A 72,089-nucleotide genomic window follows, 5' to 3' on the forward strand; every position below is an offset into this window, starting at 1 on the left:
GGACATTTTTGTCACCTTCTAGCTACACACAAAAAAAAAGTTATCAAGTCAAACACACACACCAAAAATTCATCAATTTTATAATTTGATGATTCTGTCCAGTGCACACACATGCATGCACACATGCACATAATTTAAATTATAAATGATTCTGAGGATAGATACACGAGTTTCAGTCTTGTCTAGCCTCATGACTAGACAATGTGTAAAGACTCTAGTCCTTATTGTCACTTGCTAGAGGCATTTGGGCTAGAATTCTAAGAACGGGTTTCAGATGAAAAATTAATGACTAAAATATAGCATAGATGGTTATTATATATGGAATTATTTTTAAGTGATAATAAAATTTACATAGACATTAATTATTTATAACATGCTTCTGACATTTGTAAGAAATTCTGGAAATCTACCAAAACCAGCCATGAGAATTACCAATCCATAACATTTGAATGTAGCTTTTCTTTAAGTAAGGAGTAACCTGTTCCCTTCCCCTCTACTTCTTAAAAATAAAATTTAAAAAAATAAATGACTAAAAGAAAACAATTTTTAAAAAACTTTATTAGAGGGGCTGGAGCGATAGCACAGCGGGTAGGGCGTTTGCCTTGCATGCGGCCGACCAGGGTTCGAATCCCAGCATCCCATATGGTCCCCTGAGCACCGCCAGGGGTAATTCCTGAGTAGATGAGCCAGGAGTGACCCCTGTGCATTGCCGGGTGTGACCCAAAAAGCAAAAAAAAAAAAAAAAAAAAAAAAAAAAAAAAAAATAAAAAACTTTATTAGAAAAGTCAGGTGGAAAAGATTGTAGAAAAATATTAAGGATGGCAATCTATTATGAAACCTAGACAAACTACATATTCTAAGAAAGAAGAAGACAAGTTCGAAAACAAACTTGTTTTCAAACTGGTTAAAAACCAAACTTGTTAAAGAACAAAATAAATTGCTATTTATTGAGCACATTCTGCCCATCAGTATATTAAGGATTTATAATATTATCATTCTTTTTAACACAGCATGACATAACAGTTTTAAAACTTTTTTTAGAATCAAGGATATTTTTTCTCCCCCATTCTTCAAATTTAGAAAGCATAGAACTATAGAATGGAAGGCTAATCTGAACTCTTTTAGAATAAACGTTTCCTCACAGATGCCAAAGACAGGAATATCTTCAAGATAGACGCCTTCTCTTAGCAAGTTCCTATCCACATTGTTAATTTTAAGCAAGATTTGTAAATCAATATGATTAACTAAGAGAAATAATAGTGGCAAAATAGATTATGATATGCTTAACCAACTTTGACACTTTATAAATATTAATATAAGCTCACAATATATTTTTATTATCTTTAAAATAATTTTTGTAACATATTCAAGTTATGACCCTAATTATATTTTTGGTGAATACAATTTGATAACTAAAAAATTATTCTCATCTTGTACTGGTTGTTAATGCTGAGTCACTAAAAAGTTACATGGATGAAACCTCTTTTTTAAGAGTTCAGTCTTCAATAGTGCTTAATTCAAACTTATATGATTCTACCTGTATTTAGCCAACGTATTTTTTTCATGTAATTAGAATGTTAAGTGTGCACAGTTAACATTCAAATAAAAAATTTAATTTAATGGAAGTGATGGCCTAATGATTCCTTGCATATAATACCTTCACTGCCTTTCCTATAGCCTCAAATTATTCTAATTCAAGTAAGAGTAAAGTTGAGCCTTTTTCACGTCAGAGAAAATATTCATTCAAATATTGCTCATCTTGCTTCTTGTTTTACTAGTGCCCCCTCTAGTGGAAATTATATGGTAATGCAGGTCCTGAGAAAAAGGAGGTGAGGGGGATTTGCGATACCAGGCACATATTTTGTTTGCTTTTTTGCATTTCCTTTTTAGAAACATTCTAAACAAAATGATGTGAAATAAACAAACATAATAGTGCATAATAGACGTACAATAGTTTCACCAGCAATTGTAATTAAACAAGGGAGTGATAAAAAATCTGTGCTATATTCAGCTTGGAAAACGTTTTTCGGATGCAATGTGGCAGACAGACATGAAAACATATTTTGCCAGAATTCACTGTCATTCATTCTGTGACTTGACTTTTTTTCCCTACATCAGCCTACTTGGCCTTTAGCCGAAAACTTTGCTACTTGTGACTGTCTTTTCATTTCTATCAAAACTTAGCTTCCTCTCTCTACTAGTTGCCATCCTTCTTCCTTCCTAACTTCTTTAGATGAATAATATCCTTCTCTAACTATTGGAGTTCTTTAGCTCTCTGTAAACTGCACTGATATGTAAGCAGTCTCACAACTATGATGTGTAAACTAAGTCTTTTTACTCTTGCTGAGAACTCTTTTTCGAATCATTTTCTGGAATAGTTTTTTCTTTTACAAGTTTGTACCATTTGGAAATAAAACTGGGAGGGAGTGGGGAATTACCCCTAACCTGATCCTGAAACCCAAATGACCATTTTTAACACAACCTCATAGGATTCTGCCTGGAGAAGTCTTCAGCTTGGTAGATGCATCTTGTTCTACAGGGATCTCTGTCAACTTCTCTTTTTATGCATTTAATGCGCTTCCCGGGTGATAGCCTAAGGGTGCTTTCACTAAACAATTAATGTAAGGCATCTCCTGGGAACCTAATGGGTATTTAGCAGTAAGTTCACTTCCAGTGAATTGTATAATGTGATATTTTGACAATGCATATAGAAAAGGTGCAGAAAGGTGAACTTTTCTCCAAAAAGCCAATAAACTATCTACCCCAAGTTCTCTAGTATGGAAACAAAAGACCACCAGACTCTAACTTGGCATATTGTTGTATGTGCCTGCCTTTACCATTTTGGCATAATATCACACTATTGTTCATTTTTAATAATGTAATGTACAAGCCTCAATCTATTAGTGAAGGTAACATCTGCTGTGACATTTTGATCCCAAAGCCGCAAGCAGTGAAAGGTATAGCACTGCATGTGATATTTGTTCTGTGTTAATAGAAACTGATACTACCATATGATATTAATACTGGGCAGAAAACAGAGGTTAGTATTTTTAAGATTTTTAAATATTTTTAAGATAGTTCAATTTTAAGATCAGTAAATATCAGTGTCTTAGATTTAGTTAACATATCATCTGAGATAATATTCTTTTAAAATGCTGCATAGATTGTCTTGTTGAACAGAAAACCTAAAACAAGAAGATGAATGCTTAGCTTTCTGCTCTCTGTAATAGTTCCTAAAATTAAAGATCATTTATACTTGAAGAAAGTTTTTATCAGCACAATGCATTTTTGAAGTTCTGCTTTATTTTTATATAAAAAGAAAATGCAATAAAATTACATTTCTGAACAAATAGTAGATCTTGATACATTATATCAGAATCAATGTTAACATTAAGATGTCATTTCAACATTTAAAAAAAAATGTTAAAAGGGCATTTCCTTGCAGTTTTTTAATTTTTTTTGCTTGAAGTATTCATATAACACAGTTATGATTGTAGGTAAATGTTTTATGTAAGCAGAAGCATAAATTCTTATCAATTGTTCCAACATCTATTTTTTAGTGAATCTGGCAATTTGCAAGCTTAATAGAATGCTTAATAGAATACTCTTCAATTTTTATTTATATTCCAGTGAAGTTCCCATTCACACTCTTATTTCATGGCAATTTCTTTCCTTTTTTGTCATAAAAAATCCTGGATGAAAAACTGTGCCACAAATAAAAAAGGCAAACAACAAATACTCCATACACACACCACACCAAGGTAGGATAAATGACTGTTGTGTTACTATTGATTTTATCGCTCCTATATTTCCTTGTCTGTAATGAGTTACAATTATTTTTGTAGCATCTTTAAGAGGATGAATTCCAACTCTGCAAATACCTTGTACAAATCCAAATTCAAATGCTCCTAGGACAATCTTCAGAAACTGTTATTTCCCAAAGACTAGATGCAGGCAGTAACAATTACAAATCCATTACCATAAAAAACATTTTATCATTTTTTTTGCCTCCTTTCCTATATCCTTGGGGCTCTCAACTGATATTTTCCTACATACAATAGTCTCTGTGTTCTTGCCTGTTAAGCTTATTAAGTGAGTTTGCCTGTTTGAATTATTATTGAACTTGAATAGCAAAGTCATATGTTGTGAAAAGAATCGCATAAACAGCTGCATGAATCTATTAAGCATAGCAATTGCATTGTGAGGTCAATAAAAGATTGTAGGCAAGATATCTGGAAAGTAATTACTTCTCTTTAATGAATATATAGCTAGTAATTTCTGAGTGCTGTAGGCATTAACAGTGCTATGTGTTTTATTGTTTATAAATAAATAGTTATTACCTTACACAAAGTCGAAATACATCCTTTGAAGAAAACTTAATTTGTTGTAAAGAGGCACATTTTGCTTAAACTACTTATATGTAATGGATTATCAAGTAACTTCAATATGCTGTAACTGAAAATTACCTCTTTCAACGTGGAATATTCAAAGGCTTTTTGTACATCTGGGAGAAAACAGTATTCTCACCTCAGTTAATCCATTCTACAATAAAAGCATGATTTGTAACATATTGCATGTGGGGAATGATGACAATACAAAGTCATTCTTATGCTATGAATAATTTAGAATTATTTCTTTAGTTTAAATATATTTGCATGCAAATTACAAGACATAATTATTCTCACAATGCAATCTTATACAGTAGTTGCCTTAAATTTTTTTCCAAGATGTCCATTTTTCCAACTGCAACCTCCACTTTTATGATAAGTTGCCAATATAACTATGAAACTACATGTACAAACTCTTTCACCTAAGCCACATTTGGATGCAAATGTCATGTTATATTATCATTTGTCAGGTTATATTTTGAAAGATGGTTTTGAGCTCTTTATTTCCTATTTCATTAAATGAAATCATTGCAACCACATCTTGAGTTTTAAAAAAAACAAAATTTAAGGAAATTTTGCAGGTACACAGAGAGCTACTTTCAGATTCTTAATATATTGAGCAAGAATCAGAGAGGAAGACAGGTTTTTCTTTTTTTGTTGTTTTTTTGTTTTTTCAGTAACAGAAACTGACAGAGCAACAGCAATTGTTAATGCTCCATTGTTAGCTCCACCTGATTAGCTCTGAGAAGCTCTATTCTCTTTCAAGTTTCCAGATACCAGTTGAAAGATCACTAGTGTTTCCGTTAGAATTAAGTCCTTCGGGTCATTGTACAGCTTAAAGACTTGCCTATTTCTTAAAACTTAACTTTCTGTTTTTCTCCTGACATTTTCATATTACCTACCTCAACTGGGAGTGGGGGAGGGAGAAGGGGAAAAGCCTCCATATGACAAAAGAAGATACTCACTAAAAAATTATGCATTTCCCTTAATTCACAGAACTGAGTTCTTCTTTGGTCACAAGATAGAAAAATAAGAAGAAGCAACTGATCATCTTAACAGGGCGTCTATTTCTGCTGTAAAGCGGATCAAAAACCTTGAACATCAATGCAAATTACCAGATGTAGTTACAAAGCTGATGTACTCGCTGCAGAGCAAGGGAAAATGGAAGCTGAAGGAGACAGGAATCCTGTTCATTCTTTCCCTTCTACGCACAGAAGTACCTCAAGTTCTTAAGGGAACTGCTCATGATGTTCTCTTCTCTCTCTATGTAACTTCAGAACACTTACATACAGTTTCTAAACTTTAGTGTCTCTAGCTATAAATGTATCCCTTAAAAGATTCACAAATCCTTTCAGTCTTAGGTTTTTTAAATTTACCTTAGAGTAGAGCAATGATGGCAGAGAAGTGTTGAAATATTGGAGTAGGGAATAATAATATATTGCTAAGTGCATGACATGTTTCTTATTCTTTTTTCTAAAAAGGATGTTTTATAATCAGCTCATTTATTCCTCACCAAGACAGGCACTATTACTTTCCCTGTTTTATCATTGAACACACAGGGGTAAAAGAAGTAAGTCTTGGACTATGGTTCTGAGAGATGCTGCAGAGGTTAAGGCACTTGTCTTGCACACCTTTGATCCTGGTTCAATTCCCAACACTACGTATGGATCCCTGAGCTCTGACCAGGAACGTTCCTAAGTACAGAGGCAGGAAAAACCCCACACAGGGTCAGGTGTGGCACAAAAACAAAACAAAATAAGAAATATTGAACTAAGAATTAGCTGAACCAAGGCCTGACAGCATTCCTGTCTGGAGGGGTTGACAATTTTTCCATTTGCCCCCAAGTGGAAGTGTACATCTGGTCACAGGGGCAAGCCTGCAGTGCCAGGCAGAAATCAATAGTCCCATAATTAGCAACAAGCTTAGAAATTTCACTGAAGACCCACATAAATAACTGCTCATTTAACTTCATCTGGGGTTTTTCCATTTGATAACACTTAAAGGTAGCAACCTCAGTTAAAAAAATTGAAAGAGCACAGACGGCCTTTCTGGCTCCTGATCAAGTTGTGTATGGCCATGATCCCAGAGACTCAGAGACAAATCTCAGAACCCAGCGGCTTTGGGCAGAAATGCGTCTGGACTCCACATTAGGTTTTCAGCCTCTGGCCACCCCAGGTGGGATAAAGGTACCTTTTTCCCCTGGCGGCTCAAGGGCCTCCATCATCCAGAGGCCAATGGACAGACAGGTTTGGGTCCATAGTGATGAGGCACGTGGAGCCTCATGGGGATGGGCGTGGAGCCGGCCCTTTCCTCCCCCGCCCCAACGAGAACCCAAGTCACTGCCCATGAATGGCCTCTCTGGCTCCTGATCAAGTCACTTAGAAATAAATCTCGGAACCCAGAGGCTTTGGGCAGAAATCCCTCCCTATATAATTATTAAAATTCTAGAATTACAAAATTGACATCATAGGCTATTCATAATCAGCAATAGAAAACAAAGTGTCTAAAGTTGCCTTTTCAGCATATCTAAGTGTTGGGGGAAAATTTTAAATAACAATGGTGGGTCTGGTGTCAAAATATTGAATGTAATCAAAGTAGAGAAAGAGTAATGTGGATGTGGAAATCATCTGCCACAAAGGTAGGGAGAGGGTGTGGGATGGGGGATATACTGGGGTTTTTGTTGGTGGAAAATGTGCACTGGTGAAAGAATGGGTGTTTCATCATCATATGACCGAGACTTAAACCCAAAAGCTTTTGTAACTGCCTTCACGGTGATTCAAAAAATAAATTTTTAAAAGTATAATGAAAGATAATTATTAAAAAAAAAGTGGCAGAATGTGCTTTTCATAGAAAAGGATCTGGCCACTTACTACATTATTCATGATGTCACTTTAAAACAAAAACCAAAAACTAAGATTGTGCAAGTGCTCAGCCATGAAGCACCAAAACTGAAGACTATTTGTGAAGTTAGAGTGAAAAGATGTGCAATCAGTGAATGTGATATAATAAGTCTGTCCCTGAGTTTATTGTAACTAGCTTTGAAAAGTCTCGGGATTACTGAGATAGGGTGCTTGCTTTGCATGCAAATAACAAGGGTTCAATCCCGGGCACCCCACATGGTCCCTCCTGCACACCAAGAGCAATCCCTGAGAGCACAGCCAGGAGTAAACCCTGAGCATGTTCAGTGTGACTCCAGGATACCCCCTCCAAAGTAGGTCTCAAATATTTCTAGGGTAACAGGAGAAGGATCAGAAGCTAAAGTGCTCTTTGTGCAAGCATGGATTTGATTCCTGGTGCCAAGTGTGCTGCTGATAGCTCTGCTCTCTATGCCATGCATCTCTGCGTCTGTGATCCTGATGAGGCAAACAGTATCTGGCTACATCACAACCAGTATGTATGAGCACCATAGTTAAAGGGTATGACCCTGAGTAAGGACCACAGATCAAAAATAAGAAAATGTGTGTGCACTGTGGTCAAGAATTTTACTGTCAGAGAGCACCACGGTGGCCCCTGGCCAGCTCTGCAATCAAAAGGTCTTTGAATAACACAACTAAAGAGTGACTAGCAGGGAGCGTGTGTGCAGGCACTGCAGCTAAAGGGATTCGGTCCCTGGCAAGCACCAGGTTCAAGTGCATGAGCACCTAAACCTTCCTAGCGACTGCAAAACAATACCAACAAATAGAAAGGAAAGGAACATTTTTTTAATGGCTGAAAAAATGGTAGGTCTAAGTTCTCTCATCTATATAATAATTTTCTATTTCTAATCAACACTTAACATTCCATAAATTATCTTATGCATGACCATCATAGCAGAATTAAAACTATCACACCAAATCTATGTATATTTTAGCCATCTGGCATCTGGCAAAGTTGGAGCATAACGATGCCTTAAGAGTGTGTTGGTAAATTTAGTCTAATGTTTGTGTCTACAGTATTTATTGAGCATCTACTTTGTGGGTAAATCAATAAGCTCTGATTTCTTTTCTGAAATGCATTCATGCTCTAGTCTGATAAATATGCAAATCACATACAAAAGTTTTGTTGCTTTCTAGAAAAAGCACAACTTTGAGGACCCCATCACTGACAATGTTTTTTCAAATTTTAATTTGCACAGAGGAACTACACAGAGTGCTTATTTATAAAAGCAGAATTCTGATTTAAGAGGACTTAGGAGCAAATACTACAGGTGGTTCATAAGCAAATGATCTAAGTTTGAGAAACACTAATCCAGAATCGTCTTAAGTGCGCTCAACGGCCATCTTTATAATATTATTCCAAGTTTAAGAAAATCCAATTTGCAACTACTATTACTCTTCTTGGCAGCTCTAAAAATTAACGGCGTGTTAAAGCTGCTTACAAATCACTTTGAACCAACAGTAAAACCAAATCCTCTTCGATCAATATAAGCAAGTAGAAGGAAGCAGATGATTAAGCAGAGAAAACAGTCGGTCCAAAGGAAGTAACACAGGAATCGAACCAAATGGACCCAAAGTCTAAACATTATTCAGTAGATTAAAAGAAAGAGAGAGAGAGAGAGAGAGAGAGAGAGAGAGAGAGAGAGAGAATTTTATGGAGTTTAAACAAGCTGAAATACACTTGACAAATTGCATATCCAGCTCCAGAATTTGATCTTTAAAAACATGTAAACAGGTAGTTTGGTAGAAATTTTTGTCAAATTATCTATTTCAATTGATAGGTAATCTTTATGTGAAATAAGGTGTGAGATCGCTCTTATAATTTGGCTTTCTGGAAGAAAAAATTTATTCTGGTAACTCTAGCAAATAAAACATACCATAATAGGGGGCTGGAGCAATAGCACAGCGGGTAGGGCATTTGCCTTGCACTCGGCCGCCCGGGGTTCGATTCCCAGCATCCCATATGGTCCCCTGAGCACCGCCAGGGTAATTCCTGAGTGCAGAGCCAGGAGTAACCCCTGTGCATTGCCGGGTGTGACCCAAAAAGAAAAAAAAATACCATAATATAGGAACCTACGTATAATAAATCTGCTGACTATACAATCAGAAACTTGATATATTCATGCTGTTATGACAAATAGTACTTTTATTTGTAACTCAAAACCAGTACTAACCCATGTGACTTAATGTGTCTTACTGATATTAATATAGCCCCACAGATTTTATTGAAACTGTAGTAGTTTTTGAAAAAGTAGTTATTGTAGTAGTTATTGAAAAAGTAGTAGTATTAATACTACTACTATTAATATTATGATAGCTTGTCTACTTCAAAGCTATTTTCAATATGTTCCTTTACATTATCAATATCCTTCCCTTGAGATAGGTAAGACATACTGTCATCTTTAATTTTTACAGTTGAAAATAGGGTCTCAGAGATATTAAGAAATACTACCAGTTACCTTACAACTAATGTAATTAGTTTATTGGAAATGTGAATAGAAAATTGGTACAGAAAAGTAGGGAAACACATTGTGGAATAAGGAGGAAGGTCTAAAATTAGTCTAGAATGCAACTGGTTCTCTTTGCACCTAAAGTCTAAGATGTGAGTGAAAGCTTTTCTGGGACCTGAAAAAGTTGGAATCCTCTGTTCTGTAAATGTAATTAACCTTTAAATATTTGTATACTGCTGAAGCCAAAACTGAGGACTGTTGAAGCCAAAACTGGATATTCAGTGCATTCAGCCTCCACGCACTGTATATCAAATGCATGCAATTATAAAGACTATCCAGATGTTAAGATAATCAGCCCAGTAAAGAAATCTTGTAAAATGCATTCTTATCATGCTCAGGAGTAGATTTCCCTTTGTGATTGAAGCTGACCAACTAAGTTTGAACCTAGTTTCTAGCCTAACTGCTAACATCTTAAAAGGGGATGAGATAAATTAATGTCTTAATATTATTTGTCTTAATATTATAACTAATATTATTAATATCCTAATAATATTGTTTCTTTTGGAGTCATGCCTGACAGTGCTCAGAAGATAATTCTGGGTCTTTACTCCAAAATCATGCCTAGAGATGCTCAGGAGACCATGTAAAATGCCAGGGATAAAACTGGGGTGTGATGCATGCAAGGCAAGTGCCTTACCTCAAGTTTGAATTCTCTGGCACAATTAGTTTTACTTTTAAAGAAAGAAATTGTGCTTTTTGAGTAAAATCAAATGAAAACATCCTATTTTCTTATTCAGGACACAAAGGACTAAATTCTCTCCACATGTATACATGAATAAATAATATTTAAAAGTGGAAGCAAGGAGCTAGAGCAACAGTACAGCAGGTAGAATGTTTGTCTTAGAAACAGCAGACCCAGATTCTATCCCCAGAGTCCCATTTGGTCCCCTGAGCACCACCAGGAGTAATTTCCGAGTGTAGAGCCAGGAGTAACCCCTGAGCATTGCCAAATGTGACCCCAAAAATTTAAAAAAAGGTGGAAATAAACAGGATACCAAATAAAATTGTATTTGAGCAAACTATTTGAAAATGTCATTTGTGTCCCTTCCATATAAGTATATAGCCTTGTTTTTAAGAAAAATCGGGGGACACATGTCATTCTCTGCTTGAACAGTATCTATAATTGACCAGTCTCAGCTGTTCTTGAGAGAAGATAAACATTACAGAAAGTTTGGTTTTAACAGGCTTGCTTGTCTTCTGTTTTATTCGGGCTTAAACCGCTCCATAATGAAATCCAACAACCTTCGAACACTTACCTATTATTGTGGTGGGGAGGTGATCAATGGTGGGATTGGTGTTTAAATATTATCTGTAATGAACTATTGTGAATTACTTTTATGAAAATAAAATATATATAAAGAAAAAAAGTTACACAAAGAAATAAGCCTCTAGGTTTCCATCTAAGCATTTTTCCATGTGTTAAATGTCCAAAGATGCTTTCAGGGATCACTCTGAGCATCATAGGAGGCTCCAAATAAAACAAGCATGCAAGTTACTCAGGATCGCCTCTTCTTTATGATCTGCGTCATAAGACTTCCTTCTAAATTTAATGGAAGTGAGGATACAATCCTCACAACCCACATCTGAGATTGAAAGGTCTTCATTTTCTTAATCATTTCTAGTTTAAGGGATTAACTGCTTTCAACAAATAAGAATTTCAATTCTAGCTGGCCAGTATATTTCCTGTCCTTTGTGTCTAAATGATTACATATGGAGGAACCAAATGTAGCACACATTTATTCCCACTTATTCCATTTATAGGTAAGAAAATTGCCACTAGGTGTAGAATGTGTCAATAAATAGCACTGTCTGTTCTACTCCTTAAATCTGTTTCATACAGAAAAGTGATTGATACATGTGAAATTCTTCTTTTTCAATTGTCAGCCATGTACTTGTAAATCACAAACCACACATGAGGTAGCAGTTAAGATTCAACTTGTTCTAGGAGTTTCCAAAGCTATGTGGTACAAGGGGGAAAAAAAAAAAACTTAGTGTCTTGCTATTGTACCCTGGGCTAGTAATGCCCCCAGTCCAACATTGCAGGGTAGTATTGTTCACTTTGGGAAACACTGATCTAGGATTTTTTAATTGCATATTTCAATTCATTTATTTTTGGTTTGAGGGCCACACCTGACTATACTCAGAACTTACTCCTGGCTCTGTGCTCCAGAAATAATATGAAGTTCGCCTAAGACTGAATCTCAGATCCAAGTTGACTGATTGCAGAACAAGTGCCTTACTCACTCTACTATATCTTTGGCCCTATTTATTTGTTTGGTTGGTTATGGTATATGTTTCACTATACTATTTCTCTAGCCTGCTTTTTTCCCCCACTGTGGCAAGCTAGAATTCTCTCTCTCTCTCTCTCTCACTTGCTCGCTCTCTTGCTCTCACTCTCTCTCTCACTCTCTCTCTCCTCTCTCTCCTATCTCTTTTTTCTTTTTCTTTAGTGCCATGTTCATTCTTGAATATCTTTTTCTCTCTTTTCTGTCTCTCTCTTTCTGTCTCTGCCCTCACATTTCTCCAAGTACATTTCTTAAAACTATTTTGCTTTGCTATTTTTCTCCAGTCCTTATTGTGTAGAGATAAGTTCTATGTATAGACACTTTTTTTATTCAAAATTTACACCCCAGCTGAGCACATACTTATGAAGGTAAGGTGCTCAGGCTCTGTATACCATTTGGTTTCAAGTCTTAATACTACCATTTCCTAGCTATGTGACCTTTGGATATTTACAGCCAATATTTGCTGGACAATTCTAATGATACATACTCTAAGATTACAATGTCATGTGATTCTGCAAATTACCTTAAATTTATATATTGTTTTTCCAACTCATCTAGGATATTTTGCACTCAGTCCATTTTACAGAGATGTTCTAATTAGTCTTACTGCCCCCTAGTGAAATAATGTAGCTATAATAACTAGACCCAATTTAAAATTACTTGTTTGTATTATATAGATTTAAATATATCTAGAATCAACTCATGATCATGTGTTGATTTTATAAACATCAAATATATATTAAGTGGTAAAAAAGCCTGTTAGGGAGATAAAAACATAAAACAAATGATTGACTTTCCCCAATACAAGTGTATTAAATTTTGTGCATTATTTTCCAAATATAGCAAGTTTAAAGAAATTATTTTTCTTTTTTTTCTTCCCTATGATTGTGATAGAGATTACTTAAAAATAAATATCATGCCTTTATCATTTGCAAAAATTCTGCAAGACAGCACTATGGCCTTTTAAGTTATCACCTTCAAGTTCCTTGTCCCTGGTGAGGTCCTTTGGAAAGAGAGAATAAAGTAGCGCCAGTTATCAAGACACTTTTCAATACTGTAATAAATACTGTACCTTCCAAACATAATAAATATTTCTCTATTTTTTAAATAATTGCAACATGAGAGCCATTTGAAATACAAAAGTATGTTACTTTGTGCTTAGTTTTTGAGCTCTTAAGTTTGTGAAAATTTATTTATTTATTTATTTGGGCGAGAAGCAGTCCTTCTATGCGTCACTCACTTCTTAAGCAAGTCCAAGAAAGAAAGAAGATCTAAAACAACTTTGACACCATTCAAGCTCTCTATCTAAAAACAGTGCAATCCCTTTTAGCATCTAAAAGATAAATGTAGCCTCTGAGATATGTGTGATGTTTGTTTTTTAAGGCTGCCAATATCCATATTGAATAGTAAGTTCAATAAGCTTATTCCATCTCCTTGCTTCCTCTTTTATATGAAATACATCTGCAAAAATTTTATAATATACGGTCACTACTTACAAAATTCCATATTTCTACTTAAAATAAACTTAGCTATTTTAATATGTGTTCCAGCTAGGAATGCTGGTTCCTGTTGATTGTTCGCATGTTCTTTTCTAATGGTTAGTATGAAGAGCAGATGGTAGTGGACAATACCCTGTTGAAATCTCATCTCCTCTACAGAAAAAGTTTTTTCAGTAGTGAAATTTGTAGTTAGTCTTCAAAGGTGCAAGGAATGAGTAATGGGGCATCAATTAATAGTGGTGAATAACATTAGAACATTGATAGTGGATATAAAATGTAATATACATACATATGTATATATGTAAGTACAAACTTAAATACTTCTAAATCTTATCTTTAGTATTGTAAACTAATAGTCAACAAACCAAAAATAGTTATTACGGGACATGCAAAATCAACTCAGGCAGCAGTATCAGTAACAAACAATGTCATAGAAAATGGAAACGCATATGAACATATAAATCAGAAACCACAGGTCCAAATGACAGGGTCAAGTCAGAATCACAAAGGGATATATGTATTTAAAAAATACAATGATGTAGGTTCTGCTATTCTTTCAACTCTCTTTGTTCATAGTAAGTTTTTATTAATCTAACCATGATGCACAAGAGATTTCTCCTCACCACACACATATTCCTTTCCTATGATAAAGGCAGAAAACTTATGAACAAATGCATAGAGGAAATACAATGTATGATGATAATGCTTAAGCATTATATCCATAGATGGATACATAGGAAACAGAAGAAAAGAAGTCGTAATGTCTATGACCTCATGATGCCTGGCATTGTGACCTCACGATATAGATAGATGGATAGATAGATAGAGAGACAGATGGATAGAGAGATAAAGATAGATAGTTAGATAGATAGATAGATAGATAGATAGATAGATAGATAGATAGATAGATAGATAGATAGATAGATAGATAGATAAGCAGAGAGGCAGAGCTTTTAGGACCATTATCAGCAGTGTTTAGGGCTGATGCCTGCCTCTGTGTACACGGGCCACTCCTGGCAGGGCTCAAGAGACCATAAGGGCTGTTGTGTATGGAACTACACAGGTCAGCTGTGTAGAAAGGCAAGGGCCCTGACCACTGTACTATCAATACAGCCTCCTGAGACACCTATTAGTGAAATGATGACCTTACCATTTTCCTTCACTTGACTGCATTTCAGACAGATACTTCCTGGCTCCAATTATCCCTTTTCTTAGAATGATTGTTTTTGAGAAGTTTTCATTATTAATTCTTCTCCTGTCATTTGAGATGTAAATTATTTTAAAAGTTTCTGATCTTTTCAGAGACACCTAGCCCAAAATCAGGTTGATAACGCAAATACCATTATGGCTCCCGCACGAGGCAGATGCACAGATTCTTGGTGTCAATTTATTTATATTTTAGAATTAATAAATAAGTTGGAAATGTCTTGGCAGTTTTACAACACTGGAATGTCTTTCTGAAGAGCATGTGATCCTTTTTTTTTTTCCAGATGTAATCATCATGGCATAAACTACCCCTATCTTTCAGGATCTCTTGGAAAAACGGATGCTAGCGAGAATGACATACTGCAGAGATGCCTCCAGACACTAGGCTAGGCTGTCTTCACCAAGGCAACTAGGAAGGGGTCAGGTGATATTCCCTCCCCACCCCAAAAGAGCTTGAGCAGCCTAAAACCTCAAGAACTCAATCACTGCCATGCTCATGCCACTCCCCACAGGCTAAGATGAGCCTCACCCAAGAGTTAATTTGCAGAAAAACTCAAGTATGCAGGAAACCCAAGTATGCAGAAACTGTGACTGAAATCTCCAAGCTCCCTGAGCGGGAATGGGCCTCTTCCTCCAATCTTTCTAGTGTACCAGTAGCTTGGCAGTCACATCACAAACTGCCCCTGGTACCATATAATCTCATCAACGGCCACACCCGCGAGTGAATCTGTATAATTGTATTCTAAATTTTAGAATTCCTCTCATACTGTGCACAACCTCTCATACTCTACACCACTGATGTAACGAGAGTAGCACACAAAATGTCATAGGTTAAGCAAACATGTTAGTAATCTTTTATACAAGGACTTAATGGCTCCAGGATGACAAACAACAATCTTCACACTTTCCTCTAAGGAAACTTTACTGGAACTATTTTTAGTGGATTGTTCATAACAAGCAATACAAAATTAATTGTTTCCATTCTGTTTTGGGGGACACGGTTTGGGATTTGGGATAGAAACATTCGAAATATGGTGGTAGGAAAGTGCAATGGTGGTGGGAATGATGTTCAAATATTAAATTTAATGAATTACTGTGAACACTTCATAATAATAAATTAAAAATGTAAAAAGGATGCTAGCATCTGTGGTTACCTTGCACCATATTATAAAATAAACTTCCATCACAAAAAAATGAGGACATTTACTTTAGGTAAATATGACAAGGAAACACCAATGCCCTACCATCTCTCCCACTATAAGTCTTAAGATTTCTAGTTGGTTAGAGGTTAATATGTTAAGAATATAAGTATATTTCAGGGTCTGGAGTGATAGCACAGCAGGTAGGGCATTTGCCTTGCACACGGCTGACCCAAGTTTGATTCCTACCATCCCATATGGTCCCCTGAGCACTGCCAGGGGTAATTCCTGAGTGCAGAGCCAGGAGTGATCCCTGTGTATTGCCAGGTGTGACCCAAAAATCAAAATAATAATAATAATAATATAAGTATATTTCAATCAAAATGTAAATTCTAAAACACTGTTGCTGTAAAGCTACTCCTTAAGGTCTAAAACTTTAAGCAATCTACTAGCAGTTTTCTGAATTTCTGAAATCTAAGTGCCAAGGAGCTACTAATATTGGAATTAAAATACTTGCTACATGTCTGGAATATATTTTGATTTTTTAAATTTGAATCAGAAATAAACACAATAGGGGCTAGAGTGATAGCATAGCGGGTAGGGCATTTGCCTTGCATGCTGCCTACCCGGGTTCGATTCCCAGCATCCCATATGGTCCCTGAGCAGGGACAGGGGTAATTCCTGAGTGTAGACCCAGGAGTGACTCCTGAGCATCGCTGGGTGTAACCCAAAAAGCAAAAAAAAGAAAGAAAGAAAGAAAAAGAAATAAACACAATAGGGAAAAGATGTCACATGTTTTTATTTTTCTTTCTTTCTTTCCATGCTAATACTTAAAGTACATGCCATAGCCAGATAACAGAACAAGAGTTTTCTAGCCTTTTTTTTTTTCAGTTTTATCAAGATCTGAATGACTTTTATCCTCTCTTCCCTATTGCAATGGCCTTGAATAAAATACTTCTTAATTTTGAAGCTTTGTGTTGTGAATTTTTTTGGACCTAATATGTAGTATAACTGGGAAAAATGGGTATTTTTAAATTCATCTTTAAGGGTCGATAAATACATGTACATTATCCACTAATGTATTCTGCAGAGTCTAACAAATTTCTTTGTATTAGGACCATAAGACAAATTTTGGAAGATGATGAATGACAGAAAAGAAGGCAAATGAGCTCGGAAACCCAGGAACAAGCAACAGCCTGGTAATGATCTCACAGCAGATTACATGATGTTATATAAATAAAAACCTAAAGATGCCATTTAAAAAAAAAAAGCTTAGAACTAATAAGTTGAATAAAGTTGTTGCAGAATACAGTATCAACAAAAATCAATCATTGCCCTTTTTTCTGTTTCTGTGACTAGTGACTTACTTTGAGACATACTTCATTGTTAGCTGACATTAAATGTGCCACCCTTGCAGATGTTACAGCAGAGAATTTATGCCACAAATACTTCTACAGGGAGTAGAATTTGGGCCACACCCAGCAGGTTCAAGAGCAATTATGGCTCTGTGTTCAAACATGATCCTTGGCAGTGATCTGGGGACTATATCCAGTGCTGCAGATCAAACTGGGATCTGTTGTGTGCAAAGCAATAAATTACCTTCCATCCTGTACTGTCTCTTGAGCTATCACAGATACTATTTAATGGTGTAGATTTTGTAATAACCACCAGAAATGTAGGGAGAATGGAAAAAATGACAACCTAATCATTCATTTCTTCATTATTTTGCTAATCGTTTTGGAAAGTCAGTCCTATGCAACCACGGACCACTCTAAGCATGACTATGACAACCACATTGTACCCTGTTGTCCCCTGACAGCTCATGGGTGACATTATGACAACAGGTAACTGGGTTCCTTCGTCACAGTCATCCAAAGTGAACTAGTTGTTGCCTGGTAACCTGCTCTATTGTAGGGGTTAACACAGAATGAGGTAGGATCTGAGGAAAGCTGCCTTAAAGAGAGAGTAGGATGATGCAACAAACATTTTTAAGATAAACAATCTTTCAAACCTGTAATAGCTAGAGATTAGGTGAGAATTTCTACTAGCATGGTGGTGGGTAAAACACACACCTGACACTTTGTTAGTGAAAATTAAATTTTACCAAGTAGTTTTTACTAGTTTATTATTCTCTACAAATACTCTGTGAGAATTTACATTCTACATGCACATGATTCTAGGAGTTCACTTAGTGATTTCTCATATTAATTATTGATTGACTCTCTGAGAGCACTATAACTTATTAAATTGAATTTGTAAAAGCAATAGAATGGCCCCAATTTGCAGGGTTGAAGTGTCTTACAGCAATGAGGTAATCTAATGATGACTGACTTCATGGCAAACTTTTTCTTTATTTATAGCCATCTGATTGTGCTACACTGAAACTCTAAATAGCATCACCAGTCATTCCAGTGAAAGCCACTTTTTAAATAAAACAAAACCTTTCAAGAATATTAACAGTCATGATCAATCCAAAAGAGACCAAACTCACAATCCTCTTTATTTTATAACACAAAGCTGCTTAGGAAATAATGTTTATTCTTCTTTCTTAGAAATATTTTTGCTTCAAGACTAATTTTGTCATGAATTTATCTAAATATTAAACACTGTTTCTGTCATTCCTGAGTTTATTCCAGAGCTTAGAGGATTGTTGTTTTGACTCAAGAACCCTCTCATTAGGTTAAAAAAAAAGAAGAAGAAGAAGAAATCCAAGGTTTTGGAAAATAAAAGGTGGATGAATGGGCTATTTCTATGTATTTTACTTTGGATTCAGTGTATCTCAAGTCTCAGAATGGAAATGTTACTGGTGCCCACTCGAGCAATTCCATGAACAATGTGAGGACAGTGCTAAAGTGCTGTTAATGCCAGTCAAAAAATTTCTACAAAGCATTGCAGTGTGTATCCATTTAAACTTTTCTTTATAATACCAAATAATTATGACAAAAAGTAAGTAAATGGCCAACGGATAACTTCAAAAATCAGAATACATTCCCGAAAAAAAAAAAAAAAGATAAAAGATATTAAGGAATTAGAGCCGGAGCAATAGTATAGTGGGTTAGACAATTGCCATGCTGGTGAGTACTGTCAGGTGTGACCCAGAACACAGAGCCAGGAATAAGCCCTGAGCACTGCCAGGTGGAGCCCAAATATTTTTTAATTAAAAAATTAGTTATTTCATCTGACAATAGAAACAAGTTTTTAAAAATACATGAAATTAGAAATAAAAAATTTAAGAGTTTGAAGATGAAGGCAACTCACAGGAAGTCTATAGAGGAAAATCAAAGAAAATAGAAGTTAAGATATAACAATTTAAGCCCAGAATTTTAGAACCAGATCAGAATATTCAACAAATAAGTGACAGGAGTTCCCAATAGAGAGATTCAAGTCTTAGAGAAAAATATAAATGAAAGAAGGGGTTGATCAAAGAAAAATCTGTTTCACTCGGGGTGCCCCAGAGGGGGTGGGTGAGAGCCCTCCCTGCCCCAAGGGACCCAGCCCCAGTAGCCGAAAACCTCGAGAACCCAACCACCACCACGCTCAAGGCCGCTCGCCACATACTCAGCCAAGCCTCATGCATAAGTGAAGTCCAACAAAACCCAAGTAATGCAGAACTTTGTGACACTGGACTCTGGGCTCAACGGGACCAGCAATGGGGATTCTCTGTTCCTTCCTCCCCAGTCTCTGGAGACCCAGGGGTCATGCCTGTAAGCCACCTTCTGCCAGCACCAGATAATCTTGTCATCGGCCACCATCCAGATCACTTGGCTATTTCTCCCAAAAGGGAGCAACATGACACCGGCCGTAGCCATGCCACCAGACTTCCCACCAGGCTGTTTTGGTTTTGCTAGGGGCATCCCAGAGAAGGGCGGGTGAGAGTTCTCCCCGCCCCAAGGGACCCAGCCCTGGCAGTCAAAAACCTCCAGAACCCAACCACCACCATGCTCAAGGCCATTTCCCACACACTTTGGCTGAACCTCACGTAGGAGTGAACGTATTCCTGGACACATCATAAAACACTCCCTACCCATTCTCCATAAGTACCACACCACATTTGATGGAGTTCAAATAATAGGCAACAAATCATAGAGGGATATATATATATATGTATCACTGTATCACTGTCATCCTGTTGCTCATCAATTTTCTCGAGCTGGCACCAGTAACATCTCCATTGTGAGACTTGTTGTTACTATTTTGGGCATATTGAATACGCCACAGGTAGCTTGCCAGGCTCTGCCATGTGGGCAAGATACTATCGGTAGCTTGCCGGGCTCTCTGAGAGGGACAGAGGAATTGAACCCAGGTTGGCTGCACACAAGGCAAATGCCTTACCCGCTGTGCTATCACTCCAGCCTGTATATATGTATACATAGTTTATATATATATATATATGTATATATATGTATATATATATGTATATATACACATAGTTTCGGATATATATACAAAAGCTCACATCACCTTTAACAACATGGCAGTGATATTCTAAAGAATGTCTTAATGGGCCCTGCCAAAATAGAACAATCTTTACACTGTCACCTCTATGGATACTTTTTTGTAGCATTTTCAGCGATTTCCATAACATACAATACAAAATATATTATTTTGGTTGTGCTTTGGGACAGGGATCGGGGCTTGGAATAGAAACATCCCAAATTTGGTGATAGGAAGGTGTAATGGTGGTGGGATTGGTGTTTGAATATTACCTGCAATCAAATATTGTGAACCACCCTATAAAATAAAAATTTTTCAAAGTAAATAAATTAAGAAAATTTCAAGAGTAACTAGCAAAAATCTGAGTGAGAGCAGATCAGACTTAATAAGAACAGAAATTTCATTTTGTACATAAATTAAAGTACATTTTCAAAATTCCTATACTTATACTATGGGCTCACAAATTTGTATAAGTACTTCATGTATACTAAAATGGGAAGAAATTAGGACGGCTCTCAAATAAGTTGTCTATCAGACCCAGGAAATAACTGAGCCTGGGTTCCTTATTGAATGAGAAAATAATATAATCACTTTGTCAGTTTTTAAATTTCATCTTTCTGAAATACTTTATTTCTTTGAAAGAGCATGCAAGAAATTTAGACAATAAAAATTTCAAATGTTTATATTCACTCAGAGATGATTGCATTGCAGGAATAATGATGAGAAATAATGGCAACAAAACATAGTCCTTCTACATAAAATAGAATAGCAGATGAATGCTAAAAAAAAGGTTCAAAGAGCAATTTATTCAGTGGCCAGCAAGCAGGGATTTGTAGTAATCTAGCCTAGAGGATACAGAGGTAGAAATGAACTTCTGGGAGTCTGATCTAATGACAGAGATGACCAAAGCTGAACTTTAACAAAAATAAATTATTTGATTCTTTTCTCTAGTCAAACCCCAAGCCTATATGTTTAGTAGCCATGAGCTTATCAGCAGGCTTCATAACATGAAAAAGGATTCAGTAAAACATCAAAGAACAACACAGATCCTTAAAATACCTTAGCAACTAATCCAACTAGACTAGGTGGTACTTCATGAAATCGTACTTACTAACATCAGTTCTGCAATACTGAAAATTCCATGTCAGAAACAGATACGATTACACAATAGTTTTGGTTCTGTGTGTGTTTTTGTTTGTTTTTTTGTTGTTGTTGGATTTTTGTTTGTTGTTGTTTTTTGGTTTTTTTGGTGGGGAGGTTAGCATTTTGGGTCACACCTGGCAATGCTCAGGGGTAACTCCTGACTTTGCACTCAGGAATTACTCCTGGCGGTGCTCAGGGAACAATACGGGATGCTGGAGATCGAGCTCCGGCTCAGCAGCGTGAGAGGCAAACTCTCTACCAGCTGTTGCATCACTCCAGCTCCTATATAACACTTTTAAGTGAAATTCCATTATTTACATGAGCATAGAAACTTTTTAAGATTTAGGAATTCATATTTTGGGGAAAAAAGCTTCCAGTTAATCCCATAGCAGAAATGACTTAGAGATTCACCAAAACATTTCTTCTCCTATTTGTTTAGTACACACTACTCTTGAGAATCCATTGCCCAACCAGTGACAATTTTTCTCAGGTCCTTTATATATGAAGGATCCATGTGACTAGTTTTTGACATTGCAATCCCAGAAATGATGTGCAATGCTTGCACACTGCTTAAGAGTGAAAATATCTCTTGGCATCTCACTCTCTCCATCTATCGACTGAAGTCTCAGAGGTGTACAGGGTAGCATAGTCACAAATTGGTAGGAGACTGAGGTAGGACTATTAAAAGGAGGAAAGCCACACACCACTCAAGAGCACATCTACAATAAAACAAACAGAGACCTGGAAAATGCTCCGCTTGGCCTGCATGGTAGAATAGCAGATAAGCTCTTAGCTTGCAAGAAGTCAATCAGATTCAATCCCAAGCATTCCAAATGGTCCCCAAACACTGCTTGGAGTAATTCTTGAGTGAAGATCCATGACCATTTCAGAGTGTGCCTTCTCCCCTTCAACCCTCCCCCCCCCCAAAATAAAAGGGGAAAATTATCTAACTAGACTATAACCTCGGGAAATTCATTGATAGCCACCATAGTTATATTACTGGAATATAATACTGTGGGTGAAGAAACTTGATTTAGGGCCAGAATGATAGCATGAGGGTTTAAAGTGCCAACCCTAGTTTAATCACCAGCTTTGCACATAGTCCCCTGAGCATCATCAGTAGTGATCCCTGAGCACAGAAGCAGAAATAACCCCTGAGCACAGTCACTGGGTGTGTTCTGACACCACCAGCACCCCCAAAAGAAAATCACCTCTAATATGCTTCTAACTTCTCTGAAATTCCCACTATCAGAGATTCCTTCAGGGCATTGAGAATCAAGTTTCCGACAGCTACTGTTTAGCCTTCTCTGCACCTAAAATATGACAACATGCTCTTAAGACTTCAGACCAGAGTAACAGAAGAAGATGTCTGTGAAGTGAGGACAGAGAACCAGAGAGTGTGACTTATTCCATGCCAGTTTCTTAGAGTGATTGGAATAGAAAGAATATGATAGTTTAAATACACTATCTGAATTTTCTTAACAACTTAGGAGGGGGAAGCAATGACATACATTTCTTCATTTGAGAAAACTGAGTTCCTGAAAGCTTAGATAGAGTTTGTCAAAACTAGCAACAGCAGGTAAACTTTTCAAGTCTCTTTCCAGGGGCTGGAGTGATAATACAGTGGGTAGGGCATTTGCCTTACAAGCGGCTGACCTGGGTTGTATCCCTCGCACCCCATATGGTCCCCCAAGCCTCAGCCAGGAGTAATTCCTAAGTGCAGAACCAGGAGTAAGCCCTGAGGATCACCAGGTGTGAACCCAAAATAAAAGTCTTTTTCCAGACTCCTATTCAAGAAAAAATAAATTATCACCCCCACCAAGCCCCCCAAAAACTTAAACTAATCATCCTGGTAAGTTGAATAGAGTTGCAGTAGTATTATTGGTAGTGTTGACAGCTTGAGACTGATCATACTCTAGTCAACTCCTCTACTTTCACTAGACAGAATAAAAAGAAAAAAAGATCAAATAATGTATGGCATCATTTAGAAAGTTTTTGAGATGACAATTTATATTAATACAAACTGAAATCTGGGGTAAGTCACAAAAAAAGAGAGGATTTATGAAGAGGAAGGAAATAGAGGTATTATAGGTCTTAGTAGGCTGGGGTGATAGTAGAGCAGGTAGGGCGTTTGCCTTGCGGACAGCCGACCTGGGTTCGATTCCTCTGCCCCTTTCAGAGAGCCCGGCCAGCAAGCTACCGAGAGTATCCCGCCTACATGGCAAGCCTGGCAAGCTACCCATGGCATATTTGATATGCCAAAAACAATAACACCAAGTCTCACAATGGAGACATTACTGGTGTCTGCTCGAGCAAATCGATGAGCAATGGGTTGACAGTGTTACAGCAATACAGTGATAGGTCTTGGTGAAAACACATGTGAACAGGAGGACAAACAAGGAGAAAATATTATGATTAATGATGTAGTGATTTGAAGAAGAATTTTACTGTTGATAAGGCCTCCAAGTTGTGACTTATTAAAGAAGGGCATTGGGGATGAGGTTGAAAAGCAAGAGGGATCATGATATTGAATAAACCACCCACAGGATGTTAAATCTGTCACTTTGTGTGAGTTATACGAACTGCAGTACAGAATCATCAGTAAATGAATTCAAGAAACAGCAGTGATAAGGCCTTGGTACAGGGCAATACACCTTAAGAGTTCAGGTAGAACTGTCTGTCACTGTTGTCCCCTTGTTCATAGATTGACTCGAGTGGGCACCAGTAATGTCTCCATTGTGAAACTTGTTGTTACTGTTTTTGGCATATCCAATATGCCACGGGTAGCTTGCCAGGCTCTTCCAAGAGGACAGGATACTCTCGGTAGCTTGCCGGGTTCTCTGAGAGGGACGGAGGAATCGAACCCAGGTCGACTGCATGCAAGGCAAATGCCCTACCTACTTTGCTATTGCTCAGTCCAAAAATTCAGATATTAAATGAAATGGGGTGAGGTAATGTGTGGAAGTGACAGCAGAGGTCAGTATCCATGAGATACACCAGTTCTTTTTTTTTATTATTTTTTTATTTTATGTTTGTTCACAATATTTGATTACACTTAATATTCAAACACCAATCCCACCACCATTACACTTTCCCACCAAATTTGTGATGTTTCCATGCCAAACCACAAGGCCTGTTCCAAAACAAACTAAAAGAACACATTTTGCACTGTCTGTTATGAAGAACTGCTGATCATGCTTACAAAAAAGTGTTCGTATAGGAAACAGTGTGAAGATTGTTCTGTTTTGGCAGGGCCCATTAAGACATTCTATAGGATATCACTAACATGTTGTTAAAGTTTGGGTGATGAGAGCTTTGGTTTATATATCTGAAAATATGTATATATGCATATATTTATATATATTTCCTCTATGACTTGTTGCCAACTATCTGAACCACATCAAATATGGTGTGGTAATTATGAGAATGGGTAGGGTGTGACTTATGATGTGTTGTGCAGTCGCAAAAGCGGCCGCACGGTCCAGGAATAAGTTCACTCATATGTGAAAAGCAGCCACGCAGGCCAGGAATATGTTCACTCATATGTGAGGCTCAGCTTGAGGATTTGGGGTCCAGCCTGGGAGCACGGCGGCGTTTGGGTTGTGGAGATCGGCTGCCAGGGCTGAGTCTCTAGTACACCAGTTCTTAACAAAATGACTCTACTTGGAAAGATCACAGTGTTGGAGATGCTACAAGGGGAGCTCATTTGAAGCAAGGCTGGGGAGAAAGCACTGGGAGATGAGTCTGAGCAGCTGAGCACTGGTTATGGAGCAAGCATTATAGAAGTTACTACCACTGAATCTGAAAGAAAAAAGACAAGAAAAAAGGAAGTATAGAGGCTTGTGGGAATAATAATGAGGTAACAGTTAAAACAAAAGAAACCTCAGTGATCAGACACATTTGATGACACCTGATAAAAATAAAAATAAGGAGGTTGGCATATTTTGTATCAATTCTCTTTGAGAAGAATGGAAACTAGCTCTAGAAGTAATCTCGATCACTTCCTTTTTTTGTATTTAGAGGTTGTTTGCTTGTCTCAGAACCACACTCGTGGGGCTCAGGGCTCACTTCAAAACTCAAAACTCAGGGATCACTCCTGGAAGAGCTAGGGACTCCTTACGGAGTCCCAGGGATTGAACTGGGGTCAGCCACATCAATGGCCATGCCATTATACTGTCTCTCTGGCCTCTCTTGATTACAAATCAGTAATCAATTTCCATTTTTTATCAAAATATGGTAAAATTTGGGGCTGGGGAAATAGCACAGCGGGTAGGGCATATTCCTTGCACACAGCTAACCCAGGTTCAATTCCCACCATCCCATATGGTCTCTCAAGCACCACCATGAGTAATTACTGAGTGCATGAGCCAGGAGTAACCCTGTGCATCGCCAGGTGTGACCCAAAAAACAAACCAAAAAAAAAAAAGGTAAAATTCAATCTAGTATTGTAACATTAAATTTTCAACATTGTTTTTATTGTGTTTAAAATACTGTTAATTATTCTTTTCATGCATATATCATTCTTGAGCCGGAGTGATAGGACAGCAGGTAGGACATTTGCCTTGCACACAGCCAAGCCAAGTTCAAACCCCGGCATCCCGTATGGTCCCCCAAACAACACCAGGACTAATTCCTGAGTGCAGAGCCAAGAGTAACCCCCTCCCGTTGCTCATTGATTTGTTCGAGCGGGGACCAGTAATGTCTCTCATTGAGAGACTTATTGTTGCTGTTTTTGGCATATCCAATACACGCAGGTAGCTTGCCGGGCTCTCCAAGAGGGGCGGAGGAATCAAACTCGTGTCGGCCTCGTGAAAGGCGAATGCCCAACCGCTGTGCTATCGCTCCAGCCCCAGCATCACTGGGTGTGACTCAAAAACAAACAAACAAACATGCGTATATCATTCTAATACCACATCCATCACAAAAGTGCCTCTTTTCTCCATCAGTGTCCAATGGGCCCCTGCCAGCCACACCACTTACATGTAAACTCAGTTCTATAGACAGAAGTGCCAATTCTCATGACATTTTCCATTTGTTGCTCCCTTATATGTTACTTTATATCACACATCTGAGAGAGATCTTTTTCTAAGAAATTTATTATGAAGATGCTAACATCTACACACACACATGCGCACACAAACACACACATACACACACACACACACACACACACACAGGATGATTAAAGCTAAACTCCTGAAATTTCGCCAAACCGTAAAATCAATACATTGACAAAAATTTTTCAAGAAATGTTTCTTTCTGGGCCAGAGAGATAATACAGTGGTTAGGGTGTTTGCCTTGTACACAGTCAACCTGGGTTCAATCCTTGACGCCCCATATAGTTTTCTGAGTTGTCCGGGAATGATCACTGTGTTCAGAGACAAGAATAATCCTTAAGCATTGCTGGGTGTGACCCTCCCCACCCTACCCCAAAAAGAAATGTATGTTTTGTTTTTTGTGGATATATACATTTTTTTAAATAGTGAATGATTCCATGATACCACATTTTTCAATGTTTATTTAACATGAAATAAATCCTATAAATACACAATTTAGTAAGAGTGAGATGGGAATTGAGGAACTTTGAAAGAAAAATCTGAATAGGTCTACAAAAATATTAAAGTGTGTGGAGCTTTTGTTTGGTTATTATTATTGAGTCACACCCAACAATCTCAGGGGTTCCTCCTGGCTCTGTAACTGGGAATTAATCCAGACAAGCTCAGAGAGCCATAGGGGATGCTGGGGATTGAACCTGGGCCTTAGAAATTAGCACCACAGTAGATGTTGCATGGCCATGCATGTGGCTGCGCAGACAAGAGGATGTAGAACTGGCCGGAGAAGTTCAGGTGTGGAAGCTGCCAGGATTCAGCTGGGAGGATAATCTTCTCCCTTGCAACTAGGTCAAAAGGTCCTGCCTCAAATGTCAGGAGGCCACCCTCCCCTGAGGGTGGGGTAAGTCAGAATAACAGGCAGAGGTTCAGGAAATGTGGAGGTGGCCAGCTGAGAAGATGGTGATGCTCTTGGTCAATGTCTTATCCGTATTGTTGCTGAATACTTTTACTTGTATTGAAACCAAAGATACCAAGCTAAGTGAACATTAGTATTGATAATCCTTCATTGATTATATATGTATATCATTTGGCAGTTTTATATGAGACAAGTTAAGTAATTCTGCATATCTTTGAAAAATCATTAAATATGTTTTGTGTCCATTAAAATATATAGATACAGATATAGACATAACTCTATACATGTACTTTTTGCAGCAAATAAACACTGTTCAACATTATTTTCTAACATATTTTAAATGGTAGTGGAATTTATATCACCTATTTGTAACATGATATAAAACTGACACCCAAGGACAGTAGATACAAGGGCCAGAAATATTGCTCCATAGCTAGAAACCTGTCTGGTGAGCTGGGGGAGAAGGCAGCTGGAATAGAGAACAGATCACTAAATCAATAATGGTTGGAGGGATCGTTTGGTGTTAATCTCCAGGCGACTAAGAAAATCCCATGGCTCTCCCTCACCACCTTTGTTCAGTGGTCTCTGGCCACTTCCCCACCCCACCCGGGACGGCCGATGCCCCAGACAGAGGAAGGAGGAAATGAGGGCCAGGCTGGTTGGTGATCAGTTGCAATTTATTCCATTCTCCGCACGCGCCTGTCCCAGTGTCAGTGAGCTCCCCACTCTAGTCTCACACTGCCCCTCATTCCACTCTCCTCCTGTCTCTCCTGCTCATCTCTCCAGGCTCCAACTCTTTTTTTTTTTCTCTTTGGGTCACACCTGGCTCCAACTCTTGCCCTGGTCTCTCCTTAGTCTCTCTCCATCTCCCTGATTGATTTGGGGATAGCCACCACACCCCACACCCTGTTGTAGCACAATCAACATATGAAAGCACTTCTTCCCGCTCAAGGGCAAAATACCACTTAGGGGTGTTTCTCCTCTCCTTAGTCCAATAACTTAATGAACATATTAATGAATTCTACTTCTTAATATTAGTTATTTTGTATGGACATAGTAAAAGATACATTAAGCTTGTAGGGTGGCTCTCCTGGGCACATCTCACTATAGATCTCAGACTACAATGCTCAGGCCAGATTAATCTTTCCTAACCCTAGCAGGGTCCTTATCCAGCTGTTACTTTTTGGACCATGACAAAATTTGTCCATGATCATGCTCTTAACTTAAAGTTAAGTATAATGGTGCTTTAGCCTGGCCCATTTTGATGCCAGGGTAATTCACAGCTTGCGCTGGGTCCACCCCTCATCGGGACCCTGCTTTTGGGGTGCTAGAAAGTAAAGGTAACTGAGGCTTAAGTCTAGAGAACAGATGCCAGGAGTGAATATCATTTGGAGTCAATTAACTCCCAAGTTACAAAAGCATAGCGTCAGGAGTGATCCCTGAGCACAGAGCCAGGAGTTAAGTTGAGCACAGTCAGGTGTGGCCCCAAAACCAACCAAATAAAAATCTAAACAACATAAAATAAAGGTTTTTTTATTTAATGAAAATTATTAAGCAAGTGACAGAGCAATAGGTCATGCATTATGGTAAGTGGTATGCGAATAGTTAACTGTCTTTCTGTGTCTATAGGAAAAGGACATTGCTCTGAATTAACTATGCAAAGCACTTAAAGAGAAAAGAAAAGCAATATTTACAAGTTAACAGAGTCTGATTAGGAGATAAAGGTGATTGACTGGTTGGGGAAGCAGAGCACAAAGAAAGAGGTTACAAATAAACACAGAAGAATGGGACCACTGTGATGGGAGTAACCCAATAAACCTAAGCTCCCTGTGGCAAGGCAGAAAGGACAAACCAATATTATCCTACAGTTTGAGATGGGAGATGTGTGCTGAAAGAAGATAAAGGACCAAACATGATAGCCTCTCAGTATCTATATTGCAAACAATAATGCCCAAAAGTAGAGAGAGAGTATGGGGGGCTATTTCCTGCCATAGAGGCATGGGAAAGGTTGGGACAGAGGGAGTTGTACTGGGGACATTGGTGGTGGAAATGTGCACTGGTGGAGGGATGGGTGTTTGATCATCGTTTGACTGAAAATCAAATATAAAAGCTTTGTAACTGTATCTCACCGTGATTCAATGGAAGAAAAAAAAAAGAAAAAGAAACATCTCAATGAAATATATATATGTATATATATATATATAACCTATTTGCTTTGCCTGAAAAGATAGCACACACATACAGTTTTATTTAAAAAGCAAACAAGAAAATCTTAAGAGAATTTCGCAAGTAAATTATTCATCATTTAACTTTGCTAATAAAGGAAGAAAATTTTTCTGTGTTTGGGACAAAAAGGTGTATCATTCTTTAATGATGTAACATTTAAGCAGGCAAAGGTTAAAAATTTTTTCATCACACCGAGGCATTTCTAAGAAATAAGGGGGAGGGAGTGTTCTCTGGGTCTCGGGCTACACTTGAGGATTGCTGCCTGTCAGACATATTGAACAGTTCCGGGGGCTGCTGTGCCTCAGTGAGCAAAGCTATCATAGGAAACCAGCAGAGAGTAGCACACTGGCTGTGGGGCAGAGAAAACAAAGGGTCGAACATTAAACACACACCGTTCTCAGAGAGGAGAAACTACAAAAAGAGCCATCAGCCTCTGTGTGCAAATGCTATTTTTTAAGGTGAACTTTCCTCACCTTTTTCAAGATCCAATTTTCCAAATTACAGCAGTTGAAAATTACCATGATCTGCTATCATAACAAAGGCATTGATGTGTATGGGCACAGCGGTATTCTGATGCCTCTGCCTTTGTCTATTGTGTGGCCTGCCGGATAATCCACACTCTTTATCGCCTCAGAGTTCTCTTAACGTCTAAAGAAATGAAATCCTGGGCGGAGTCCTTGAGAGACAGAAGGTATGCAAGAGTCCATTTCTAATGTGGAGGGATTTAGTCTGGGCATCACTTCCACTTGGATATAAAAGAGAGCATCCCTCTTTCTGTGGTCCACCTGGCAGAGGTAGATCCTTGACAAGAACTGACAGCATGATCACAGCAAGAAAGAGCTCTGATTACTGGAAGGGACGTGTTCTAATTAATGCTGTGGCGCCGCCAGAATTCTGTTCAGTACTGCATTGTCACAGAAGGTAGTTTGGTCACTACTTTTACTCAGAACAAAAACACGAAGAATATAGTACATCTCTTAGTCCATCAACTCTAGGTTAACACACTGAGAGACACCAAGACCTGGAATTCTGTTTTAGGAGCCCATCTGATGTCCCAATCCACAGAAGCTTTCATAGCCTCAAGTCATATACTTTCCACTGTGTTCCTAGCAGAACTCAAAAGAGAAGTCTTTCGATTGAGGATCTGTAGTTCAAAATAATCAGTAAGGAAAGTGTCCATCATAGCTTCTTTTAATAATTATAAAGATGAGGCAGGCTGTCCAGTCCCAAGGATATTGACAAGAATTCAAGAGATAAGAATCCTTAACTTTGTTCAAGTTTGGAAAAAGGACTGATAATTTTGGAAGGCTATCATTATAAATGCCATGATAAAAGCCATTATAAAGCAAAAGACTCCAGAGCTATTAAACAAAGAAGTACTTCCATAAATAAATAAATAATGTAAGATTGACTTGAGTTTAGCCTGGAAGTTGACCCTTTTCTGTCCCACATCTCTCTACCAACAATTCTGGGACGAGCTGGAGAAATTTCTCAAAGACTGAGTGAGTGCATGTTTTGTATACAGTAAGCTGAGTTTCAATCCCTGGCACCAGTAGTCCCTCAAGGACCACGGAGTCCAGAATGAGCACTGAGCACTGAGGCAGGAGTATCCCATAAGCACCACTGGCTATATCCAAAAATAAATAAAATAATTTTCAAAAGGAATTTACTTATACAAAATTAAATGAATAAAATGAAATTTAAACATCCCTCATATGCTACAACCTCTGTGTCTCTCAAAGTTCAAGTCAGTACTACAAAACTGAAGTTATTCAGGCAGGTGGAAAATGAAACAGGAAAAAGAGTTCAATGTCTGGTGTGGAGATAACTGGACTTTGGTAGTGCGATAGCATCTGTTTTGAAGAAATATCAAATAACACTCCTAAATCTGTGCATCTAATAAAGCCATGTTACAGATAAATATAGGGATATACAGATATCTGTATATTTAGTTTAGATTTTTTTTTTTCATTGACAGAGATTGAATCCAGGTTTCAAGCAAGCAAGACATGGTCCTGCTCTACTATAACATATATACTTGGCTCAATACAATTATTTTTTTAAATTTAAGGGCTGGATCGATAGCACAGTGGTAGGGGGTTCATCTTACACATGGCCAACCTGGGTTCCATTCTTCTGCCCCTCTCGGAGAGCCCAGCAAGCTAACTGAGAGTATCTCGCCTTCATGGCAGAGCCTGGCAAGATACCCATTCGATATGCCAAAAACAGTAACAAGTCTCAGAATGGAGACGTTACTGGTGCCCAAGAGAGCAAATCGATGAGCAACGGGATGACAGTGATACAGTGAATTTAAGGGAAGGGGACCAGGGAAATAAAATAGTACAGGGGTTAAGTCACTTGCCTTGATTGCATCTGACCCAGTTCAATCTCTGAACCACATATGATCCCGAAGTACCACCAAGAGTGCTCCCTCAGCATCTGTGGGTATGGCACAAAACAAAAGGGGGAAGAAAAACAAATTTAGGCAGGCTAGACAGGTGGTACAGAGAGTAAGTTGCTTTCATATGGTTTCCAGAGTGACCCCCAAGGTCACTCCTAAAGAATAGAGCCAGGAATAGGCCCTGAGTCCAGTTGTATGCCCAAATCAACACCCTGCCCCACCGCAAAAAATAAAGATTTTAAATCAAGGGACCATGGCTGTGGAACAGTGGTAGAGTACTTGCCTTACTTGTGAGAGTCTTTCAGTTCAGCTCCCAGCATGACCAAGAGAAGGAAAAGGGCAGAGAACCTTATTCGCAGGCTGGAGAGATAGTTCAGGGGTTAGGACATTTGCTTTACACATGACCAACACTGGTTCAATCCCTGGCACCAAATGGTCCCCCAAGTAGTGCCCAGCTGTGGCCAGTGTGGATCAAAATTTAAGTCAGTATTGATATTTAATGTTATAAGACATATGTGGCATTATTTTCATAGGATGCTATTTCAACACTGTGTATCGGGCCGAGCCTCATGCATAAGTAAACATATTCCTGGACCGCGCAGCCACTGTGGCACACAACACATTATCATAAAGGGAAATATATATGTGTATATATATATGATATATATGATATATATGTATGCCTCTAGGAGAGCCCAGCAAGATATGGAGAGTATCACGTCCTCACAGAAGACCCTGGCAAGCTCCTCGTGGCGTATTCAATGTGCCAAATACAGTAACAATAATAGGTCTCATTCCCCTGACCCTAAAAAGAGCCTTCAACCACTGGGAAAAATGAGTAAGGAGAGGTTACTAAAATCTCAGGACTGGGACAAATGGAGATGTTATTGGAGCCCACTCGAGTAATCACTTTACCTATTGTAAATCAATGAACAACAGTGATGCAGTGATATAGTGATTTATATTTAGTAATGGTAATTTAAAAATCCTAATTTTCAGACCTGAGTCTAGGTTTGGTACCTTTTTTCTCATCGGGGCCCTTGTGTTCCATCTGAGACAACATATCCAGTTAACAATTAGCGCTTTAAAAAAGAAAATTATATTAATAGATTATTAATTAAATAGATTCTGACTAGCAGAAGGTTAAGTAATTTCTATGTAGAGTTAAACTAAAGCAGTACTTAGGAGGTACTTATAAGTATTTTTTTTCTGACCCAAAGGATTTTCTTATCACTCAATGATACTATGTTCTGAGTCACAGAAGTGTTGTTTGTGCAGGTGTGTGCAGGGCTGTGCAGGTGATTGTCTTTCTTTTTGGAAATCCTGTAATATTCCTTTCGAAGTAGCTTATTTAGTCAATTAGAATGCTGGATGGTAGAAAATTTTGTCAGTCAATTATGTATACATAGTAAACACTGTTTCTTAGGCAAAGGTAACTTTTTTATATAGTTGTAAAATTCCACTATATTCCATTGCCAAAGAATTATTAAGAACCTATAGTATACCAAGAACAGTAGAAACAGGGTCCAGGAGGACTTGGCCACAGATGGAAACTTGTCACAAGTTGGGGAGAGAGAGTAGTTGAAATAGAGAAGGGGCCACTATGACAATAATTGTTGGAAATGATCAATCTGGACAAGAACCGAGTGCTGAAAGTAGGTAAAGGGATATACAGGATAACCTTCCAGTACCTGTATTAAACCATAATTCCCAGAAGGAGAGAGAGAGAGAGAGAGAGAGAGAGAGAGAGAGAGAGAGAGAGAGAAATAGTGCAGACCATAAAAGAAGGCTGAGGGTGGAGGTAGAGGAAGGGAAACAGGGACATAGATGATGGTAAAATATACTGGTGAACAAATGGGTGTTGGAACATTGTATGACTGAAATCTAATCATGAACAAATTTTTTACTATATATTTCACAGCAATTCAATTAAAACAAAATTAAGCACCTATTGTATATGTATAAAATGCAACTAATTTTTTTAACTAATTAACATTTTTTTAAATTTTATTGAATCACCGGGGGAATAGTTACAAGCTTTCATGTTTGGGTTACAATCACACAATGACCAAATACCCATCCCTCCACCAGTGCACATTCCCCATCACCCATACTAATTAACATTTTAAAGTTAAAAAAAAAAGACCACTTAGCACTTGGAGGCCAACATATCAGTCTATCCAGTTTATCACCTGTATTACTATCACACAATCAAGATACTGCTGAAGGGTTCTTATGAAAAGATATCTCAGAGTTAAAATATCATGGGTCAGAGAGCTAGTGGTAACGTACTTCGAATGTAGCTGGCTCTGTCTCAGTCCCTGGCACCACATATGATTTCCCAAGTATCACCAAGAGTTATCCCTGAACATAGAGCCAGGAGTAAGCCCAGAGCACAACCAGGTATAATGCAAAAGGTTAAAAATAAATTAACTTCAAAAATAATATCATTCAGTCTATTTTATTATATAGTCAGTTGGTAAAATTATAATTACCAAAACAAATAGGAATTTTGTCACTGGTTTTCTATTGACATCAGAATTTGTAGGAAAAATTCAGTTTCAGATGCTGTTCGGAGTTCTTCATCTCTGAAGGAAGGGTAAGAGGGATTTTTGAATAGTGATGATCATCTTAATTTTTATCAAATTTTATTTTTTTACAAAAAGAAATAATTGTTTGAACTTAAAATATTTTTCATATATCTTAATAACAGCTGATGCAATGTAAATATTCTGCCACCAAGTAGTAGGCCCCCCAATATGTGTTTTAAAAATTAAAACTGGAAATGATTATATACTTAATTACTTGAATGTAACTCTTTGTACTATTTTTTCAATATTTCAACAATAATCTATAGACAAACATTCAAGGATATGTTTTATTGGTCTCTTCTTAGTCCAAGTTTTCTTCTGCGATGTCTCTCCCATGCTTCTCTGCATCAGAAATATTTGCTATGTTAGATCTTGCCTGTTCACTATTCCTCATATATTGCTGTCATTTCTCATGAAACTTCTAGAACCTATTTACTACTCCTCCCCCTTTTATTTAAAACGGGAAGGTCATACCCTGCTCCCGGCTCTCTGGATTGCAAAACATGCGCTACACACAGCTCAGGGAGGTCTCCAGCCCCGAGAACATATTCTTTTTAAATCTTCGAAGCTTTGATACTTTAGGATAAAATTAAGAAAAATATTATTCTAACCTTGTTTCTTTTTCAAAATTGTTTTATAACACCAAGATTTACCAAGTTGCCTATCACATAGTCGTTTCATGCATTAAATGTTCCAATGTCAATCCCACCACCAGGGTGACCTTCTCTCCACCAATGTTCTAAGTCTCCCACCCACCACTCCAGCCTTGTAACAATCAATACTTAGTATTGTTTGTTACAACACAAAGGCAAATGGAATTATCAAAATTTATATCAATTAAGGGCTGGAGCGAAAGCACAGCAGCTAGGGCATTTGCCTTGCACATGGTCTAGCTGCGTTCGATTCCTCCCCCCGCCCTTGGAGAGCCGGCAAGCTACCGAGAGTATCTCACCCGCATGGCAGATACGCCACGCAAGCTACCCGTGGCGTATTCGATATGCCAAAAACAGTAACAACAAGTCTCACAATGGAGACATTACTGGTGCCCGCTTGAGCAAATCGATGAACAACGGGATGACAATGATACAGTGATACAGTGATATCAATTAAAGTCAACTCGTAATTGCTATATCTCACAATGGTGCTACTGAAGTTATTGTATGAGGATTTACTGGACTGGTTAGTGCTACCTAAGCCTTTTGTGTTATGTTCACTCATGGGCCTCACCTGGTGGTGCTCAGGGTTTACTCCTGGTTCTGTATCCAGAGATTACTCCTGGTGATGCTCAGTGGACCATCTTGGGTTCCTAAAATTGAATTCAGTTTAGCTGCAAATTACCCACCATAACCCCAACATATTCATCTTTCATAAAACTTGTTTCAGAGCATAGCACCTAGAATATAATAAGGATTAAATAAATAATTCAGCCTCTGTTCATTCAGTTATTTTAGTTAAAATGTTTTACCAACTCCTCTATCTACTTATGAAATTCTTTCAAGGAGGGCTTAACTTGAATGTTGTTTCTGCCAATAGCATTCCAACAAGAGGTCATCTGCTCCCTGTCATAGCCAGGCAGTAGGTTGGTTACAGTTGAATTGTTGGCACTAATGTAACTCTTAAGCTCTCTTTCAGTTTAATTGGCTCAAAATTATGTTCCTACTTTAATTTTCTATATCTTTAGCACAGCATTTGATATTCAACAACTATTAGTTGAATAAATGCTTTTTAATATCACATTTTAGAAAAATTGACATTTTTAATATTTACTCAAAAGCACTATGATCCTTCACATCCCTTTGCCACAAAATAAACTTCAAAATGGCACATAAAAACACCACTGAAGAAGCCATTCATGTTTGAAGCAACCAAAATTAGATTGATCTGTAAAGACTACTGGTTGGTTCAGAAGAATGAGAAAAAAATAAAAAGAAATCCCTGGAACTATCATCTTTTCTAATTATTCCTAACCTTTCCTTCATCATTTATCCTGAATTCTAACCTGAAATAAAATTTCCTACCTTGTTGTTTTAATGTTATGGAAGCACCAAGACATCAAGTTTGAGGTGGTTTAGAATCAATACTTTTTGAGTTATTAACACTCACTTGAGATACTCAATTTTACTATTAAGGGCAAATCTTCAGCTTCTTTTCAGGTTAAGCAGAAGATACATTTTCTTCTGTCCCACTTATTCCCTTAATCAGTTCAAGTGAGCCTTCTTTTTTAATTCTAGCTACAATCACCCCTTCCCCCATCCCAAACACACATACATACACACACACACACACACACACACACACACACACACACTGTTTATTGTCTACGTTGACTTTTAATTTTTGGTACCAGAACTTTTAAGAAAAGCATTACTTTCTCCCATATTAAAATGAAACATTAAAAATAGTATTTTCTGTTTTGTTAGAATTAGTATTCTAATACTAGAATTAGAATTAGTAGCTAGGTGACCTTGAACTGTGTGTCCAATAGATCTTCTTTCAGAAACACTCTAGTAATATCTTGAGTGTTAACCTGTCCTAGCACGGAGCTCCCGGAGCTATTTCCTGAAAGAATTTGTGTTCTTCCTAAAGAAGAGAACATTTTAAAATAAAACTATTTTAAAATGAAGTTTGGGGGTGGAAATTTAAGTCAGTTTTGTGACAGTAACGTTGATCTCTTTTGGCAGTTCTGATATTTATGTATTGGCTTTTCTCAAAGGTAGGTCACCTTTCCCTGCAACCACTAGGTCTATTTAAAAAGTGATTTCCTAAAGACTAAAGATTACATTTTTCTATTTAGAGCTCAGTTTCACATTGTCAGGACTGAAATTTCTCCAAATTCCCATGGCAGAGCTCTTTAAGTCACAGTATAACCAGATATAAATGCCTGGATTATCCTCCACAGGGCCTCAGCCTTGAGATACAGCACAGTAGTATGATACGTATGGCTCTTGTCTTGCCCATAGCCAACCCGAGTTCAATTCCCCACACCCGCATGGTATCCCTGACAAGACCTGTCAGGATTGATCCCTGAGTGCAAAGTCAAGAGTAATCCCTGAGCATCGCCGGGTCTGACTCAAAAACAAAACAAAAAACCCTCAAAGGGCCTCACTCCTTCGAAAGGTTCATGGTACCACACATGCTAGACTCCACAAAGACTGTAGAAGTTCATGTCTGAATATCAAAATTGGTTTTCATTAGTTTTACAAATACATAATTGGAAAAGTATTTATTCAACATCTGTTATGTGCTCATAATAGTTGTAGTATTATTCTGGGAGTGCAAGGTTAAATAAGATATTATCCGTCTTCTTGAAAAGTTATGGTGTTTTGGTAATTTCTTTACCCTATCTAATTTTTACTGTCACTTCTGTAATGTTCCAGATTCCTGAATTTATAGCATCCTAATGTCATCTAAAACTTTTATTTCCCAGTCTTAGTCTTAGGATTTTCAGAGGTTTTTCTTGCCTGACCTAAAACCAAAAGTTTTTCTGATAGCCTTCATCTATTGAGGTAGAAACCCACTCAACAGGGGAGTCAAAATCTTTAGCAAGGGCCAGAGAAATAGCTCAGTGAGCTGAATGCATGCTTTGCATACAGGAGGCCCAGGTTTGATCTTCAGCACTGAATTGTCCCCTGAGCACTGCCAGGAGTGATCTCTGAGCATTGAACTGGGATTAGTCCTTGAATTGTGCTGAGTGTGGCCCCCAAAGAAACTAAATGCTTAGAAAATATTAAATAATCATTCTGAGCTTACAAATTTTCCAAAATAGAAATGATCATGAGAAATCATTGTGAAGTAAATGATGTTCAAACACATTAGTTTACACAAGATTCACTAGGGATCTTAATAAAATGCAAATTTTGATTCAGTCTTCCTGAGACTCTGTGTTTGTAACAAACTCTGAATCATGATTCAGGTCCATGTACCATACTTAAAGCAATAAGTTTCTAAGCTTTTTTTTTTTTTTACTGAAGCTAAGCAATGAGAGATAAACAAGTGATAGCCTTATCAAACTAACTTAAGAAAATATTATTAAACATTATTTTTCACAATGAATAGATTTTTTAATTGTTTATTCATGCAATGAATAATTATAATGTAACATAAAACAGCAAACTACTGTACATGCATCAACAATATTGAGGAAAGAAGCTAGACTTAATGCATACTCTCTTTCTCTAAGATCCTGGGGGTATGGTGGCACCAATAGTTCAACCTGTAACTGTGGTGCAAGTGCATCAGCAGCCTGATGGTGTCTTCAGGCTTCCTGAACCCCAAACTGTCCCTGTGCCTTTGGTCAGACCCCAAGAACTTGGGACCAAGTTTACCAAGAAATTAAATGACCAAAAGTTAGGTATGTGGGAACCACGCCAACAAACCAGCTCAGCTATACAGGCTCATTTATTGGCCTTATTTCAGAGACCCTATAGATAAATCTCAAAAGAGATCAAAAGCCACAATTAATCTAGGACCCGAGGATGACTGAACAGACTGGGGTAAATTGGAGGAGGTGGGTGGGCCACCAAGCAGAGCCTCCAGCAGCTACTTACTTCCACAATCCAAAATCACCGCCAACCCCCCTGGCCTGAATCCACCATTTCAGGACTGACCTCACCAAGATATAATCTGTTGAAAATTCTGGTTTGCAAGTTTTGTGACTGAAATCTCCAGGCTTTTTCAGAGTTGGGTGAGCTACCAGCCCTCACTTCCCAGTACTCATAGAAGCACTTCAGTCACCCCCACAAACCAACTCCAGCACCACCGTGTAAGCACTATTACTGGCCTTGCTTTAGAGACCCCCCTAAATAAATCTTAAATAGATCACAAGCCACAGTTAAACTCGGACCCGCTCATGACTGAATAGACTGGGGTAAATTGGAAGGGGGCAGGTTGGCCTGGGGCCCGCCCAAACAGAGCCTCTGGTAGCCGCTTGCTTCCACAGTCCAAAATTGCTGTCATACCCTTGGCCTGACTCCACCCACTTAGGACGGACTTCACCGAGATATAATCTGCTGAAAATTTTGGTATGCGGACTTTGTGACTGAAATCTCCAGGCTTTGTCAGGATTGGGGGTTGAGATAGGCTACCTCTCCCCACCTCCCTGTACTTTTGGAAGCCTCAGCAGTTAAGTCCACACCCCAAATCTTCCACCCAATTGAAAAGCTACTCCAGCCTTACCATCCTGATAAATATACCAAATGCCCTGAACAAACACCATGACCTCTTAGCACCTGTATTGCAAACCATAATGCATAAAAGGAAGAAGATAGAGAGATCAAGAAAGAAAGTGCCTCCCATAGAGGGAGACTGGGGGTAGGTGGTGGGGGGTGGGGAAATATGATGGGTAAACAGGGAACATTGGTGGTGGGAAATGTGCACTGGTGAAGGGATGGGTTCTGGATCATTGTATGACTAAACAGCTTTGTAATGATCTGTCTCACAGACATCCAATTAAAAACATTTTTAAAAATACGTAATGTGGAGTTCATGCCCAATTCAATCAACTTAATAAATGGCTGAATAAATAGCAGTACTCCTATATTAAAAGAAAAAAATTCATTAAATTATTTTCTGTGCATAAAAACTGTTTAAACTACCCCAAATCTCACATTGACACCTCTAAATTATCTTAGACAATCTCTTTTGAAAAAAAACTTTTTATTCAATTAAAGAACTATGATTTTAAAAGTTATTGATAGTTGAGTTTTAGACATATACTATTTCAACAGCAATCCCACCACCAGTGTCAACTTCCTTCTACTAGAGTTCCTGTATTCCATCTTTTATACCCCCAACCCCCAACCCCACACACTGCCTATCACCTTGACAGGCACATTAGAAAAGTTTCAGTGATTGCAGCTTAGATTTTATGTTTTCGGTGTTTTTGAGTCTATGTTTGAGTCTTTCTTCTCCCATATCACCAATATAACTGAAGTTCCAATCCCTATTCACCCATTACTTCCCTTTCTTTTTCTTCCTTTTCCCCTTGACTTCTTTCTTTTTCTGTCCTTCTCCTCTCTAAATACCATACATTTCCTCATCCTTTTCTTCTATATATCACAGTGAGATCATCCTGTGTTTCTAGACAATCTCTTTGCCAAGAGGAAAGTAGTTTCCCAAAAACTTGTTTGATAAAAATAATATAACATTTAATGTTTTATGATTCTGCTCATAGTAACTGTGCAACCAGGAAAGATTAAAAGCCTAAAGGCAAGAATGAGGTCACAATTAACTAGCCTTAATGTAGTCTGGCTCTAGAGAAGTATGAGAAATTAGTTCCTGATGTTAAGCTAAATGAAATGTGCTACATGGAAGTTATAAGTCACAAATCAATTATCCAAATTATGGTTGAAGATTGAATAAAATATCAGCATTAAAAAAACTGATAGTGGGACTGGAGCAATAAATACAGTGGGTACAGTATTTGCCTTGCAAACGGCTGACCCGGGTTCAATTCCCAGCATCCCATATGGTCCCGTGAGCATTGCCAGGAGTGCAAAGTCGAGAGTAACCCCTGTACATCATGGTGTGACCCAAAAACAACAACAACAAAAAGATAGATTTCTGGATTTCTGTCAGGCTTGACTCTTAAAAGCATGCAAGAAGCTCATGGAAAGCAAAGAAACAATTGTTTCCATTCACTGCTATAACCGAAGATCTACAAAGGCAGAAATCTTACCCTCTCGTGCTAACATGGTTCTAAGCATAAAGCAGGTACTCGCACAAATAAACTAAAGATAACAAAACTTTAAAAGGATTTGATAGGCATAAACTAATGAAGAGCAGAAAACCAATAAAATTCTACATATACAAAGACTTTAATAACCAGAGGAATTAACATTCTTCTCTTTGATCTGCCTTTCAATTTGATAGCATTGATCCAACTGGTAATTGAAAACAGTAGGATGATTGGGAAGGCTTGTGGACAAAAGAAGCTTCTGGCAAACCGATAATATATCTAAAACCAAAGCAAGTTATGTCTGAGTATCCCTACAGATATTTAGCATGCCTGGCAGCACAGGGATTATCATTCCCTGAATTGGTCTGATATTAACAGTCAGACCAGGATAATTAGTCTGATTGTTAATATCAGAGCAATACAAGTAGTATTTGGAATAACCGTTATAGTGTCACAGTGTCAGGGCAAACATCTCACTTCTCTTCACACTCTATTTGAGTACCTAGGCTTCCTCTTCTTCAGAAAAGCTTTTTTAATATTGAAGGTCCTACAAATCTCCTCAGATGTTGTCTTCTTGATCTTAATGGCAATAGTCTTGTCTGTAACCTTAAGCCAACCTTTGGTGTCCAGTTTTTCACCAGAATAAGTTCAAAACAGTGTTCCTTGGTCAACTTTCAGGAATTGTTGGTCCCAAACAAGGACCATCTGTTTTATTTTTTTGTTCTCATCATTCTCAACAGGGAGAAGGGGGTTTATCTTTGTGGTGGGGGCAACTTTGAATAGCCTTTTCATTTTCAAGTGCTTGGAAGAGTGTTTGGCCTAAATTATGGGTTCAAGAAAGAGTTATTATTCATTTTTTTTCTTTTTGGGTCACACATAGCGATGCTCAGGGACTACTCCTGGCTCTGCACTCAGGAATTACCCCTAATGGTGCTCAAGGGACCATATGGGATGCTGGGAATTGAACCCCGGTCGGCCTCATGCAAGGCAAATGCCCCACCCACTGTGCTATTGCACCAGCCCCAAGAGTTATTATTTTTATTAACTCCTATGTTGGGAGAAAAAAAATAAGTATTTGGTCAATCCCAGCATGAAGCTGAGGTACTGGAAAAGTCTGGAAAGTCTAGCTCTCTGGTACATAAAATTCCTTTCCCAAAAATATTCAGAGCATCAGATTAGCTGAGAGCATACAGGCCAGAGATAAGAGAACACTCATCAGGGTTTTGGTGTTTTGGCTATATAAAAACCTTGAGAAATTTTGTTTTGAAGCTGATATTTTCAAAAAAGTTCTTTGAATTTTTCAGAACATTTCAATCACTGCTTTTCAAGGGAAATTTTAGTAATTTTTTTCCAACTGAATGGAAGGCTGTGCTATGCAAACAACAAAGATTTTGTTCTTTTGAAAGATATTCATGTCCTTCTTCTGGCGTTGTCAGGGGAATTAAACTTTTTTTAAAAAAATGGAACCAAGTAGACAATCAGAGTTACTCTGAGCTAGAGAGAACCTAAACTCTAAAATTTAGAAGTTTTATATTTCCTTTTGAGTTTGGAGACTATGATTTGGGATGCATTCTTAAATATACCAAACACATTTGCAGACCCAAGGATGTTTATTCTATTTCCTAATGTTTCTTTATTTTTACTAATTTCATTTTTTTTATTATAAATAGGTAAGAAAGGTTTCAAATTCATGTGTGACCATCAGCAAGAGCTGTTTCAGTAGAACAGCTGTGGTTTATATTGTTAAACTTTAAGGTTTAGGGGCTGGAGCGATAGCATGGTGGGTAGGGTGTTTGCCTTGCACGGGCCCACTCAGGTTTGATTCCCAGCATCCCATATGGTCCCCTGAGCACCGCCAGGGCTGGTTCCTGAGTACAGAGCCAGCAGTAACCCCTGAGTATCGCCGGGTGTGATTCAAAAAGAAAAAAAAAAAGGAAAACTCTGAGGTTTAATTGCACTCTACTTTTTAGTGGCTTTCAAAGTTAGGTTTGCATAAAATCATCCAGAAATAGTATGTGCTTTTCAGATTCCAATGTTCAGGAACTATTTCTGGGGATTTTGACTTAATAGATCTTCTTGGGTTCAGAAATCTGAAATTTTAGCAAGGATCCTTAAATGACTCTGGAGCAAGTCATTCTACATTTAAATTAATTGAATCACATCTAATCAATAAGACCTCCTCCCATCCATCTCTAGATATAAAGAAAAACTATACATACCCCCAATGTTAGCTCTACTGCAAATCACTTCATTGGTATAAGTCAAAAGAAACAATTTTTCTTCTGTTTGGATCCTGATTTTTTTATTCTATTAAATGGAAATTTTGCACACACACACACAACCAGAAACACACACATATGTATTCGTGTATATGTGTGTTGTGTATATATATACATATATATAATATTTAAAGATTAAATGGCATAATAAATGTTGCAATGTTTATAATTTTGAAAAGTAACATTTTAAAAGAGTTTTGTTTTTGTTTACATTTTGGGCCACATCCAGCTATGCTCAGAACTTATGCCTGACTCTGTGCTCAGGGAACTCCTGAAAAAGCTTAGGGGACCATATATAGTTCTGGGGATAGAATCTGGGTTGGCCATGTGGAAGGAAAATGTCTTGCTCATAGTTTGAACTCTCCTGTCCCTTAAAAGAGTATAAAAGCACATATCTCCATGACACAGAAGAACAAAACACAAGGTTCTTAAATTGCAGGGCTCTTTTAAATGCAATTTTTGTTAAATGGAGGGTTATTTGATCTCATTATTAGAAAGAATATACATTCAATCTAGATCTACACCCAGTTTGAGTTATGTCACCATCATCTATAAATACCGTGGCATGCAGAAAGTTCTTTATTAATACCTTTGCATGTTAGCAGTTATGGCTAGGTAAGTGGCTCATTTTCCACTGTTCCCACTCTAGACATCACCAAAAGATTTTTAAAAGAATAGATAATATCTCTTTTTCAACAGTCAACTGCATTAATATCTAAGTACCAATGACTACTCTGACCTCCACCAACTCTTGTGGGCGTCAAGAGTCCTGAGGTGAGTCCTTTCTCAATGGCACATATTCCATTACCCTCCTCCGTGGAAGAAAGAAACAAAACAATTATTATAACAAAAGAGACTGACAGCAAACAGTCACAGCTTGATTTCATGGCACACCACATGGAATTTTTCTAAAAATGAAAAAACTTTAGCATTTCCCTGTTATTTGGGGCTACAAAGCCATAAGCCTCCCACCTATTCTATGTTGAAATGAGCAGACCGGCTGGAAAACAAGAGGCAATTTGCATGTGAAGAATAAACAAACAGAAGTCTGCTGCATACCATATTTTTTTTTAAAGCAGACATGGTGTCTTTGTTTAGAAAGGGGAAGCAGCAAAGTTTTTGAGGTTAGTAAGAAAGCACCTTTCCCTTTTTGCCTCAATACATTTTTAAATAGACCTCAGCTGACCTTAGCACATCATCAGTAGCTTTCTCTCAGGCCTCTCTAAATCTAAGCTTTTTCTTGCTCCAATACCTGCTCCAATGTAACATCAACTCTCCTTTCTAACGATCTCACCATGTCCCTGAACTATAGTGATATGATCACTTTATATTCTTTAGAAGTCTATATTTCACTTTCTAATATTCATTTCCTTCTGTAAAATTTTTTCTCTGTTACATTTCCCAATTATTCCTCAATTTACACTTCACCTTCCTATCCCCAATCCCATTTCTTTGCCCACACACTTTTATGCACATCTGCACATTCTAATTAGGGCTATATACGTAATATCTCCCAATTCAAGTACACTCACTTCTGCTTTCTTAAATATCAGTTTTCACTGATATTTAAATCAGTGATATTCAAATCAACAAGAAAGTATTGAGTGAGACTTCCTGAGTGATTATTCAAGTAGGGGAATGTTCAAAAATGCTAAGATTGAATCTGATCTCTAGTAAAAGTAGCAAGACAGTCACACACACACACATATACACAAACTCAGTACAGTTTTTATGACCACTGTATCACTGTCACTGTCATCACTGTAATCCCATTGCTCATCGATTTGTTCGAGCGGGCACCAGTAGCGTCTCCATTGTGATACTTGTTGTTACTGTTTTTGGCATATCGGATATACCACGGATAGCTTGCCAGGCTCTGCCATGTGGGTGAGATACTCTTGATAGCTTGCCAGGCTTTCGGAGAGGGGCGGAGGAATTGAAGCTGGGTTGGCTGCATGCAAGGCGAACGCCCTACCTGCTGCACTGTCGCTCCAACCCTTTTTATGATCACTAAAAATTTTTTTCTCAGGGGCCAGGAGGACTGGTCCATGGTAGGAAGCTTACAACAAAGCGGGAAGAGGAGATAGGACAGAGAAGAGACCACTAGGACAATGATAGTTGTAAATGATCCCTCTGGATAAGAACTGAGTGCTGAGAGGAGTTAAAGTGATATGCATGACACCCTTTCGGTAACAGTATTGCAAATATTAGTCTGTAAAGGAAAATGAGAGAGAGAAAGAGAGAAGAAAAGTGACTCCCATAGAAATGAACTGCAAGGGCAGAGTGGGGAGAGGTGAATGGGAGGGAAACCAAGGACATTGGTGGTGGGAAATGTGCATTGGCAAAGGGATGGGTGTTGGACTGTAGTATAACTGAAACTCAATTAGGAACCATTTTTACTTATATATCACGTTTATCCAATTAAAAAATAATTTTCTATTTCTCCTGTTCTAGCCTTCTGTCAGGAAAGTGAGGTCACATGCCTGGGTTCAAGTCAAGGATTTGTGACAAAAGTGATATATGTTTCCTTCAGGCCTATCTATCTTATAAAAGCACTATTTATCTGCCACTTATTTATCACCTGCACTATTTATCTGCCACTATATTCAAACAACTATATAAGATCCAAACAAATATCCAAGGAAACTCTAGGACAGTGCCACCGAAAAGAAATACATTGAAGGGCCAGAGAGATCGTACAAGAGGTAATGTGCTTGCTTGCATGTAGTCAATTCTTCAATACTACACACACCATTTCCTTCCCCAGTACTGCTAGGTGTAGCCCCCAAAATCAAAATATACCCTGTGTCAACTGTGAATTTTTTCCCCATTTTCTAGTAACTATAACACAACACTTTCAAAGATGGTATTAAATTCAATGCATTTTATTTTACTTAACATATATAAAAATTGTCACTTTCACATGTAATCATTAAAATATTAATTGATATTTTGCATTCTTTTTCAATACACTGATTTCAAAGTTGATGCAAATTTCCAGATTTAACAGAACTAAAACCACGAGATCTAAGCGGCAACCGCCAGAACTTAGTGATGTGCCTGTCAAGATGACAGGTGGGGATGTATTGGGGATTGGTGCAGTGGGGGTTGGGATGGGGAGAGAATCTGGGAACAATGATGGAGGAAAGTTGACACTGGTGGAGGGGTCAGTGTTGAATTATTGTATGTCTAAACTCAACTGTCAGTAACTTTGTAAATCATGGATCTTCCATTTTTTTTAAATTAATTTAAGGAGGAAGGAAGGAAGGAAGGAAGGAAGGAAGGAAGGAAGGAAGGAAGGAAGGAAGGAAGGAAGGAAGGAAGGAAGGAAGGAAGGAAGGAAGGAAGGAAGGAAGGAAGGAAGGAAGGAAGGAAGGAAGGAAGGAAGGAAGGAGATTTGTATGTCACTCTCCAATACATCTCTGTACATCAGCATGTGAAATTTGTCTCCCCCAAAGAGATAGATTTTTCTGCATCTACCTAAACCTGACCTCTTTCAATAGTTGTCACCTGTGTGTGGAAAACTAAGGTCAATGGAGACCCTTTACATCTCAGAGAAACTTACAATTACTCAAACGATGAAGGTATATTTAAGTTAAAAGTAGAGAGGGATCTAGAGTTTGAGAAGAAGCTTTTCTTCTTGTCTCAGTCCTTTGCTATTTCCCTAATGAAAGAACTAATTACAGTAAGTTGGGAAGGAGTTTGGAGTCACTTGACAGAGGAAGTATCACTTGTCATCCCGTTATTCTCGATTTGCTCGAGCAGGTGCCAGTATTGTCTCCTTTTGTCCCTGTTGCGTGCTAGTGTAGCCCAATGGCATCTGCTTGCTCCAGGAACATGAAGAGCCTCAAACTGTTTATTCAGGGTCTTGGTGAAGAAGTCTGACCATCTCGTAGGTGGGCGGGCACGCGGTCTTTTGACATCCCGTGGAATCCAGTCAGTAATAGCTCTAGTTCAGCGGTCGTCTCTGAATCGCATTACGTGTCCAGCACATCTGATTTTTGACACCTTGGCAAAGGAGACAGCATCCCTGATCCTTGACAGAGGAAGTATGAGAAGAAAAAGAAGGGAAATAACATTTCAAGGGTACCTATTATTTAACCAAGCTCGTATACATTTAATCTGCTTCCTGTTTTGGGAGCAACGTTGCCATTAGTATGACCATTTGTATTAGCACAAAAGTAGATTGAGAGAAGTGAAGTCTGGGCTACAGTGGATAAGACACTTAATCTTGTACGGTGGTCAAATGGTGTTCCATCCCCTGCAATACATATGGCCCCCTGAGCACCGCCAGGAATATTCCTGAGAGCAGAGGCTGAGTCATCCCTGTACAGATGTGGACCAAAAACAAAAGACACACACACACACACACACACACACACACACACACACACACACACACACACACACACACTGACTATAACTTCCACCTGGAACTGAGAGTTAGTACAACAGGTAAAGTGCTTGCCTTGCACTCAGCCACTCCTGACTGGATGTTTGGTACTGCATATGGCCTCCTGAACCCCAGTAGAATTAATCCCTAAACACAGGCAGATGTGACCCCCCAAAAAAAACCCACTCCCCTACACTCCCCCCAAAAATCTGTCAAACTGAAGATTTATGATGATGTTAGAGAGCAGAAATGTAATCAAGAAAAACTCTCACACCTTGTTTACCTTTTATTGCTCTTTTTCTCCTTAAACACACAATGTAGTCATTCATTTCAGACTCACTATTCATTTAAAGTAGGTTGTTTGAGCATTGTGTAACTGAGGCTTAAGCCTGAAAGCTTTGTAACTTTCCACATGGTGATTCAATAAAAACAAAAGTAGAGTGGAAAGAACAAAAAGTATCTCACAGGATCACTACATGAGTGACCAGTGGCCAGGGAACTTGGTCAAATTTCCTAATAGTGATAGACTTTAGGACACGACATAAACACTCCAGCTCTCTTTCAGGGCACAGGGTAGATTTTTACTTTCCTGTTCCCTTTGAGGGACCAGAGCGGTAGAACAGTGGGTAGGGCATTTGCCTTAAACACTGTTAGTCCTCAGAACTCCATAGATTTCCTCAGCACAGAGACACGAGTAAGCCCTGGGCACCACTGGGTGTGCCCTGAACCCCACCCTACCAAAATGAACCTACTCCCTTTGAAGTTAGGCCTGACCAAGAAAGAAATGTGAGCAAACATGACAATGAAGCTTCAAACATGTACATGATTCATTGCTGTTCTGTCCCCTGCCAAAGAAATCCTTAAAGTATGTGTTAAGATAAAGTTTCAATTAACTTTTATTCTTGGGCAGCAATATCGAAAGAATACTCCCAGCTAATTTAGATTGAGCAACAAGTATGAACAAGAAATAAGTCCTCACTATGCTAAGCCATGGGAATATGGGTTTGCTTGTTGTTACATTCTATACAATCTCTCCTAATGGATACAATAAGCAATCTCATGTTGAGTTTAAATTTTGTTCATGAAACAGGGGGGATAGGTAAATTTGTTTTTTTGTTTTATGTTCTTATAGTCAAGTAACACTTGTGAATGAAATGTCACTCAATATATATCACATGTAGTAGTAGAAGTAGAGTGATTAAAGAACTAAGTTTTCACTATTTATATTTTCAAAATCACTAAGAAACTAAGATCTACATTGCTTTAACATCTGATAAGTCATTTTTAATAAAAAAACCTTACTTTTAGGCCCTTGGAGATGCAGAGATGATTTAGATTCACATATGACTAATATAAAAAATTGCTACAACACGAAATCTAATAAAAAGCCTAAAATAAGAGTACACATCTATAATACAAGACAGAATAAGTTTCATTAGGCAGAATTTTCCAACTGTAGTTTGGTCATAGAACAATTTTATTATATTACTGATTTGACAGGAGCACATTCATACTACCTGAATTTTGGTGATAGCCAAAGTGACCTCCTAGATAAATTAATCACTGTAAAAAAGGTCAACATATATTTTAAACATTATGCCATAATGAATAACACACCATTAAACATGATAGAAAAATGTAGATTTTAAAATTGTTCTAAAGTACTGCAATGTGGCACTGTCGTCCCATTGTTCGTTGATTTGCTCGAGCAGGCACCAGTAACGTCTCTATTGTGAGACTTGTTGTTAGTGTTTTGGCATATCGAATACGCCATGGGTAGCTTGCCAGGCTCTGCCATGTGGGCAGGATACTCTCAGTAGCTTGCCAGGCTCTCAGAGAGGTATGGAGGAATCAACCCAGGTCAGCCGCGTGCTAGGAAAATACCCTTCCTACTGTGCTATCACTCCAGGCCTAATGGGTTAAAAATCATCAAAAAAAAGCATAACTCAAATCAGTAATTATTAAGACTATATGTACCTATGTTTGGTAACTATGAGCTGTTTGTTCCTGTGATGTAGAGAGAATGCTAGGATTCCAAATGTCAAGTCTCAAGACTCAGGAATAGCACTGCAATAAATATGAATATTTTTAATTAATATTTTTAATGTTCTTGGAATAAATGCCATGAAGTGGACTTACCGAATCATATAGTAGCTCAACTATGATTGCTTTTAAGTCTCCATGCTATTTTCCAGAGTCCTAGTAAATTTATATTTCTACTATAGTGATTAAGTGTTCCTTTTTCAGCACATCCCCACTACCACTAGTTGTTACTGATATTTTTTATAAAAAGTATTCTCACCGGTGTAAAATATGTTCTTACTTTTATTTTGGTTTACATTTTTCTGATAATTAGTAACATGAACACTTTTCCACATACCTGTTGGTAATCAGTATGTCTCCTTTGGAGAAATATCTATTGAGCTCTGCTCCCCAGTTTTTATGAAGTTGTTTGTCTTGCTGCCCTTAAGCTTTACTTTATCTATCTTGAATATTAGCTCTTTGTTGGAGAATCTGCAAACATTTTCTCCTGTTTGACCAAGTATCTTTATATTTTAGCCATAGTTTCTTTTGCTATAAGAATTTTTTAGTTTGGGGCTAGAGAGATAGTAGAGTGGATAGGGTGTTTGCCTTATACACGGCCGACCCGGGTTCAACTGCCGGCATCCCATATGGTCCCCCAAGCACTGCCGGGAGTAGTTAGTTCCTGAGTGCAAAACCAGGAGTTAAGCCTGAGCATTGCTGGGTTTGGCCCAAAAACCAAAAACAAAAAAAAAAAAAAGATTTTTTTTTTCTTTTAGTTTGTCTTTGCTTTTGTTTTTGTATTTGTTACTTCCTTTGCCTATCAGGTCAAATCTTGAGGACATCTCTAAAGTCAATATGGATGAAGGAGAATTCTAGATTTTCCTTGGTTAGTTTTATACCTTTGGAATTAAAAGAAAAATCTTTAGCCCAATTTGAATTGTCTTTTTTGCATGGTTAAAGGTGCTTGTTCAGTTTTCACCCATGTGTTTGTGTGTGTGTGTGTGTGTGTGTGTGTGTTGTGGATAATTAGTTTTTCCCAGCATCATTTGTTGAAGTTGCACTCCTTCCTCCACTGATGCTCTTGATTCCTTTGTTAAAAATCAATTATCCAGACACATGAAGGAATAAAGCAATCATGGTGGTAATAGAGTCTCATAATAAATTTGAGGTTTACTTGCTTTAAATTTAATAGAGAATATAAAATACTTCAGAGTTAAACTTTATAACTATCACCAAATATACTTATAAGGCACAATCAAAAAAGGAGCAAATGGGGCAAGAACAATAGTACAGCATGTAGGGTTTTTGCCTTGCATGTGATTGACAGGAGTCCCATTTACCAGTACCTCACATGGTGTTTTGAGAGACCCCTGAGTGATCCCAGGAGTGTTCCCTGAGCAGAGAGCCAGGAGAGAACCCTGTGCATCAAGCATAGCGCCCCCCTCCCAAAAAAAAAGTAGAAGCAAATGGAACGTGACCACCATGTACCATACAGATATCAAGGTATAGGGGAAGAAAATAAAAGAATCTCTGTGATATAAAGACAAACTTTGCAAACACTCAGAATCCATATAGAAAAATGATAATAAATTCTTTTATTTAAATAATCTTCTTAATGTCAATGATAGGAACTTACCAATCAAAAGACACAGAATTACTAGATTGATAAGAAAAAAATCCAACTCTGGTGCTTACACGAAACACACTTGAACTTTCATAATAAAACTGGCTCAAAGTAAAAGTTTGGAAAAATTTAAACAGGCTGATGATAGCCTAAACAGTTTGTTGACACCACATTGTTATCAGACAAAGGAGACTTCAAATTTAAGAAGGTGAAAAGGAGGGGCCGGAGCGATAGCACAGATAGCACAGCGGGTAGGGCCTTTGCCTTACACACGTCTGACCCTGGTTCAAATCCCAGCATCCCATATGGTCCCCTGAGCACCGCCAAGAGTAATTCCTGAGTGCAGAGCCAGGAGTAACCCTTGTGCATGGCCGGGTGTGACCCAAAAAAAAAAAAAAAAAAGACATTTAGTGATTAAAGGATCAATACACAAAAGTCTTAACACTCATAAAATATATGCATCAAATGAAAGAGCTTCAAAACTTAGAGAGGACAGGAGACACAGAGTAGGGGTCAAGGAGTTGGAGCAATAGCACAGCAGGTAGGGCATTTGCCTTGCACACCACTGACCCAGGTTAAATTCCCAGTATCCCATATGATCCCCCAAGCACCAGCAGAAGTAGTTCCTCAGGAGTAATTCCTGAGTGCAGAGTCAGGAGTAACCCCTCAGCTTAAGCATCGCTGGGTGTAATCCAAACAGCAAAAAAAGGGAAAAAAAGAATAGGGGTCAAGCTATTTACCTTGCATGCAGATGACTCTGGTTAGATCCCAGTTCTGCATTCGCTCCCCGAGTACTGCCAAGAGTAACTTCTGAGCTCAGATCCAGGAGTAAGCCCTGAGCATCTCCAGGTCTGGTTCCAAATTCTCCCAAAATAAACAAATAAAAACATTTTTAAAGATACACAAAGCAACTAATAGAATTTTTAAAAAGTGTTTTAAGGTGACACAATAATAGTAGGAGATTTTAATATCCTCCATTCACTATTATATAGATTAATGAAGTAAAATACTTAGAGTAAAACTACCAAACAAAAAACTTAGAATAAAGGAATTCTTTTTTCCAGAAATAGTATAACACATTAATATCTTACTATCTTAAATAATTCTATACCCAGTACAAAGGTCATTTTTTCAAAACTATAAACATTATCAAGGAAAAAGTGGTAAACTTAAGCAAGGTATGTTTAAAGAAGTTCTTGTAGCTGAAGATATGACATCAAATAAAAATTCAGAAATAAATATCACTAAAAATGCATATCTTCCATTACCCTTGGGCTGGAGAGATAGCACAGCCAGTATGGCGTTTGCCTTGCACGAAGCCAAGCCGGGTTTGATTCTTCTTCCCCTCTGGGAGAGCCCGGCAAGCTACCGAGAGTATCTCGCCCCCACAGCAGAGCCTGGCAAGCTACCTGTGGAGTATTCGATATGCCAAAAACAGTAACAAGAAGTCTCACATGGAGATGTTACTGGTACCCGCTGGAGTAAATTGAGCAAACCTTCCATTACCTTTATGTGTAATAAAGCAATAAAACAAGGCCAAGGAAATACTACAGAGATTTATTTGCTTGTCTTGCCTGCTGCTTGCTGCCTGCCTTGGTTTGTTCCCAGCACCATAGATGGTCCACCAACAAGCACCAATAGATAGAATTCCTAAAGATAGAGCTAGGAGTACCACCAGGTATGTCCCTCCACTGTGTGTGTGTGTGTGTGTGTGTGTGTGTGTGTATCCATAAAAAACACAAAAAGTTTTTTGATGATGTTTCAAAACAGGCAAAGGAGAAATAGAAAGAAGGTTTGTTCCCTCCGCCAACCACTGGTGAAAAGTCAGGGTTTATACAATAGAAAAAAGCAGTAAGAATCTTGGATTCTCAAAGAACCAAGAAGACAAAACTATGTTAGCCAGAAACATTGCATCACTTTATAAAAGGAAAATATGCTTTATTAAAACAACCCATTGAAATTTGAGGACATATTATTAAGCTAGAATTCCCGATTCAGGGCTGGAGCAATAGCACAGCGGGTAGGGCGTTTGCCTTGCATGTGGCCAAACTGAGTTCGATTCCCAGCATCCCATATGGTTCCCTGAGCACTGCTAGGGGTGATTCCTGAGTGCAGAGCCAGGAGTAACCCTTGTGCACCGCCAGGTGTGACCCAAAAAGCAAAAAAAAAAAAAGAGTTCCCGAATTCCCGATTCATATGGAAATTGGTTTAGCACCCAGGGGATTGTCTTACAAAAAGTCTATTTTTGCAGTGAATTTGTACTGAGGTGGTAGTTGATTAGGAGATTAACATCACCATGCCCACTGAGAAGGTTCATGTTATGAGATGGTCAAATCTTTGGCAGAACTGTCATCTGTGATAACAAGAAGCACATGAGATGTCCACTCAGTCTTTGGGTCTGTTTGCTATCTATTGTTGTGCAATCAATTATTCTCACATTTAAATTGTTAAGAAAATGTGCACTCATTACCTTATTGTTTCTGTGGATCAGTAATCTGAATGCAGCTAATATGAAACCTATAATAAAACACTACACAACTGGGTAGTTTATAGACACAAAAATACATTTCTCACAGCTCTGCAGGCCAAAGTGTAAGCTCATGAAGCATGGATAGTCAGGTAAGGGTCCTCTTCTGACGGAAGAATCCTCACATGCTGGAAGGAACCAGGAAATTATGTGGAATCTCATTTGTAAAAGCACTAATCATAGGTCTTGGATCTTCCTTTGTCGGCTGGAAGGGAGTCACCTGGTAGGGAATTTCAGGAGGCCAATGAGGAATTTCCTAAAACTTGCAGTTAGAAAGTTCTGAGGGAATTGAATCCTGGCATCAATCACTGTGTGTTTTGCTCTGGTCTGAATATTTATATCCCTCAAAATTCAAATGTTGACATCCTAACCCCTATAGGTAATGGCATTTCTTAATAAGATCATTATATATGATATAAGATATAAGATATATGATATAAGATATAAGAAGGAGTCAGAAGGGAAAATATCAGAAAACTGGAAGGAGATACTCCTGTATTATAGCAAATATTTCCTTGCTTTGAATGCAGGTGACCATATTCAATCCCTGGCACCACTACAAATAAACCCTGGACACAGAGCCAGAAGTAATCCCTGAGCACCTCTGGATGTCACCAACCTTCCTCCTCACCTCCACCACACACACACACACACACACACACACACACACACACACACACATCAGAATAATTCATAAATTAATTTCATAAACACTACACATAGTTTTTCCATGTTCTCTTCTCAAGTCATTCTGCCTAGCTCACAGATAAAAAGACTATAGAAGGAACTTTCAGGGTCATGTCATGAGATGTCTACCATAAAGACTCTAAAGAAAGAGTCTGAAAAATTTGCCAGTGGTGTATTGCTGCTAACTGCCTTTATGCTACTGTTGCATGAGGCAATGAACTTGGGCTTGTGCCAAAGCAGAAGTGAGAAAAAACGAAGAGGTCAGAATACTGGGGATTTGCTGTCTTGATCCATCTGACATTGAACACCTCAGTTAAACAGAGAAACTCATCTCAATAAGAACAAAATCAGCTTGCCAGACAGGCTATAGTTTCCAATGGCCTTTGGCTAAATGCTATTAAATAGAAAACCCCTCTTGGTTTATTGAATGCGATATTATTATAAAATTATTTAAGCTCTAAATAGTTATAGTTATTAATCAATATTCTTTTTCATGTACTCAGAAATTAATTGGGAGGAAAAATTAACAATTGTCCTAACTGCTATGTAGATGGAAAATTATTTTATGAAAATCAATCTTTCCCTGCTTTATATAAAATCACCTTGTTCCGTTTAATTTTCTTTCTATTTTAAGGCACTTATTGTTTGTTTATATATTTATTTATTTTGGCTTTTTTGGTCACACCCGGCAATGCTCAGGAGTTAATCCAGGCTCTGCACTCAGGAATCACTCCTTGCAGTGCTCAGGGATGCCAGAGCACCGGGACGCTAAAGATCAAACCTGAGTGAGCCACATGCAAGGCAAAAGCTCTATCCGCTCTATCCTCTGTACTATCGCTCCAGCCCCTGTTCTGTTTAATTTCCAATTCAGGCTTGAGGTAGAGTTTGTAGCTAGTGTTTTTAAAAAGTTATTGGACCTTCAACATGCTGCTTGAACATGCCAGGGGAGTCTTGTCACCAACAGTGTCCTCAGGCCAGAGCATTCAATAGTCTGGCCTGCTTGGCCAGTGCCCAGGGACCCCTCATCACCACTAGAAAACCCTTCCACCCTTCAAAATTTTTTTTCTTAACCTAGAACACTACACATATTTTTCCACTACCAACCCTAGTGCTGTTGCTGTCATACATTTTACTTTTAAACCATACAACATTGTGGTTATTTGTATTTAAGCAGGTGTTTTTAAGGTTGCTTCAATAATATGAGAAAATATTATATTTTTCCATGCTGCCATTTCTGGCATTCTTCATTCTTTTGTGTAGATCCATAATTGTATCTAATGTTTCCCTTCTGCCTGAAGAATTTGTTAGAGGATTTGTTGCGTAAGATTCTGCTGCTGCTGAGTTATTCAACTTTTGTATGTCTGATGCATTCAGATACTCTGACAAATAGTAAGGATTGCTCCAAAAATCTTTAGCTGTAAATTTTCAAAAGCCTCTCTCTATTCATTTTGTCTATAATTTTAAAGTTGATAATTTTTGCCTGACAAATATACCTTTAACAAATTAAATCATCCCTTCCTCATCTTTGCTATTGCATCAAATAAATTATTCAGTAAACACCTGCTCTTTGAGGGGTTTTTCCTCAATTGTTAGTTTTGAAGCCCCTGAAAAACTTATGAGAGAGGGTATGTTTTTAGTATTAGACTGTACTCTGACTGTACTCTCTAATACTCTTTAGTATTAGACTGTCCTCAAGCAGGGGAAATGATTAAATTAACATCCTCAAACTTGGTGTCACTAATATTGTATTAACTAGTGATAAAATTCAATTTCCACATAGAAAACCATGCACCAAATTTATAGTTTTTACTTTATTTTCATTCTTTTGAAGGGGTAACTTTTAGGAGTGGAGTTGGGGCCACATCTGGCACTGATCAGGGCTTACTCCTGGTTCTGTGCTAAGGGATCACTCTTAGTGGAACTCAGGGGGCCAAATGCAGCATCTGGGATCAAACCATGGTCCACTTCATGCAAGGTATTAGCCTCTGTCTGTTACTGTGTCTCCAGCCCCATTTTCAGAAACTTTTTTAAAGCAGGGATAAAGTGTATACCATGATACTTAAATAATAAATTAACTTTACCCACAAGCTGCAAGTATAAAACTTCTTTCTCATTTGTTATTTATCTTTATTTATTTTTAAATCCCTTCTCTTCTCCCTGTTTTTTTTTCATTGCTGTTCATGCTGTTGTTGTGATGACTCAAGACTGCAATGGACCCAGCTGTAGTGCTCAACAGGATCACACATCATGTTGTGGTGCTTACAAACCCACTGAAATGCTCTCCAAGATTGTACACCTTGGAGCTGGAGTGATAGCACAGCAGGTAGGGCATTTGCCTTGCATGCAGCTGACCCGGGTTTGACTCCCAGCATCTCATATAGTCCCCTGAGCACTGTAAGGAGTAATTCCTGAGTGCAGAGTCAGGAGTAACCCCTGTGTATCCCTGGGTGTGATGCAAAAAAGCGTGTGTGTGCGCGCACACACACACACACACAAGACTGCACACCTTTTTTTTAATTATTATTTTTAATTTTATTGAATCACCATGAGATAGTTACAAGCTTTCATGTTTGGGTAACAATCACACAATGATCAAATACACATCCCTCCACCAGTGCATATTTCACACCACCAATATCCCCGGGATACCCCCCCCCTTTACAACTCTCCCCCTGCCTCCACTGCAGACAATATTCTCCATAATTTCTCTCTACTTTTGGGCATTATGTCTTGCAACACAGACACTGAGAGGTCATTATGTTTGGTCCACTATCTACTTTCGGCATGCATCTCCCATCCCGACTGATTCCTCCAAACATCATTTTCTTAGTAATCCCTTCTCTTTTCCATCTGCCATCTCTCCTCCACTCATGAAGCAGGCTTCCAGCTATGGGGCAACCCACCTGGCCCTTGTATATACTGTCCTTGGGTGTCAGCCTCATGTGATATTATTCTATACTCCACAAAATGAGTGCAGTCTTTCTAGGTCTGTCCCTCTCTTTCTGATTCATTTCACTTAGCATGATACTCTCCATGTCTATCCATTTATAAGCAAATTTCATGACTTCATCTCTCCTAACAGCTGTATAGCATTCCGTTGTGTAGATGTACCAGAGTTTCTTTAACCAGTCATCTGTTTTAGGGCACTTGGGTTGTTTCCAGATTTTGGCTATTGTGAACAGAAGATTGCACACCTCTACTTGTGATGCTTACACACGTACTTGCTGAAGCATTCATCATTGGTACACAAAAGTTATGGTTATGGTGCTTGTCAGAAGTTACTGTGGTGCTCACACACATGCTATCTGGAAGTCACACTTCCTGGCCCAGCTGCTGTCACATCTATTTTTCCTTGCAGTGCTTAGAAGGGTTGCATCCTTTTTTTGGTTCTACGCACACAGATCTCCCTGTGGTGCAGTCAGAAATCACTTGAAGTGCAACATAGCTATTAGGCTTCAACAGCAGAGCTACCAGGATTATGCTCAGTGCATGTGAGTCTCCAGGAATTTGAACTCATAATCATATGCTTTCAAGGCAGTGCACTATGCCCCTGATATTCCAGGTCACACTAGGTCAAAATTATATGATCTGGCTAATCATCAAGGAGTTGCAAATCAAAACATCAAAGAGATATCATCTCACACCACAGAGACTGGAACACATCAAAAATAATATGAACAGACAGTGCTGGCACGGATGTGGGGAGAAAGGAATTCTTCTTTGTTGGTGGGGATGCTGACATGTCCAGCCTTTTTTGGAAAACAATGTGGTAATTCCTTAATAAGCTAGAAATTGAGCTTTCATATGACCCACCAGGAGAACCACTTCTGGGAATATACCTTGGGAAGCCAAAAACACACAGCAGAAATGCTATTTGCTCTTCTACATTCATTGCAGCATTATTCACAATAGCCAAAATCTGGAAACAACCCAAGTGCCTGAGAACAGATGACTGGTTAAAGAAACTATGGTACACCTACACAATGGAATACTATGCAACTGTTAGAGAAAATGAAGTTATGAAAGTTTTTTATAAAGGATAGACATAGAGAGCATCATGCTGAGTGAAATGAGTCAAAAGGAGAGGGATAGACATAGAATGACTGGACTCATTTGTGGTATGTCACTTGTCACATGTATCTCTTGTCATCCCATTGCTCATCAATTTGCTCAAGCAGACGCCAATAACATCTCCATTTACTCCTGTCACGTGCCAGTGTAACCCAATGGTGTCTGCTCACTTCAGGAACACAAAAAGCATCAAACTGTTAGTTCAGAGTCTTGACGAAGAAGTCTGACCATCTCGTAGATGGGTGGCCAGGCATTCTTTCGACGTCCGAAGGAATCCCATCCAAATAGCATTACATGTCCGGCCCATCTGATTTGATTTATAGCATAGTGGGTAGGGCGTTTGCCTTGCACACGGCCGACCCGGGTTTGATTTCTCCAACCCTCTCAGGGCAGCTACCGAGAGTTTCCTGCCTGTGTGGCAAGCTACCCATGGCATATTTGATATACCAAAAACAGTAACAAGTCTCACAATGGAGACGTTACTGGTGCCTGCTCGAGCAAATCAATGAACAATGGGAGGACAGTGCTCCAGTGCTATATTAAAAAACATAATATGAGACTAATTCCCATGTACAGTAGAAACAAAGGCCAGGATTATTTGTCCACGGTTGGAAGCCTGCCTCAAGTACTAGGGGAGAAGGGAGTTGGAATAGAGATGGGACCATTAAGACAAAGATAACTGGAAATGATCACTCTCGATAAAAACTGCGTGCTGAAAATAGGTAAAGGAACAAACATCAAACACAGTAATTTCTCAGTATCTATAGTGCAAATCATAGTGCCCAAAAGAAGAGATAGACAGAGATAGTGACAGAGAGAAAAACAGAGAGAGAGAAAGAGAGACAGAGAGACAGAGACAGAGATAGAGAGAAGGAAAGTGCCTACCATGGAGACAGTCTGGGAGGAGGGTGGTGGGAGGGAAACTAGGGACATTGGTGGTGGGAAGTGTACACTGGTGGAGGGATGGGTGTTGGAATACTGTATGACTAAAACCTGACCTGAACAGCTTTATAACTCTGTATCTCACAGAGATTCAATTAAAAAAAAGAAAAATCTTGTGACCTCACCCTTGTCCATGACAGGACATTCATGGTCCTCATCAACTGAATGTGCTTCTCTGCCTTCATCATATGGCCCAGGATGGTTAATAAATATCCAAATAGTTCTTGATAGTGAAGTTTCCTCGCCCTCGCTTTAGATCCTAACCAAAATAACTGCTAAAACTGTAGCACTGTAGCACTCTTACTGTTTATCGATTTGCTCGAGCGGGTACCAGCAATGTCTCCATTGTGAGACTTGTTACTGTTTCTGGAATATCGAATACACCACAGGTAGCTTGCCAGGCTGGCTGCCAGGCTTTGCTGTGCTTGCTAAAACAAGGGGAGGAAATGAACAAAGAAAATAAAAAGCCTATTTCAGTCCTTCAAATGGAATACATAACACAATCAAGATTAAGATAAAATTTGGTATTAAAATCCTTCTCTTTCCCATTAAAATCTTCTTGTTACTGAGTTGACCTCTCAATCTTATGACTCAATACCTATTGAAACATCAACTGTGATAAACTGTTAATAGTTTGTCAATAAAGAGAAGAGGGCATAAGGGGGTGCAGCTGATGAAAGATCGTGTGATCTATATAGAATCTTCTTGTTATTAGTTTTGTGGCCACACCAAGTGATGCTCAGGGATCACTCCTGGCAGTGCTGAGGGACCCTATGCAGTGGCATGGATGACTCTGTGTCAGCTGCTTACAAGGGAAAAGAGTTCCCTGCTGTATTGTCCCTCCAGTCAAGTCTGTATAAAATCTTAATATGGTGGTGCAAGGAGACTTCGGTAATAGGAGCAGTGAAAATGACATACTGTAGGGGAGTGAGAATGAAACTCTGAAATTCCACAATAAAGTAAACTAATGAAAATGTTTCAATGATGTTAAGTTAAATTTTAAAATAAAAAATGTTAGAGAAACTATTTCAAATTAAAGAAGACAAAAGAAATTCTGTGACTGGATGTACATAAAGTGACATTTTCTTTTGTTATCAATAATAATTTTGTAATATTTGTTTATTAGATGTATATTTGGGCTGGAGCAATTTGAGCACAGCGGGTAGGGCATTTGCCTTGCATGTGGCTGACCCAGGTTTGATTCCTCCACCCCTCTCAGAGAGACTGTCAAGCTACGGACAGTATCTCATCCTCACGGCAGAGCCTGGCAAGCTACCCATGGCATATTCAATATGCCAAAAACAATAACAACAAATCTCACAATGGAGACGTTACAGGTGCTCACTCAAGCAAATTGATGAGCAACAGGATGACAGTGACAGTGACAGATGTATATTTAGACAGAAAAAATATTTATAAAAGTTAGTGATAATCCCCAGACTGGAGCAATAGCGCAGTGGGTAGGGAGTTTGCCTTGCATGTGGCTGACAGACCCGGGTTCGATTCCTCCATCCCTCTCGGAGAGCCTGGCAAGCTATTGAGAGTATCCCGCCAACACGGCAGAGCCTGTCAAGCTACCTGTGGAGTATTCAATATGCCAAAACGGTAACAAATCTCACATGATACTTGTGCCCGCTAGAGCAAATGGATGAACAACAGGACAACGGTGCTACAGTGCTTGTTTATTAGGTAGGGCCGCTAAATTGCCTGATAGTACTAATTTGCTAACTTTAATAATTCCATTGTGATTATAAAATAGCAATCTTGTTTAATGTTATACACACTGAAATATTTAGGAGTAAATTCCGTGTCATGTTTGCGATTTACTCTTATCCAGTTTATATATATATATATATACATATACTTATGTACATATACTTATGTACATATATATATATATAAACTGGATAAGAGTAAATCGCATATATAAACTGAGGTCATAAAGCATAAAGGATAAAATATTGACATCTAGAAACTTTGTATCAAGTAAACATAGGAATTCTAAACCTTGTAAACCTTAATTTTTATTAAAATTTTTAATTAAAGAAAACTTAAAATAGTTGGAGAGAGAAACCTAAAAATTGTGCATCAGCAATTCTGACCAATATTAGCAGCACCTGCTGAAGATGATATACCTACATATATCATTTCCTGTTGTTCCCCTATTGCTCAATGAGCACAAAAACCAATACAAAAAAGAAGTTAACTGAAGACAAGGGAGATAATAGAAACTACTTGGAGAAACTTGTCTCATTCCAGATGTTAGGCCTCTAAGAGGCCTTAACTGATTTCCAGTGGGTTTCAAGTATTCAGAGCTAAACTTACAAGTCAGACACTTCCTTTACATTTTCTTTGTCCACACCTGATACAAGAAAATAATAGCATCAAGCATTTGTGGAATTAATGAATCTGATTGAAATTGGCAATAACACACATCCTCCTAGTTCTTCTCTGTCCTCCACCACACCCTAAGGCGGAAGCAGATCTCACAGAACAGCTCTTTCTGCAGCGCAAAGGACATATGGCATCTGGATATGAACATTCGGTCCAGGGTTTTTGAAGTTATACCAACTGGATAACAAAAATCCTTTGTCAGAAACAGGAAAGTGGAAACGTGGTGATTTTTTTACATGTATGTAGCATGCATTCATTTGGTCACAGGGGTTATCTCACTGGTGAGCAATCACAACCACGAGCTGTCTTTAATAGACTTCACGGACTAGATGCATAGGGAAACATGTGGACTTTGGGTGGGTGGGCATGGTGTGTCTGTGTGTGTGTGTGCGCGCGCGCGTGCTTGTGCACGTGCTTGCATGCACACATGCGCACATGTTTAATTTACCCCTCTGGAACCATGTGGATAGACAGGTGTTAGGGTTAAAAATTCATATGTATGTGACCGGATTTTTCTGAGGAAATGGAGCAGAAGGGATGGACATTTTAACAGCTTGTGAGGTTTCAGAAGCGGAAAGAGAAGGGGGAGAAGTACTTTGCCTATTGGGGAGAAAGATGAATGAAATACACAATTGTGCATACTGAGGAATAAAAACAAATTCTAGATCTAACATTAGAAAAGAAGTAAGAAGCTGGAGATATTTTGTAAGGACTGCGAGTTTATGTAAACTAGGGATTTTTTTCCAGAGAATTAGCCCAAGGACAGATTAAGTCCATTATTAATCAATAAGTCAATATGAGACACGGCAAGAAGGAAGGAAACCACTGCTGTGGTAATTCCTATTCTTAAGAGTGCTTGGATCTGTTCACTTATTCAACAAGCATTTATTGTTCTCTTAGTATGCACAAAAATTTTTATTGATGACTGTAGAGGATGTAAATAGATATTTAGAATTAAATGATATCTTTATAATAAAAAACTATAAACCACCATTATAATTTTTGCAACGCTACATATATATCTTTGTGAATATATGCGTGAGCTATTTACAATACTAAGAACTATGAAACAGTAAGATATTGGTGTACAGAAAATAGCTGTACAGTAAGACGTGTACATGCCCATTGTACAGAAAATGTGGAGTCAGAGAATCCTGAAGATCCCTGAATTGGTATTTTGAAATCACATATTGACACCAAATACTTTTGTGCTTTGGTTTATGAATAACAACAAAAGCACATGTATGAACATTAGCATTATGATGTGATTTAAAATTTAAAATAAAAAAAGAGAAACTGGGAAGATAGTACAAGAGTTAAGGTACTTAACTACCTTGCATGGAGCTGACGCAAGTCTAAACCTGAAACCACATATGATTAGTGAGCCAATGCCAGGAGTCACCCCTGAACACAGCACCAGGAGTAATGCACCATCACTCTTGGACCAAACCCCCAGGCTCCCCAAAAAATATTAGAAGTACATAGTATCCCATACATATTATTTTGGTATCATTGCATCCTTTTTATTTTTGTTTTTATTCAACAATTTCTTTACCGAATATTGGTTGAATACAATCTATATCTGTCATTATTCTAGTGCTAATTAGAAATGAAGAGCTAGACAAAGTCCTGCCCCTATATAGCTTACATTCTAATGTGGGAGACAGATAAGCAATTACCAAATAAAAAAGTATAATGGCAGCTAGTTAAATGTATCTTGAAAATAAGGCAGGAGTGGAGAAATGGTATTATCCCCAACCACTTAGAACAATCATTCATGGAAGGGAAAACCATTGTAGTAGAATAGTGAATCATACAAATAACTTGAGATAAGCAGTCTTTTTTTTCTTCTTCTTCTTTTTTGGGTCACACCCAGGGATGCTCAGGAGTCACTCCTGGTTTTGCGCTCAGGAATTACTCCTGGCAGTGCTCAGGGAACCATATGTGATGCTGGGAATCTAACCCGAGTCAGCCACGTGCAAGGCAAACACCCTACCCACTGTACTATTGTTCCAGGCCCAAGATAAGCAATCTTATGCAGGAGGGGCTGGAGCGATAGTACAGCAGGGTTCCCTGGGAGGTAACCCCTCTGCATTGCCAGGTCTGACCCAAAAATCAAAAAATAAGAAAAAAATAAAAAATTAAGGCCTTTAAGGAGTATATATATACTAGAGAGCTAAGAGACAGCAAAGGTGTCTCATATAGAAGATGACAGCAAGAAAATAGTCAGATTATATATGAACCAAAAATGTATGTTCCATGTGGCATGGGATTCTTTAAGTCTACTTAGAAGGTGATGAGAAGCTATTGGAGAGTTTAGAACATGAAAATAATACCATGGGGTTAACAATTACCCTGGCTGTTATATGGGAAATTAAGGTGTCAAACTGAAGGATTATTTCAATTTAGTAGGGAAAGAATTACCTGAACCCATGGCTTTGGGAATGTGGAAATCTTGATGAGGGGGAAATGCTTCTTGATCTCTAATTCTCATCAAATGCAGAATTTGAAAAGGCCTCACAAATCTGAATATTAGAGCCAAAAGTAGAATAAAGGCATATACTGCTCCTCTAGGGATGGTTGCATTGCAGGTGACTTAGTAGAGGATGAGGCAGCCTCAAGAAAATAGATTCCAGCTCTCTGCACCACCCACCTTGGTCCCCCGCGTGGGAAGAGATCCCTGCCTGTCGGTCCACTTGAGCGCCTCACAGTACTGATGGCACGTTTCACAGTCCCACGAGGCAGCCATGAAGGCAGCCATGAAGTCAAGCGTGAAGCCCACTTGACCTGCACAGTGCAGGAAGCCTCTCCCCCTCCCCCACCCCACCTCCCCACACACACACCTGACTTCTCAGGCTGGAGAGAGCAATTGCTCTTTGTAGGAAAAGAAAGTTCGTCCTCACCTCACTGCAGGCATTTTCCAGGTATGCTGTCTTCTCTAGCAGAAAAGAAATGCAGAAGAAAGTTGAAAGAGTGAAGCAGAGTAGTTTTGAATAAATTTAGAGACAATGTGTGGGGAGAGAAATTGAAAAATGAAAGGTCAAGAGAGAACTCTTCCAGGGCGGAAAAAGGTGAGAATGACTTTGGGGGAGGAGATCCTATGGAATTCCTCCAAATTGCCTTGCTCTGAAGTTCTCTTGCGTAAAACTTAATCTGGGTTTCCTCCCAGACTTCCTTCCACCTAGACTCTTGGTGGTCTTTCATATTCTTATCATGAAAGGGTAGGCTGTCCAGTGCTTCTTCTTTTCTAAGATCTCCACCTTCTCTAGAGCTTTTTTTTTTCTGCCCCTGGCTGCGTCTTCAGCTTCTCAATCTCCAAAAGGCTCAAGATTTGCCTTCATCATGCCTTTGGGCTACATCAAGGGGTGCGGCCATTTCTTCTTAAGTTTTATTTCCTCAAACCTCATTACGAGGTCTTCCCTATATAGGTTCCTGCAACATTTTAAAAGACTGTTTACAAGCTGGAGCGATAGCACAGCAGGTAGGGCACTTGCCTTGCACGTGGCCAACCCAGGTTCAATTCCCAGCATCCCATATGGTCCTCCGAGCACCGCCAGGAGTAATTCCTGAGTGCATGAGCCAGGAGTAACCCCTGTGCATCTACATCACCGGGTGTGACCCAAAAAGCAAAAATAAAATAAAAGACTGCTTAAGGGTTAGAGATGTGTGAGTCCCTGGATTTGATTCCCTGGGCTACAATTAATGAATAAAGTAATCATATAAGAATCAATATATTTCTCGGACGCTCTGCTCCTTAAAGACTATGATCCAAGAGGTCTTCTAACCCATTTTGGCACCCAGAGCGGCTTCTTACAGAAATGCATCTGAACTGAACTAAAATATCAGAAATCCAAAACCGCACAGCCGCTGTTGCGGCCACGCAAACTCATAGAGTCTTCATTCTCAGCAATGGAAAACAAACTTTTAAATGATGCCTTTTCAGCAGGCTTTATTGTTGGGAGAAAATTCCAAATAATAATAGTGATTTCTCTATTGAAATATTGAATGTATTCAAAGTATAGAGAGTATAAAGTGAAGATCATTAGCCACTCAGGTGGCGGGGTGGGAGGGGAGTATATTGGGGTTCTTGGTGGTGGAACATGCACTGGTGAAGGGATATGAGTTTAATCATCATATGACTGAGACTTAAGCCTGAAAGCTTTGTATTTTTTTCAAGGTGATTTAATAAAAAAAAATTTTTTTAAAAGATTTAATATATTCCTATTCATCCCCCAAAAATGACCATGATAATAAAACGTATATGGGTGTATAATCCAAAACACAGAGTTCCTATGAGTAAGGCAAAGGAAAATAATGGGAAATAATGTGATGAAAGTTGACACCTCATAAGCTTTTGTCATATCCTAATGATTGCAAACGAGACAGTTACTACAAACATTAAGTCAAGGCAAAGATGTCTGGGATCATCTTACAGTCTGTGCATTAAGTATACTGTCCTCTTCTCATGCATAGAAAAAAAAAAGAACATTTTATAAACACTATACTTTCATTGTCCTGCCAGACATTTCTTGTCCTGTTCAGGAGAGTGCTAAATACTGTTAATTTTGTAATACACTCTTCAAACCATGGGGCCATGTCTGGACCAAACGACACAGAAGACTTATCAACTGGAATCTGAACTACTTGCAACAGATAGAAATAACAAAACTTGTCACCCAGTGAGGAGCAATACAGGAGTGTATTTCTGTTGCCACTAGGATGGGTTTTTTTTTTTTTTGAGAAAAGGCATTGTAAACACACTTTTATTTAAAATCAGGATTCTTAAAGCTTACATTCTCTAAAAAACTAAATATAGAAAATTTGTTCTAAGTTCAAGAAAGCACAAGGAGACAATTTTCAAACCCCTGGTTATTAATTAATCATGGAACACTAAATTCAAAGCCATTGCAAGAATTTCCTACATTGTTCACTTACATGAAAACAAATACAGAGCTATTCAAGAGTTTCTTGGTGAATTTCTAGTCTTGAGGGCACTAGAACTTTTCATAAATATGGTTACTGGCCAGATGACTTCTAAATTTTTAATCTGTCATCCAAAACAGTGAAGTGTAGGATTTATGGGTGTTTTATTATTGTTTTTTGAGAAATTTTAGAGAAATGACCACAATCGCAGCACATCATGAACATTCCCACTAATTTTGCCAGTCTCTGAAAACCTAGAGGTTTTAGGTTTATTCTGGGTGGTTCTTAAAATTATAAAGCCTGGAGGGTGGGGCAGGGGCTGGATCACATGCTTTGCAGTCAGAAATCACATGTTCAATTTCTGACAATGCATCCTTCCTGTGATACTGATGGGAGCCAAGCACTGGGCCAGAGCAACCTCCTAACAACATCAGCTGTGACCCCTCCAAAAAAAGCATTTACACAGAAAAGCATACATGCAAGTATAGACAAATATCTTAGCACAAGAGCTTAGAAAAACATCAAATATAGTACACTATTACTTTGACTGCCTAGCAGCTCTTAACTCCCAGAAAAAAAATCTTCTTTTCAATGAGTATCCATGATATACATTGTTTGGATGGAGCAAAGTTCACCCCTTCCACAACCTCAGTTGGAAAAATCAACAAAACCAAACAAAATGTCTGGACTTTTGGAGCTCTCATTTAAGTCATTATCATCATCATCATCATCATCATCATCATCATCATCATCATCATCGTTATCATCAATCATCATCATCATTATCATCATCATCATCCCATTGATTGTCGAATTTCTTTTTCTTTTTTTTTTTCTGCTTTTTTTGGGTCACACCCGGCAATGCACAGGGGTCATTCCTGGCTCATGCACTCAGGAATTAGCCCTGGCGGTGCTCAGGGGACCATATGGGATGCTGGGATTCGAACCCGGGTCGGACGCATGCAAAGCAAAGGCCCTACCCGCTGTGCTATCACTCCAGCCCCATTTTGTCGAATTTCTTGAGCGGCCTCAGTAACGTCTCCATTCGACCTAACCCTGAGATTTTAGAAGTCTCTCTTTACATGTCCTTTCCAATGGTGCCACATTGGAGGCTCTTTCAGGGTCAGGGGGATGAGACCCATCATTGTTACTGGTTTTTGCATATAAATATGCCATGGGGAGTTTTCAAGGCTCTCCCCTGTGGGCAGGAAACTCATTCAAGTCATTAAGGGGGAAAGCAGTAAACAGAAAAATTAATATATATGTCTTAAATTACAAATTGAAAAATATAAATGAATAAGTATATGAGGAACAAAGTACATTATTTAATGAGTCAATGAAAGCTTCTATTATAACATTTGCTGGAATTTTATGTACAACAGTCTCAGTAATTTGAATAAACAGAGAAACAGAAAAACTCCAATGACCCATGAGAAACTTTTGAAAATATGCTTTCTTTCTCTTTTTCAAAAAAGTTATCAAAGTTTTTTCTACACTTAAGGCTTATCTGGCCAATATAGAAAAATATTTTGAAGCTGATATATGCCTTTTATTTCATTTATGAGATGTTAAAGAGATCTGCAAATATTCCAAAGCTTACTTTTCTTTCTGTGAAACTGTCAAAGCAGAATCAGTGACTTTTAAGTACTTTTCAATCCATCTCTACTGCCTATTTCTACTTTTTTCAGAAATATACCTTTTTGTGTGCAAGCATTTGATTTTATACCATGTGCAGAGGAAACAATAGAAGGAAAGGTTTGCCATGTAATCTTTTTTAAAGAACATATTTAAAGCCAGATTCTCAGAGATTCGTGAAGCTTTAAGAAAAAAAAATGATTGTATGTCATCAGCTTAGCCATACCAAATAAGAAAACTCATGCATTAAACATCGCATAGGAAGTAATACAGCTTTAGTTCAATCTGTAATTTGTGAGCTATCACAGAGATTCTGGCTTGGCACCACTCAGAAATATTCACTGAATGTCATTGTAAAGTCTTGAGAGGACTCTCCAAGGACCAATTAAAAGAATGGAGAACTAGGCAAGATTGTTCACCAGTAGGAAAAAGCAAGAATAATGGTATGAGATGGATGTGGCTTTCCAGTTTTCCCATTTAGGAATAGGAAGACACAACTCAAAAATTGATAACAATAATAATAATAATATTTAACCACTTCACCAGAAATTTATTTATGACCATTAAAAAGGAATTTTTATGCACTCCGTTCCATCCTTGTCTCCTGGAATTTCCAGGAGTCTCACTCTCCACCTACAAGCAGCAAACTAAACTAAGTCATTGAATATATTATCGCAAATCCTGCACTGCATATGTGTGTGTGTATGTGTGTGTGTGTGTGTACCCACCCAACTTGTATCCATTTTCTTTGTGGGGAGGGGAGTTGTGCCACATGTGCTCACTGGCTCTGTACTCAGGGTCATTCCTGTCAGTTCTTGAGGGACCATACAGACATCCAGTTATAGAACCAGGGTTGCCACATACAAATCAAGCATTTAATACCTGTACTATCTCCCTGAACTGTGTTTGGTTTGGGGTTTTGTTGGCTTGGAGGAGTCCACACATAGCTCAAGGATCACTCCTGACTCTGTGTTCAGGGATTATTTCTAGCAGGGTTCAAGGTGACCATATAAGGTGCCAGGGATTGAACCTGGGTTGACAGCATATAAGGCAAATGCCTTACCTATTGTAGAATCTCTCTAATTCTTGCGTTAATTTTCCTAATAGCAGTATATGACTAACAGCAGATACCCAAATTTCTTCTCTAAAATACTTCTGTAACAAATAGAAAATTTTGCTTGGGAAATATTCCTTATACCTTAAACTCTTAGCCAATCATAAATTTTCATCTCTATGTACCAAACATGAGTAGACGCTAGATATTCTTTGGTTTATAAAAAAAAAAACAGTTCAAGTAAAGGATACTTCAATTATAGATATAATAATTACTTAGCTAATTAAGTAATCACAGTGGCCAGACTCTGTTTTACTCATGTCATTTTTTAAAAAGGCTCTTTCTCTATTGGATGTCACTGTTTACCCAAATTAAGTTAATGCTTTCAGAGATTTTAGGAGAAATTTACAGACATGCTTCATTGCCTGGAAAATTTCCTTTCATAGACAAGTCGCCATATATCTGAAACAACAGTGAAGAGGATGAGAGTGAAGGATGCAGTAATAAAGGGTTGATTTTCTCACTTAATCCATGCCTTTTTAACTTTCTCAAAAGTGAAGCTCATCTTCTTTGTAATACCTGATAATGAGTGGGCTGGAACGATAGCACAGGTGCCCACTCAAGCAAATCGATGAACAACAGGATGACAGTGATGCAGTGATACAGCGACAATGAGTAATATGTCTTTAGTAGTTGAATGCTTTATTGGGTGCTACCAAATATGTTACACAGAAAAAGCAGAAACTTAGAGAACATTTAAATCCCCTATAGTGATTCTATGTTGAGAGGGTCCCTACTTTCATCATTATTTTGTCTCTTTTTCATTTCTGGATTGTTTTAGTTCTTACCTCTGGAAATAAATCAGAGAAATTTCTGTTCTCGAATGAACAGAGTGAAAGTCTTATACAGTAGGAAAAAAAAAAAAACAGTACCAGGTCCAGTAGAATAGAATAACCAGTAAGAATCTTATTTTGTTTGTTTGGTTTGGGGCCACATCCAGTCTTTGAGGATTTACACTCATCATTTAAGCTCTGCACTCAGGAGATCACTGGTATTGGGCTTTAAGGATATTGTGAGGTGCCAGGGACTGAATCCAGGTCAGCCATTTGCAAGGAAAGTACCCTATGCACTGTACTATCACTCCGGATTTAACCAGTAAGAATCTTGAACAGAATATTGAATGGAGGGAAGTCCTCACCTAGAGGTAATGGAGCATTGAAGTGACAACAGTCCTGGGTTGAGAGTAGTCTTTTTTCAAGGGCCGGGAGTTGGGAGCGGGGGCAGTGGTGGAGGGAGGGCCACACACAGTGTTCACAGTTAACCCCTGTGTACAGGAATCACTCTTAGCAGGTACTCAAGGGACCATATGTAGTGCTGAGGGACTGACTGAGGTAGACCATCTGTAAGGCAAGTGTCTTAATTCCTGTATTAACTCTCAAGCTTTAAAGCAGGCCCTTTTCTGTTTAGTTTTATTTTAGAATTTGAGCCACAACAGCTATATTTAGGGTTGACCCCTGGGTCTATGCTCAGTGATCACTCCTGGTGGTGCTCAAGGGACTTTACACAGTAAAGAGAACTTGAACCTCGGTTGACTGCTTTCAAAGCCAGTGCCTTGCCTGCTTTATTATCATTCTGTGATAATCCAGGCATGTTCTTTTAAGCAATTTATATTCCTTACCTCTCTGAAACCCAGTTTCTTCATTTGTGCAATTAAAGGGTTGAAGCATGGGCTTCACTCCAGCCCTCATTTTATATAATTCTGACAATTTCCCCAAAGACATATTTTATGACAATTTCTAAATACTATAGAGAAATTTTACACAGACAAACTTACTGCCAAAATGAATAAGCACACCTTGAGTATCATTTTGTTGTTGTTAACAGTTCTAGGACCAGTTACCAACTGATATGTAAAATACTGCGCTTCATTCACTATGAAACTGCTCATGAACACAATTTGTGCAGCTACCTTAGAATTTGTCACAAGATAAATATCAGTTTCTGTAAAATTTAGTTTTTTAAAAACTGATAAATATTATCAATTTCTGTAAAATTCAGCCTCTCAAATTCAGTTGATTATGGTTTCCTTCAAGGCAGGTACTGTTTTTGTTTTATTTTGGGGTTTTTTTTGTTGTTGTTCTTTTGTTTTTTGGGT

The sequence above is a fragment of the Sorex araneus genome, chromosome 4 (assembly GCF_027595985.1).
Source record: "Sorex araneus isolate mSorAra2 chromosome 4, mSorAra2.pri, whole genome shotgun sequence".
Classification (NCBI taxonomy): Eukaryota; Metazoa; Chordata; class Mammalia; order Eulipotyphla; family Soricidae; genus Sorex; species Sorex araneus.